The following is a 72,089-nucleotide window of genomic DNA, read 5'->3' as shown; positions in this document are numbered from 1 at the left end:
GAAAAACACAAATTGGGGTGGAAGGAAGCTCACAAATGGGGAAGCAGCTTAACCTGCTGCTACTGCCTTGAGAGACAAACACAAACAAATAAACAAACAAAAACTCGGGTAAAATTATCCCCAGTGCAGTTTTAATCCACATCTGCAACCTCACAGTCACCAGTGTAAAGTTCTATCATAGAAAAGACTGAAATCAAACTAAGGCTAAACTTAAAAATGGTAATACGTTTGTCTCCCTTCCTTTTCTATTCTTTTGTTTCTGAGCTTTCTTTAACAACACACACATTCCCCCTCCACCTCACACACCCCACCCAACCCCCAGCATTAGAAACTTTTATTCTAGCACATTCTTCCAGGATATCAAAACATGATTTCAGACAAGCATCATAAACTCATTAAATATATGGTGGCCCTGCAGTAGAAATGCCTGCTTTGTGTCTCTTTACCTTGCACATAAATTGGAAGTCTTGTGCAGGCACAACTGCTGGGCCTCAACCCCCGGTTTTCTCACTGAGCAGTTGTGAAGTGGGGCCTGAGAATTTGCATTTCTTTGAAGTTCTGAAGCAATGTAGATGCCACCAGTCTGGGGACTAGCCTTGAAGAACCAGTGAGCTAGTGATCTGCCTGCTTTCTTCAAAATTGACAAAAGTAACCTAATTCACCACCTCAAACTGACTTGCATCAGCTTGCCGCTCCTCCTAGGAAATATCTGTACTTCTAGGGTAAGTGACAGTGGTGGTTGTGGATATTGCTAAGGGAGAAGAATGAATGTCTTGGGATACAATTCAGTGACAGAAGCAGATAGGCGATATTGCTGGAACAGAGCAGACCTGCCAAATGACCTTTTCAGGCTGAGCTGAACTCTCATGCAGCCATTCCTGGGCTTCTTAGGCCTTCCTTCCCACTGCCCCTGTTGTGCAGGAGCTCCAACACATAGCTTTATGATCCAGGAACCAACTAGGGTGTCTCAGGATATCCCTTTGTCTAAAATGTCATGAGATTCTTACTCATCAACATATATGTGCTCTTAAACATATATAAAATGGTATTTTGAATTTCTGACTATTGGATAAAACTATATTTCATTCATATATTTATCCTTGTTACCAAACTCTTAGAAGAAAGTCTATTCTAGTTTTAAAGTTTAGACTTACTCCCTGTAGTATAGACTTGTTCCTCCTGCATCTGTGTGAGCCAGTTGCTGTATGGACTCCTTAAGCTTTTGTGAGTCTCCCTATAGCCTTCTCCCTTCAGAGTTCATTCATCTACTTTTTCTTCCATTGTTTCAGATATAGCCAACCTATACAAGGCAATTGGACTTACCGTTTTTAACTATTCATGTCCTTGGACATGTAATCAAGAAAGTGGAAGTTGAGAAATAAGGTATTGCCCTCTGATTTCAGAGGATACGGAAGCCCTTGCTAGCTCCATCCTCCAAACGCAGGTTTCTTGACTAATGTCTGAAATTCCAGTGTGCCACTTAGCTCCTATTAACGTGTATCCATAAAGCCTAACCTAGTGCTTGGCATGTAGAAGATATTCAATGTGTGGCTGAATAATATATAAATAAATGAATTTACTTATCCTAGGGGTTCAATTATAAAGAAATTACCTGGTATTCTTACACTGCTGGCACCTAGGGCTGATTTTCCCTTACATTCCAACATGATGAAGGCTTTAAGAACAAGCTTTGATATGTAATTGTTCCTCAAGGGGTATTCAAGGTGGGCGACGTGGGAAAAGACAGGGACACAAAAGGTACATTTTTAGACCCCAGAGTTGACCCTCAGGCTGACCCTCCAGCAGTCTCCACCTGTCATCATCCTACTCTGGTTTCTGCCTCCTCTGATTTGAACCTGAGACTGTGCCAGTTAGCTCTCTAGCTCCTGTCTATGGTTGCTGAGAACATAAGCACTAAAACACTGACTAGATGTTAAACAGAAATTGTATATGTGAAACGTCATAGTATAGTGCCTGACCAAGAAGTAGTCACTCATCCATACTTGATTCTTTTGAATCAAATCACTGTCCTCCTTGAACCCCTGCCATTCCAACTTTTTCTGCCTCTGTGTTTGTTAATATTTTACTTCTAATCTGTGATCTACTCTGGGAACATTCCCTAAGATTGAGTCTGATGAGGGATTGGTGTGAGGCAGAAGAAAAAGGGGGACAAGAGCATAAAGTAGTGAAGTCTAAAAAACTTAAGCTACTCAGAAAGTTGCCAGATAATTGATCCACAGATAAATAGCAGATAGAGATTCTGGGCTAGACCCACTAAAAAGGATATGACTGTGGGGTGGGAATTCCTACCCCATCTTCAGGAAGCTTAAGTGGGGAAATGACATTTAGCCTGTGTAATTCTTAAATATTAACAAAAACATGTTTACGTCTCCTTTTTAGCTCATTCTGTCTCCTTTATCTTCTCACTTCCTCCTGTCACCTCACAACCTCAAGTCCCACTCAGCCTCATTACTTTAAAAACCCAACAAGCGATTCTATTCTCCCCTTTTGTCCCATCTTCTGTTATATAACTTCTCTGACTCAAATGCTTTTATACCACCTCAACTTTATTTTTTTTCTAATGGATCATGCACAGACCACATCTTTTCTTTCGTCTCTGTATTTTTCCAGAAATAGTTCAGGTATTTCACATGAGACAATTTTTCACAATGTAAAAACATCCAGTTCAATTTTATTGTTTCCCCTTCTATCTGTTAAAACTCTGTCCCAGTTAACACAGTACATTTTCTCTCTCCTTTTTTTTCTTACTCATTAACTTTTTTATTCTCATTCTCATTATTGCAATCATGATTCCAACAATAGGCTAATCATAAATTGAAATTTTAAAGTATTGTTACTGATATACCTGTATTAAAGCAAGGACTTCATACAATTTGAAGCAGCAATTAGGAATAATTGAGATCCACTGCCAATAACATTTAAACCCATGGAAATGCCCATAAGTCCCCTTTGAAATATCAGCAAAATTTCTACCTACTTCTTCATTCTTCTCTAATTAAAAAGGCTTGCTCAATATTAGCATAAAATACACATAACAAATACATTATTTGAATTTTACATTCTTTGTTCTATTGAATTACTAGTGTAGTAAAGGTATTATATTTTATACTGTTTTATTTGTACATTGTTTTATTTTGAACACACAGCCTAATGAGTTAATTAGGCATTGGAATAGTCTTCCAGAAATGTCAATCACTATAATTAATATCATCCCAATGGAAAAATAGAAAAGATTTTCAAATAATTAATTTATATACAAACTTTCAGAAAATAGTTGGTAGTTGTCTTCTGCTGAGATGATAAAGTTAACTTTCTTGATATATATATATATTGTTTTGCCCTGTTTGATTGCTGAATGGCTTCTAAAAAGTATCAAATTTTATTGTACATCAGGGGTACACTGAATGATTTTTGAACAAGTTGAGTGTTAACAAATACAATAAAAGCAACTGAATTATTGAGCAGGAAATGCCTTTTGACTTCTTAACTGGAGAAAAGAACTTACAGTTAGAATTTCTGCTGTATCTAGAAATGAGGAGGATGAATTCGGCATCAATAATGGATATCCAACTTTATAGAGAAAAACCAAAGGCAGGTTTGTAAAGCGTTAATGAAAAAATTAGCTCAGAATCAAAAAGTAGTATCTATGTCTCAAAATGAAGTCTTCAGAATATTTGCATAAATACTATTCACTAAATAGTTCCCTATAGCTTTGAGTTTAGATATGGCCACAAAATGTGTTGTATCTAAAGAAGAATAAATAGCAGGATGGATTTCACTTCTGGGTGGAAGTTTCAAGAGGATCAGTCTAACATACTTTCTTTTCCTAAGGTAAGTCAGCTTCTAGCTGACCTACATTTGTATATTTAGGAAAAAAAAAAAAAAAAAAAAAAAAACTTTAATTGTTCAAAGTCCCTGAGATTAGGGTCTTGTTTGTTATTGCACTGGAACCTACCCAATTCTCACTAGCAAAGCTCAGTTAAAAGCCCAGTTAAAATATACATTTTGGGGATTGCTCAGGCTCATGAAATAATACATTCCTTTTGTTTTGTTTTTCTTTTTAACTCTAAGCCAGTTCAAATTATATTCCAGCTTACTAAAACAGCAGTGTAACCCATTTATTACCTGAGGGGGTAACCTTAACCAAATTACTCAACTCTTTGGAGTCTCAGTTTTCTCATCTGTAGAACTTTACAGTGTTTTCATAACAGTTTAAGGAGATAATCCATGCAAATATTTTAGTGCATTGCCACACTCAATGTAAGTAGTTTTATTAGTATTAATTATAATGCTTAGACATTTAGTAAGACAAATATTCTAAAAGATATAAAACATTTTGCATTTTTCTGTTAAACTCATATAACTTTCAAAAACATCCATTTTTTATTTTCTGTATTGTAACAGTCCCTCTCTAAGTAACTATATAGATGATAAAGATCTGGCTAAAATGCAATTTTTTTTCCTATCTTCTAGATCAATAACACTTCCTGGTTATTATTCCTGGGATATTCCTCTTGGGTAAAAAGACATTTCTGTTTTCTTGAGAGCTCAATGTTTTTCCATATCACTAAAGTCTGAAGTGTAGGGAAAAAAAACACAGTTTAAATTATTATTATTTTTTTGGCTTCCCACTGCAGTAAAACATAATTTGGCTGAAATAATGAGATTCAATTGCTCATAAGTAAACTGTAGCTTAAACAATGACAGTTGGGCAGTATTTGTTGTTGAGTCTCCTGTTTCAGCGGCAAGCGTTGTTATTGACTCATTTTTGACATATTTTCTACAGATTAAGAATTTGGCAAAGGGGCCAAGAAAAAAATACCAGAGTGCTAAACTGAATTCTAATGAGGTGAAACTATTCTACACTAAGTTATGATCTCCTTTTCAAGAACTTCTTAACCATAATTTAGCAAACATAGATTCACTATGGAATCTACGGAAAGTGACACCAACTATCTGTTTTCTATATTATGTATTTTTCAGTTTCCAGATACTAGGTTAAAAAATTTTGATCTGCCTAAATTCTAATTAATATGATTAAATTTCCTTAGTGGAATATGTTATTACTTCTAGTGTTCTGGAAGGCAAATACCAAGGCACATGAGTTGCAAATGACCTTTACTGCACTGAGAGATTTTCTTACATGTGACACACTGGTTTACTGACATTCTCCATCCCTGTGTTGTTTGAGGCATAGAAAAAGCAAATAGATTTCACTCGAGTGACACTTCAAAGTGAAGGAAGGTCATTTTAATCATCTCCAATCTTCTTTTGTGAACCCATCTCTAGACTTTTAAATGCCTGATAATCTTTTCACTTGGTAGCCATTATTCTGGTATGGTTTTAAAAGTCAGAATTAAAAGTCCTATTCGATAGTATCTCATAGCATCTTTCTAGAAACAAATAAACAAAGCAAAACAAAACCCTGTAAATTTGGGTAGGGAAGTAGAGGTTAAGAACCAAATAGATATTCAGAACAGATAACGATCCTGTATCTGGGTCCCAGAAGTCCTCTTCCACCTCCCTGACAAGCACAACAGACCTTGCTTCAGTTTCTTATCGATATCATTTATGGGCAGTCTTGGTGGCAGTTGTTTTGGGGATGAGATTTTACCTCTTTAGGAAAATACCCTGATAGGCAGGAGAACTGCACATGTTGCCAGGGAAGCAGAGAGAACAAAGGTCATCCCTCTGGTTGCCCACCCACTTCATCCTACTGTGAACCGTGGCCCCTGACTTTGGCTTTATCAGATCCCTCCTAGGCAAAGTTTCACTGTCTTTTATCTAATTCTTCAGAATTTAACTTTCCTGAGTGAGAGGTCACTAAGTGCTATGGTCTGAATGTTTGTGCCTGGATGATTCAACTGCATGATAAAACCTTGGCCTGCACAATCCCTTATTATAATCCAGAAATTCCTTTCTACGTTAATAACTCCTTCAACTACTTACCAATCAGAAAATCTTTAAATCTACATATAACCTGGAAGCCTCCTCCCACCCCACTTTGAGTTGTCCTGCCTTTCCAGATCAAAGCAGTGCACATCTTACATGTACTGATTGATGTCTCATGTCTCCCTAAAATGTATAAAACCAAGCTGTATCCTGACCACCTTGGGCATATGTCATCAGGACCTCCTGAGGCTATGTCACAGGTGCATCCTTAACCTTGGCAAAATAAACTTTCTAAATTGATTGAGACTTGTCTCTGATACTTTTGGTTTATATCCTTACAAAGGAGGCGTGAGGGAGATTTTTTTGCCCCTTCTACCATGTGAGGACACAGCAAAAATGTTACATCTTTGAAGCAGAGAACAAGCCCTTACCAGACAATGAATCTGCTAGTGCCTTGATCTTAGACTTCCAGCCTCCATAACAGTGAGCAATATATATCTGTTGTTTATAATTTGCCCAGTCTGAGGTATTCTGTTATGGCAGCCTGAATAACTAAGACACTAGTGTTACCAACTATTGCTGTCTAATGAAACAAAATGCAGTTTTAAAGTTGAGATAATGATGGATGCTAATAATCTATACACCCTTCAAAATCTAGAATAGATTTTATTTTTTCCATTCAACCTTCTTTGACTATCTCAGTATAAAGTGATAACCAGCCCCTGCCCCTTGACTTCTGTTCCTTCTCACTCACATGCTGCTTGCCATTATTACTTAGTATTTTATGTGAATAAAATATGACTGTTATGCAATATCACTACTTTCTTTTTGTATCAGAACTTATACCTTGAAATGATTGCGGTCCCTTGGGCAATTATACAATTATTTTAATGATGGAGCCCTCACTTAGAATACTGCTTGAATTCCTCTTTCGGAATTTTCTTCAAAGCTTGTAGCACATTTTTTTTGAAAGCCTCAATAGTGGTAAATCTTCATCTCTTGCAGATGGATTCAATTTTTAGAAATAGCTAAAAGTCATTCAGAGCCAAGTCTAGTGAATAAGATGAGTGATCAAGCTGGGTAATGCAGTTTTTGGTTAAAAACAAGATTTGATTATAACCTAATGAGACTTATATTCTTGTGCTGCTCATAAATTGACTCTGAGAGGAATTCCAAAACAGAGTTCTAAAACCGAAGCATGGCAGTTTTCTTTAAATAGATGGCTAGCATTTGATGGTGACTAGACTTATGCTGCGAGCACAGAAATTGGAAGTAAACACTTTGTTTTATAGATAAAAGAAACTGGGGATCAAGAAGGTGAACTCACTGGTCTAGGTTCAGTAGACTAAGAACGCAATGTCCAACAATTGCAGTAATCCAATAATAAAGTATCTTGGGAGGTGGTAAATAATCACTTTAGATGGTATTGATTAAATCACAAGGAGGAAATGCACATATTACAATAAACCAGGTAGGATTGTTCATGAACTAAAAGGAATGTTAAGACTTTGGTCTGGGTGTAATTTGCAGTGCTCCAAAATCTTTCAATATTTAGAAAACACAGAGCTGACATTGAGCTACAAGACTTCCCATGAGTGTCCTCATCAGAACACATTAAGTCTTATCTTTAGAAGAAACCATGGAGTTTATTTGGCTCACCTACTCATTTGGAGGTTGATCTGTACAATACAAAAGATTACATTAATATTTTATCTGTTTTCATCTACTTAGGGATGGACAGCCCATATTGAGACACTCACTTGCAGTTCCATTTATTAAACGTTTCTTTCTAAATTAAGCTGAAATTGCTATATTCTCTATGTATTGTAACTATCTCTGAAAACTCTCTGACCACAAGGTACAACCTGAATAAATATAGTAACTTATATATATTTAAAGAAAATCATCAAAAATCTCTGTCTTCTCTTCTTAAAACTAAATACTCCATTATCTTCAAACTTCCTGCATATGAAGTAATATCCAAGCCTCATTCCTATACGGGTGGCCTTTATAACTTGAAATTCTTTTGGAAAATTGATATATTAAAATTGTTATGGCCATCCTCAGGGCAAAAACCAGTTTCTCTATTTGTCTCTTGAAAGGTGGGATTTTGAAACACGCATAAATAAGAGACGTTTGCCTACCCAGAGTGAAACTGAACTGGCTTTTCCTTCAATATGGGATTACAGCCTCTATTAATGGAGATCATTCCAAAGTAGCCTAAAGTATTACGTTTTTTTTTTTTTTGAGAGCTTGGCCTGATGTGTCACATTTTTATGTTTGCTAATATTGGAAGCCAGTGAAATCTGGTCTCTGGCCTCTATTTCATAATATTTTCTCTGGATTCATATCCCCTTTTCCCCCAGTTTATATTATTTTCAAAATACTTCAGACTTTTAAACATCTTTCATTCACAATTTTACTTGATTCTCTCAGTTGTCTAAGAAAATCAGGCATTATTATCTTTTCCTTTATGGGCAAACTATCTGAGAGTTGTGATTGTGAAAACCAGCTATCAGGGGTTAAAAGAAATTGCACATAATTATACACGTTGTTTAGCAAACACTACTTGAAGAAAAGAGGGCAATAGGTATAGAGTACTTGCTTTAAAAAAACATGAAAAGCAAAGAAGAAAATAATCTCACCAGGGACAGCAGAATTAAAATGAAGAGTTTTTTAAATAAACTTTTTTAGTCACAGAAGATAACTCTTTAATGCTGTTTAAAAATCGTTGATTAAATCTCTCTTTTACACTCTGCTTTGTGTTAAGTAACTTAACAGATGTAAGAGGAGATGATATGGGACTGGTGTTTGAAGAGTTTACAAATAAATTGAAAAACCAGGTTTGCACAATTAAAACTATGAGATCACTTCTAATGTAAAAAAGTATAAATTGTGTGAAATATATTTTCTAAATAAAGGATGTTTTTCCGAAATATATCGAGGCTATTAACCCAAACCTTACCCATTGCTCAAGTTCTTAAGGCTCTTTTAGTTCATCAAAACATTTTGAACTAATTTCTTTTTTCTTTTCTTTTTTTTTTTTTTTGAGACAGAGTTTCGCTCTTGTTGCCCAGGCTGGAGTGCAATGGCGCAATCTCTGGTTCACCACAACCTCCACCTCCTGGGTTCAAACAGTTCTCCTGCCTCAGCCTCCTGAGCAGCTGGAATTACAGGCCACCACACCCAGCTAATTTTGTATTTGTAGTAGAGACAGGGTTTCTCCATGTTGGTCAGGGTGGTCTCAAACTCCCAACCTCAGGTGATCCGCCCGCCTCAGCCTCCCAAAGTACTGGGATTATAGGCGTGAGCCACCGTGCCCGGTTTGAACTAATTTCATTTAGTAAAATATCATTGCACTATACTGTTCATCTTCAGTATTTCAGCACTAAAGGAAGAAACAGGAACCCATATGATTGCATTAAAATTTTCCATAATATGACTAAAAAATAAACGAAGAAGTCACCACACATTAAACTACTGGACTAAGGGATTAATTTTCACTTTTATTTAAAAACCCTTTGAGAATAAATGATGGCTCATGAGGAATCCATGTTTAACTCATGGCTTCCTGTGTTCTCAGGCCACACAATTCCCACTGAAATGCTTTGTTTAATACAGTGTACTTTTATGAAATTGACCCATCTCTGGTACCTTTGGTCAGCTTCTGAAATCATATGAAAACTGCACATTTTTGCTTTGGTCTGCTTCTGAAATCAAGCGTTTTGATAAGCTGCAGAAGTCAAATGCACCACAAGGATTTTATGAATTCACCTTAACTTTTCTTTCTAGATTAGAAATGGCAAATAACATTATATTTGCATAAATATTATGAACTAAAATCTATTAAGAATATAACTCCTGTGACATGCCTAAAAGATTACAAAAGACAATGTGTGCAGTGTGCCCTTTGGGAATCTCAGTCTGAACATTAGAAAAATGATTTACAAGATGGGGCAGGAAGTGCAGTAATTGGAGGTATGGACAGGGGGTCATAAGAACCCTGGAGACAGAAAGTCAGGAGAGCTATGTAAGATCTCAAAAGATGTGTAGAATAATATTATGATGTCTTTGAACTCCTATAAGAGAACTGCCAGTGGCTCTTTTTAGGAGTATTTTGTCATATTCCAATGGAATACATGTAGTTGATACAAATCTATTAAGTATTTAAGTTCTTTCATTTTGTACTTGATACAAATCTATTAAGTGCTCACTATGTAGCAGGCACTGAGCCAGACTCCAGGGATAGAGAGGTTCAAGGTAAATAAGGTCCCTGCCCTCTTCAACTGAACAATCTACCTGAGATAGTCAAATATGTATTATTTAACCAGACTAGAAATAATTCTTCAAGGAAGTACTAGGAGTAACAGGACGGATCTGACTTTGTCTAGAGTATCAGTAAAACGTTCATGTGAACTTGAAGGGATGATGACGTCGCTGAATACCGAAACTGATTAGGAATCACCTTCATAAAAGTCAGGATGGGGCCAGGTGTGGTGGCTCACGCCTGTAATCCCAGCACTTTGGGAGGCCAAGGCGGGTGGGTCATGAGGTCAGGAGATCTATACTATTCTGGCCAACATGGTGAAACCTCATCTCTAGTAAAAATATAAAAATACAAAAAAAAAAAAAAAAAATTAGTGGGGCGTGGTGGTGTGCACCTGTAGTCCCAGCTACTCAGGAGGCTGAGGCAGGAGAATTGCTTGAACGTGGGAGGCGGAAGTTGCAATGAGTCAAGATCCCGCCACTGCACTCTAGCCTGGTGACAGAGACTCTGTCTCAAAAGAGAAAAAAAAGGGTCAGGATGGTGGGAATGAAAGTAGGGGGTGGTAGGAAGAGAGGCCTGATAGAAAAAAACCATTTCAAAAAAAAAATGAATGAACTTGGCCGGGCACAGTGGGGCACGCCTGTAATCCCAGCACTTTGGGAGGCAGAGGCAGGCAGATCAGGAGGTCAGGAGATCGAGACCATCCTGGCTAACACAGTGAAACCTTGTCTTTACTAAAAATGCAAAAAATTAGCCGGGTGTGGCGGTGGGCGCCTGTAGTCCCAGCTACTTGGGAGGCTGAGGCAGGAGAATGGCGTGAACCCGGGAGGCGGAGCTTGCAGTGAGCGGAGATCTGGCTACTGCACTCCAGCCTGGGAGAGAGCAAGAGACTCTGTCTCAAAATAAATAAATAAATAAATAAATAAATAATAAATAATTTTTTAAAAGGATTAACTTTATGGAAAAAAATATATTCAATTCCTAAACTAATTCTTCCAGTCTGTCTCAACTGTGACCCGCCCACATTGTCTCTGCTCTTCATAATATTCTGCCTCAAAGATGCAGAAGGCTTAGATAGGCAAGGAAGATACAATGATGTTATTTACCCATTCTTCCTACAACACTAAACACAAAATGTATAAAAGAAATAGCAGATGTTTATATGATAGGGTGTGAGAGACACGTGTTGGTGTCCCAAAGTACCCATAAATATTTTCTCCGGTAATACACAGGGATCTCAGAATCACTGTAAGAATCCTTATAAAAATTGATTCTATTATATTGGTAATTAAAAAACTGAGGCTGACTAAGGTTTTCTGATTTACACAAGAGCTATTCAGTCTCAAGGCAGAGCTCGAACTAATAACTATGCTTCTTATACTTTCGATTGAATAATAAACATCACCCCTGTGCAATAGAACTTTCTAAGATTATGGAAATGTTCTATATCTGCTGTATCCAAGATAGTAACCACCAGACACAACTGACTACTGAGCACTTGAAGTGTGGATGATTTGATTTAGCACTAATGTTTTAAAGTATTTTTATAATTAATTTAAATTTACATAGGTATGTGTAACCAGTGGCTACTATATTGGATAGTGCAGCTCTAGAACATTAATCTAACTCAAAGAAAAATTAAAAAAAGAGAGTTAATTCTATTTTAGAGTAAATGAAAAAAATCAGGTTAATTGACAGTGCTATTGGAAGGGAAAAGGGAAACATACAAGGATGGCTACACATATTCATATTATTTTTAGGTAATGTCAACATGTACAACACAAAAAGCCTTTTATGCCAAATAATTTTAGCTGTAACAACAGTAAAGTTAGCTATAACAAGAGTAAAAATTAGCTATAAAAACAGTAAATTAGAATTAGTAAATTATAATCACAGTATGTAATTGGCATAGGATAAACTGTATATATTTAACTTTTGAAATTGTATTTTTTAAACGTTTGTACATATCCATGAAAACCAAGGCTAAAATCAAGATAAGAAACATATACATTATTCATAAAAGTTTTTCACACCCTTTTGTAATCTCTCCCACCTGCCAGTCTTCATCTCTCCTCCCTCACCCTCCATAGCACTCATAAGGCTATTGATCTGTTTTTTTGTCATTATAAATTAGTTTGGATTTTCTAGAATCTTACATAAATGGAATGACACAGTAGGTCCTCTTTCTTGTGTCACTTTTTTCATCAGAATAATTCTTTTGAAATTTATTCATCTGTGGTATGAATAGTTCATTTGTAAAATTAATGAGTAGTTTTCTAATGTGTAGATACACTATAATTTGCATATCTAGTCACCTACTGATGATTATTTGGGTTGTGTCTAGTTCTTGACTATAATAACAAAACTGGAAATATGTGAATACAAGTCTCTTTGTTTCCATGGACATATATGTTCATATCTCTTGGGTAAATACCCAGAAGAGTAATGCCTAGATTATATGTAGTTGTATATTTAATATTTTAGTTCACTGTTGGTCTTTTCCAAACTGTTTATAGCATTTTACATGCCCACCTGCCCAGTTCTTCCATATCTTCTCCAACATTTGGTAGAGTTAGTCTTTAATTCCAGATTTTCCACAGCACCACTTATTGAAAAGACTAATTGATAAATTGCTTTAGATTACATATGTGTGGATCTATTTCTGGATTTTTTATTCTAATCTCTTTGTGATTTTTAGAGCTTTATACTGCCTTGAAGCTAACTAGTGTAAGATACCTGAATTTGTTCTTTCACCAAATTGTTTTGACTATTTTAGCTTTTCAAATAAACATACATTTTTACACAAATACTTTGATAGATTACTTCTACAAAGGAATTTGTTCAATCCATCTAAGTTGGTGAATTTGTGCCAAACAGTGATTCATAGTATTTCCTTATTGTCTTTTTAAAATCCCTATAATCTGTATTGATCTCTTTTCAGATATTGGTAATTTCTCCTCGTCTTCCTTCTCCTCTGCTTCCTCCTCCTTCTCTTTCTCCTTACTCTCTTTCTCTCCCAACCAGTCTGGCTAAAGATATACCAGTTTTATTAATTTTCTTCAAGAAACCACATTTGGTTTTATTTATTTGCTCTTTTATTTTTTCCATTCTGTATTTAGACTTTCATTGTGATATTTCTATTTTTTTCGTCTACTTACTTTGGGTTTCTGTTTTAGATCTTCCTTTAAATCTAATATAGGTATTTAGTTTGATAATTTTTTTCTAAATGTTGTTTTAAGTACTTTTAATGAATTTTCATATGTCATGTTTTAGCTTTAATTGAGTTAAAATATTTTAAAATTTGCTTTTGATTTTTTTCTTTGACATTTGTGTTATTTAGAAGTTTGTTATTTTGTTTCTAAATATTTGGGAGCTTTTCAGATAATTTTTTTTGCTGTTTTCTAGTTTACATCTACTGAGGTCAAATAACATACTTTCTATAACTTGAAGTTTTTTAGATTTATTGTGAATTGTTTTACGGTTCAGAATATGGTGTATGTTGGTAAGTTCCATATACTTTTGAAAATGTATTATATATACATACATTTTTTATGCATATTATATATACACATATTATATATACGCAATATACATACTATATATTATATATTACATAAATATATACAATGTGTATATATAATATATATACTATATAAGATATATATATATATACTCTGCTGTTTTTCAGTGAAGTATTCTATAAGTGCCAGTTAGATCACTTTGGTAAATAATGTTATTCAAGTCTTTCATATGCTTTTTAATTTCATATATGGATACTGTATCAATTATTGCAAAAAGAGTATTGAATATCAGATCGTATGCAAAGAACTGTAGATTTCTTTTGCAATTATATCAGTTTTTGCTTCCTGCATTTTGAAGTGTTTTTTATTGTGTGTAAATATTTGTAATTGTTCTTTCCTACTGTTGAACTGACTTCTTTATCATTATGAAATAAAGCTCTTTATATTTTATGATGACTACTTTTAAAATGGTATATCTTTGCCATCCTTTTACTCTTAATGTATTTATGTCTATTTATTTAAAGTGAGCTTCTTGGAAGTATCATATTGGTTTGTCTTGCGTTTTCATCCAACTAACAATCTCTTATTTTTAGTTGGGTTGTTTAAATGATTTAATGTGATTATTGATATGGTTGAGTTTAACTCTACCAAATTTCTGCTTATTTTTTATTTGGCTGATATGTTTACTGTTTCCTGTGACTCTTTTTCATCCTTTTGGAATAATTGGGTATTTTTTTTATAATGCCATTTAATCTCCTTTTGTATTTTGTCAATGGTAATTTTGTTTTGTGATATTCGAGTTTTTTTAGAGTTAGGATTACTTTAACTTATAATAGCCTTTCTTCCAGTTATATTACACCATACAGTATAAGAATCTTATAACTGTATTATTTCTTATATTGAGTACTGGCTTTTATACTACATTTGTCACATATATGACCTATACATATAAGACATATAACATATTATTATTTTTACTATAAACATTCCAGCATATTTTAATTATATTCAAGTAATAAAAAAAGATATGTAGATTTATTCAGCAAATTACTATTTTCAATCTTCTTTATTTTTTGGTGTATAGGCAGACTTTTTTTGCATATAGGATCTCTTTTAAACTTTCTTATAAAGTAAGTATGCTGGTGATGAGTTTTTGCATATAATGGAAATGTATAATGGAAAATGTCTTTATTTGCCTTTCATTTATGAAGGATATTTTTATTCAGTAACTGTTTCCAGGTTGATATTTTTTCTTTTATTATTTTAAAGATGGTGCTCCACTGTCTTCTCTCTTGTTTCCAACAAGAAATTCATTGTAATCTTTATCTTTGTTCCACCATTCAAAATATACCATCCCCTCCCCCACCTAGCTACTTTTAAGATTTTCACTCAATTAACCATTGGAGCAATTTCATTATGAGGTAACATGCTAGCTTTCTTCAATTTAAAGAGCTTAGGGTTTGTTGAAATTCTTGGGATTGTTGGATTTTTGTCCAATCTAATTTGGAAAATATATGGCCATTATTTCTCCAAATAACTGTTTCTTTTTGACTCTTTTAGGGATTTCAATTACAGTTCATTTATGCTCTGTTCACTTTTTTCCCTTCTTTTTTAAATTTAATTTAATTTTAAGTTCTGGGGTACATGTGCAGGATGTACAGGTTTGTTACATAGGTAAACAAAAGCCATGGTGGTTTGCTGTGCTTATCAACTCATCACCTAGGTCTGAAGCCTGCATGCGTTAGCTATTTGTCCTGATGCTCTCCCTGCCCTTGCACCTGCCCACCCACCCAGCAGGCCCCAGTGTGTTTTGTTCCCCTTTTCCCTTCTTTTTATTTGTACTCTTTGTTTCATTTTGAAATGTTTCTATTGCAATGACTTTAAATTTTCAAATATTTTTGCTCCATTGTTTAATCTGCCATTAATCCTCTCTAGCATATTTTTCATTATGGATTTTTAAATTTTCACCTCTAGAAGTTTTATTTAGACCGCATTTACGTCTCTCACATCTCTCTTAACATGTTCAATCTTTCATCCTGATTTTTGAACATGAACTGTTTTAGTGTCCAATTATACTAACTCTATTATCTGTGTAATTTCTATATTCGCTTCCATTAATTAATTTTTCTCCTCATTGTGAATTTTATTTTCTTGCTTTTTAACTTGCTTTGAATACATGTCAACATGTCAGACATTACAGATTATAACTTGTTTAATTTTTACCAAAAATTGCTATACTCCTATAAATAGTATTGGTTTTGTTCTGGGACAGAGTAGAGTCAGTTGGAAACATTATGATACTTTCAGGTTTTCCTTTTATCAGTTAGAAAAAGTAAAACATGATATTAGGGTTAATTTTTCTCTACCTCTGAGGCAAGGCCCTTCATTACCTAAGGTCCTGTGCATTATAGTAAATTTTACTCTGGCTGGTGACAATACAAACTATTCCTGGCCCTGTATGACCTTTACAAGTTGTTTGTTCTAATCCTATGGATAAGTCTTTCCCTAGTTTTAGAATGTTACTTCACATTCATGTGTTGATCAGTACTTAGCTGAATACTTGAGTGGCTCTTGTCTTACTCCATTTGTGTTGCTGCAAAGAAATACTTGAAGTTAGGTAATTTACTAAGAGAGAGATTTATTTGGTTTACAATTCTGCAGGCAGTTACAAGAATCATGGCACCAGCACTGGCTTCTGGGGAAGGCTTCGGGGTGCTTTCATGCATAGAATAAAGTGAAGGGGGAAGCCAGCTTGTGCAGAGATCATAGGGTAAGAGAGAAAGCAAGAGAGAGGAAAAGTACTAGGCTCTTTTTAATAGTTCTCATGGGAACTAATATAGAATGAGAACTCATTCATTACCTTGCAAACAGCACCAAGCCATGCATGAAGGATCTACCCTCATAACCCAATACCTCCCACTAGGTCCCACCTCCAACATTAGGAATGAAGTTTTAACATGAGGTTTAGAGAGATCAGATATCCAAACCATAGCTGTTTCATTAGCAGATCCCCAAAGTTCTCTCTTGTATAGCTCTCACCTCTCAGAAACTCTGCCCTGCAATTTTAGTCATCTTGTTTACCTGGACTTCCAGCCCTATCTCCTCAATGCAAGAAGTCTATTAAGCTCTTTCTGGGTTCTTACATTTTGTGTCATAGCTTGGAAACTCTCCCAGCAACATGCAGGAGCAATCAAGGGCTTATGTAATTTGATTCCCATATGTCAGGATTGTTCTTCTTCTTAGGTTGATCCTGAGCTTCTTGGGAAGATAAATTATGTCTATAGTTGTTTCTGATAGAAGAATAAATCTAATTATAATTACTCCATCTTGGTTAAAAGGGGAAGTACCCAGATCACAGTATTTTTTATAAGATTTATTGATCCAAGTCACTTGTATCAAGAATATCAACAGAGTACTTGTTTGATTTGCTGGTAAGTTTATATGTTTGACATCAACTTGTTAAAATATTTTTTGTGAATCTATTAGCCACTACAACTGATGTTTTCACAAAGTTTTCTTTTTAACTTTTTTCTTCTTCCTTCCTTCCATGTTTCCTCTCTCCCTCCGTCCATCCCTCCTTTCCTCCCTCCAATCCTTTTCTTTCTTTCCTTCCCTTTTCTTTTTCTTTTCTCTTTGCCTTCCTTCCTTCTTTCTTCTTTTTTTCTTCCTTCTTTCTCTTTTTCCTTTCTTTCTTTCATTTCTTTCCTCTCTCTCTCTTTCTCATTTCTTACTTTTTTCTTTCCTTCCTTCTTTCTTTCCTTTCTTCTTCCCTTTCATAAAGCTTAAACAAATACCTTTAGTATTCTAGGAAAGTAAAGACATTTGCCAGGCAGGTGCACAACTTAGAGATGACAGGGAGATATGATGTGAGGAATTTAGATTGTTAGCAGCCTGGGGAAGCAGAAAAGACAAACTCCTTATGGTACAGTGTGAGTCACAGACTTTAAAATCAGTAGATTCACAGAACGTAGAACTTGTCTTACAATTGAAAGAAAAAATCCATAGTACAATGAAGAACTTTTAAGAGTATGTATCATCATATATGTCACATTTCTGGAGTCCCGACTTCCTACAGCGTGTAGATGGAATCCAAAAAGAGAAGTTTACTAAACTGATTTTGATTTATGTTGGGAAATCTTTTCAAATTTAAAATCTCTCCAAAGTTATGACTTTCCTACTCTTGATTAAAATAGTACCTTGAAAGACAAGAAAGGAATGAACAACTCACCCTTGCCTCTTTTTTCTTGGGAAGGTTGGAAGAAGTTCCTAGTCCTTCTCCCTGACTTTTGTATCACACTATCTCAAAGTGCTTCTTTCTCTAACATGGTGCCCACTCCCTACCGATATTGCACACCAGGCAGTTGTCAGGCTGTGCATTCAAACACAGTGGGAGTAAATACCTGGAAATGATGTGTAGTGAGGCCCAGTGTCTCTCATCCTCTCTTAAACAGCTATCCTGGGCCTGCTGAGGATTGCTGCCTTTAAGATGGTTTACTGAGCTTCCCGGAGTATTGTTATTGTGTCTCCAATAGGTGACAGTCCTGAGATCTACTGGGAGGTAAAATGGAAATCATGGCAGTTTATTATTCCATTCATCATGTCATGCTTGTTAGCATGCTGTTTTATAGCCACATTGCTCCACAGTAGAACCATTTTAGTGTGCAAATTCTACATTTTTAGTTTAATTTGCAAAAGATATGATGTAAAGATAAACGAGTCTATGTTTCTCACTCACCAACAGGAATTATCCCCAGTAGATAAAGAGTGATCAATCAAGATGAGACAGAAGTCCTCCCCAATGAATATTAAATATCTTATTTGCAAAGAGGGAAAGGAACTAATGAGCAAGCACTACTAACAAATGTTGAGTTTCATTCAGCTTCCTAAGACATGTTTAAAGAGCTATGGACAGATCTTCATGCTATAAAGGACAATTGCTGCTTAGTTTCTTGGACAATCAGTGAAAATGAGGCACATCACTATCTAGAAGATGACTTCTGCGTCATATACTTCCTGGTCAAAGCCCAGTTGAAACTTTTTCATACTTTTCATACTTTGTCCATTTCAAAACAAATTAATATTGATAGAACAATTATTTTGTCCCAATTTCTTAAAACATGAAAAAAGAAGACAGCTTAGGCATCTGATATTTACCTTTGTGATGGGTTTCAAAATTATTGTATCAACCAAAGAAGTATATATTAAGTATCTCAATTTCCTGTGGTAGTTCGCACAATGTAAGATAAAAGTGAAATAAAAACATTGCAACTGTAATCTTAAATAATACAACAGTTGACAATAGTTTAATGCTTTAGGTAATAAGTGACAATGATAATTTTGAATATATATATATATAATTGTGATATATATACACACATATATATATGCATACATATATATATATAATTGCTGGACACTGTTTTAGGTTGGTTGGTTTGCTTGCTTGCTTTTTGAGACAGAGTCTTGCTCTGGTGCCCAGGCTGGAGTGCAGTGGTGCCATCTTGGCTCACTGCAACCCTTGCCTCTCGGGTTCAAGCAGTTCTTGTGCCTCAGCCCCCACTGTACTGGGATTACAGGCACCCACCACCATGTCTAGTTAATTTTTGTATTTTTAGTAGAGACCGGGTTTCACCATGTAGGCTGGTCTCAAACTCCTGACCTCAAGTAATCTGCCTGCCTTGGCCTCTCAAAGTGCTGGGATTATAGGCATGAGCCACCGCACCTGGCCTGTACTAAGTATTTTATGTTTTTTCTCTAATTTTCATGGCAAGTTTTAGGATATGCATAACAATCCTCATCTTATAAATGAAGAAACTAATTGGTAGAAGTGGTTAAATAACTTGCCCAGTCACACAGCCATGGAGTAGAAGAACTGGTATACAAACTCCCAACTGTCTCTTGCCCAAGTGTAAATTCTACCACACCACACTAACTCTTCATAGTAGTTGCCTAGGGTTGTTGTAACAAGAGATTACAACTTTGTGGCTTAAAGCCAGATAACTGTATTGTCTCATATTTCTGGAGGCTAAAAATCTGAAATCAAGATGTCAGCAGTGTTGGTTTCTTCTAGAAACTCAGAGGGAGATTCTGTCCCATGCTTTTCTCCTAGCTTCTGGTGTTTGCAGGCAATGTTTTGGGTCACTTGTCTCCTAGACATATCACTTCAATCTCTGCCTTTTATCTTTGCCATATATTAAATATGTACATGAGTTTGAAAGCATTTTTTATTAAAAAACTCAAATATCTTCACATGGTGTTTTCTCCTTTCTGTGTGTTTGTATCTCTTCTTTTCCTATAAGGACCGCAGTTGTGTTGGGTTAGGACCTACCCTAATCTAATATGACTTCATCTTAACTTGATTACATCTGCAGGCCCTATTTCCAAATACAGTCACATTCACAGGTACTGGGGGTTAGGAACACAGCATAGCTTTTGGAGAAACACAGTTCAACTCATGACATTATTTAAATCTGATCCATGTTGTATTCTTAAATTTATGGTTAAATAAAGTGTTCTTTGAGACCCAGAATCTGGCATGTAATAGGTGCTCAATAAATTCATGATGAGTAATACTCCCATTAACACATCTTCACTCAATAGAAGCTTGAATTTAACCCCACATATCTCCTGAATCTATAACTGCAAAGGAAAATTAGAGGATTTTTTGTTGATAGAAAAATTAACTTATATTCCTATAATTTGATACCATTGCATTACATTACTTATTTCAAAATTAACGATTTCAGACAAGACTATGCCCATACAGATCTTATAGAGAACAAACAACTACACATGTCATTGTACTGTTACAAAAGCGATGGATGATATAAAGAAGAAGGGCAACACGTTGGTTTTAAAAAATTAAGTTGCAGGGCACAAACTGTTTTTTCTAATTGAAGAATTAACTTTGACTTGAGAGAATATAACAAATTAAATATATTCATGAAAATGAAAATATTCTCTATTGAATACCTCAGAAAAGCTTATTATACTTAAATGCATTTCGTGAAATGTATCTCCTGGCATATTTTTGATGATTTATAACAATATTGAAGTGTTATATCTTCATCAATGCCTCTATTTGCTAATTTTTTGTGCAATTAAATATCTATCTGAAGTTTGTTTTACTTTAAAGATTGATTGGGGCTTCAAATAAAATATAATAGTTAGCAATGTGAATAAAAATGCTTATTGGATTTCTGACATCCTCAAATATATCAAAATAAAGAGAATGGAAGAAAATAAGTGTCAACAGAATATCTACTGTTAAGTAGAAAGAATTATGGTTTCAAGGTAATATACAGTACTTCCCAAATCACATTGATCTAATTTTGTAACTCTAAAAATTCAAGGGGTTGAAACTGATAATACTACGGTGTTTTTCAGCTTAATCATTGTGTGATTAAAGTTTAATTATTCTAATCAAAGGCCATGGTATTTGTCTCACTGGTATTACTTTCTCTGAGAGACCAAAGGGGATTAGAGGGAATAGATAAGCAGACTATGGAAGGTCTTCAAAGTAGGTGAGAAAGAACAGACTGTAGCCATCAACTACAGACAGGAGGATACAAAATATTTGGAGGTCTCAGTAGTCTGCTCAAGATCCAACAAAGCAGGCACTACCGCAAATGACACAGAAAACTTGTTTGTTGTGATTTTGTTTTAAACATACTACACAACGGATGTGCCATCATCCTGTTTTTGTCGGACATCTAAATAAATAAAATGGATTCTGTTTTTGACTTTATTATCTCAATTTCAATAACCTTAATTTCCTAATTAGGAAATTAATGTTCTAATTCTATCAAAGTAGAAGGTTGTTTTCTGTGTTTAAGATGGAGTTCACGAAATCATTCCTCCTCCTTGCTCCAGCTGCTAAGGAACAATCATGCTCAGTGTAAACTTCATTGTAACACGAAGGTCACCATTTCATCCCCTGGAAAAGGGGATGTTGAACCATGAAGTTTCGTCTAAATAATCTAAGTCATTTGTTTGAAAGTGTCTGAAATCTATGGTTGCATGGATGATCGCTCTGATCTTGTAGTCATAGAAATGGTAAACATATATGAGGAGCGCCCTCTTCAAGGTTTTAGCTTGTCAAGGATTGATTTAGATTGCACTGAATTCATAGAAATCACTAGTTAAAAGCATAACACAATGAGCCATCCCAACTCTGGAAATATTTGATTCAACGACTGTGCTCATATTTCATTAGATGATTAATTGTATGAATGGTTGAGAGTGCCAAAGAAAGTAGGAATTGGGGAATTTGTGTCAGTAACTTAGCCACTCTGAGCCTGTGCTTTCCCATATACAATATGGGGAGACTCAAATGATAATACTATACTGTGAAATCAGTCTCGGGAATAGTTATTCATCAATAAGGCTAACTTTCTCAGATCTATTCCAATTATTCCTCATTGCATCAAATGGTGCCATGATGTGAAACATTTCAGTCAATACAGTGGAGACAATAAAATCAGTATGACTTTAATCATAGGTGTATCATAGTTTTCCAGCAATCTGTCTTTCCAGTTTATAGCATTTAATTCATTTCCTACCAGTGCTGATTTGGGTGATACAGTAAGTCTAACAGACTACACTTTCTAGAGAACATAGTGTTGAATGCATGGACTCAGAAAGCATAGTTGAGCTTTGTACCCCCGCAAAGGAGTCACAACCCTGCACATTACAATCTAGTATTGCCAAATTCCAAACAGACATTTATCTTCAGGATCCAGGAATAATACGACAAAATTATCAAGAATCCTCAAAAATTCTTAAAGTTCTAAGATATTCTATATTTTCATAATTTATTTGCAGATTTTAAAATGCAAAACTATACATTTATTATTGTATATTTTCCTTTAAGAATCTCTAAAACTTTATATAATCCATAGAAGAATGATTTCTTATTGTTGTCACTTCCTATATTTTTAAAATATATAATTTTGGCTTATATCAAATATTCAAGACAGGAAAACACCAGCAAATATAATTTTGATACATTCAGATCTCCTAGCATCATTAAGAATACCACACAGAGTCGTGTCAAAATTGCCAACTGAAGGATTTATTTTGCTTTCAAAACTTATTTGCTGGAACATCACTCGCAGAATTTGTATAATAAATATAATGCATATAAACTTATTAATATCTATTTTATTTGCAGAAATCACTCATTGTTTCCAGCAGACAGGCCCATAAACACATACTTACAGCACCAGTTATAAGCAAGAGCAATTGATTATATTATGACCACTTCTCTCTTAGGCACTCCTGTCCTCACTACCAGAAATGTCAACATTATCCTTCCATTCCTAGTGTCCTGTTTCTTGCTTTCGCATTTAATGTGATATCAGCAGATTCCTTTGAATCACTAAGATCTCTATGCTGATTGTTAAACCTTAAATCTCACAGAATTATAATACTTTTCCCTGTTTTCCTGACTCCTTGACTCAATTTTCTCAGGATATGGAAAGTCACATAAATTTTCAGAGAAATGCCAGGCTAGAATTTCTATACAGTTACACTGATTATCAGAGCCACCAAATCCCTGGTTTGATCAGTTGTACTTTATGGTCCACAGTAGATTGTTAATTTCATTAAAAGAATATCTTCCTTCACTGGAGCTAAATATGTGAATATTCCTCTCTGTTAAAACCCTGGGATCCTGAGGATACTATTAGTAAATATATTTTGAGTCAGCTAGAATAGATTCATATCACCTCTATAACAATAAATAGAAACAGTGTTTTATCAGCGCTTAATCATTCAGTACAGTGCATGGTAATAATTGAGTGTGCCAGCTTTGGAACCAAAAACCTTTGACTCAAATTCCTATAATACCACTAATCACTTATGAAATCTTTGGGCAGTTACTTCACTGAGTAAAGTAAATTTTAGTTTCCTCATCTGTAAAGTAAACTTTAGTTTCTTCATCTGTAAAAAGAGGAGAATAAATATTATTTGCTTCCCAGATATTTTATTTTTCAGATCATTTTATAAGTTACGGGATAGCTAGACTTTGCTCCCTCTGCAGGGATAATCACCATCTTAAGATTGTTATGCAATCTTCCCAAGCATTTTATTTGTGTTTACTATGTGGTTGTAGCCACAAAAGACATATTTGGCAACCTTTAACGTATTAACATATTAGATCAATGTTATCTTGTGTTAGATATCATTTGGCAGCTTGCTTTTCCTACTCAAAATTATTTTTTCTTCTTATATTTATCAAACTTGGCAAAGGTAGATTCCATCTACTCTATTTTAGTCATTATATAGTATTTCCTTGTTTGGATATTACCCAGTTCCTATGTATTATCTTTGGCGTACATGTACAAGTATTCATTTAGCACATAGACTAGAAATCAAACAGCTGGTTGCCAGGTAATATGAATCATCACATTTATTGTTTACTAGTAAATTGCTTGCAGCGTTCCATTTACATGTATTCTCACCAATGTGTGATATTTTTTGCTAATTTTTTTTCAAGTTGATGGGTATGAAATGACATCTCATTGCTGTTTCAATTTTCATTATCTGATTACTGGCAGTGTTAAGCAGCTTTTCATAGGTTTATTGGCGATTCCAGTTTTCTCTTCCGGGGATTGTTGATAGGCTTTGGTCATTTTTCTGTTTTTCTTAATTGTATCTAGGAATTCTTTACATAGAGATGCCACAAAGTTGAACTTTGGCCTCAGCACTCAGGAAAAGATATACTTGGTTTCAGTCTTGGCTTCAGACTTTGAAAGACAGAGTAACAAATATCTTCTTCTTTTCTGGCCCCTTCATCATCTGCCTGTTCAATGGAGGTAGAATCACTCAAATTCCTACAATCTCTAATCAAGGCAATGACATCAGGTATTACCAACAAGGTGTAGCCCTCAAATTGGCTGTTACCATCTGAATACTTATTAAGTATTCATTTTCAAACTTAGGAAAGCAGTCTAGATGTAACTTGGAATAAAAACCTCCATGGGCTTCTTCAGGCTGTTGAAATATAAGTATATTTATGTGTTTCAATAATAAAATGTTGAAATAATGCTGATTATGAAAGCTGTTAATTTGCTGTACAAAAATTATTAAGAACTTTCAAACAGTTAAACAATATTAGCAGTTATTATGAGTAAGAGAGAGTGCATTAGATAGATAACATTAACAAGAACATAATATCCGTTTTAAGCCAGCAAATGTTTATAAAAATTTAAATGCTAATAAAACAGGAGAATAATAGAAATTAGATTATATCACAATGCTAATCTTTAGAAGCACTAAGAGCTATATTTAATTTTTAGTTATTTAACTCAGCTTAGGCCAGAGTCTTTCAAGAAAAAAAGTCTCATTTGAGAAGTCTTCATATCTCGTGAGGATGAATTAAAAGCAGAATCTCAACTTTGCTACCTTTAAATGTCACGGAGAGAAAAAACTGCAAAATCATGTGCAACAATATCCATGATAAATCATCTTTGATCTCAACATAACAGAGACTATAAGGACTATAAAGACTAGAAGAAAGAGTAGAAGGTAAATAAAATAATTCAAACAATTTTTTTTCTCACTTACCAAACTTTAAAAGAAAATACTTTAAGTATACTTTAAGGAAACAATTTCTTATCCCTTTGAGTCAATGTAGGCTGAAATTTTAAGTAATACTGAAATAATGTTTAGAGTTGCCTATGTTAGATATCTGAAGCTTAAGGATTTTTTTAATGTGCCACAAATTTTTTAACTTTTTTAGAAATTTTATTGATTTTTTTCTGATTTTAATTTATGTGTGTATAAATATCTTAGTGATATTATGACACATCACATTGTTGCAAATGAACTACTCTTTTAGTGCATCAGTGTTCAGAGTAATGACTGTATTAGCCTATACTAGCCAGTAGTGCAGAGCAGTAATTTTCCCTACACCATATCAAACTTTTAAATCCAACTGTTCAATTTAGCAATAAGTAAGTTGCCATACTTACTCATTTTTGCAAAAAAAAAAAAAAAAAAAAAAAAACAGATTTGATCTCATACCTAATAAATTAAATCTGTAATATTGGCAATCAGAGCTAGCCATATATTTGTCATTCAACCACCATGTGTATTTGGCAAGTTTCTATCCAGTGGATATTACAAATATCTTTTTCCAGTCTGTTAGTTTACTTTAAAGATTTTGTTTATGACATCTTTTGGGTAAACTTCAGCACTTTGATGATCCTCTTTTATTGTCTTCTGTACCTCTCTAGCTACGGAGACTGGCTGTCAAATTTTAATTTTAATTTTAATTTTAATTCTATTACAGTTTATCCACAATCAATTCAGAACCAGGTCTTCTATGGTGGCTCACAGTTCCTGCACCCTACAATATTGTGGTAATGATGAAAGCTAGCCATCTTGTTTATTACATGTTTCTCAGTACTAAACATGGAGTCAAAATTCTCTCACCACTGTGGGACTCCAGGCCCCTCACTGTGGTACTTCTCTTGCTGGTACCTGGAAAGCCTGTTAGAGCACCTAGAAATCCTGTACCTCTGTTGGGAGTGCACATCTACTACTTGAGTTGCCTTCTCCATATCTTTTATCTTGGCCTACTGGTGACTTTCCATAAGTCATGTTAAGTTGCCAAATATGATACCTAGAATATTATAGGTTCTTAATAAGTACTATGAGAATAAATATAGTTATAATAAGCAAAATCAAAATCTTTATCATCTTATTAGGTATGGAAAAAAAAAAAACTACAGATATGATGCAATAAAATTCCAACTGGACAAAGGCATCATTTACTTCAGGACTCTCTTAAAAGCAGCACATTTTAATTTTGGTCACATTTTTCTGTTAGAATAATTTCCTTAATATTTAGCCAAATTCTGCCTCCTTACCATTTTTCTAGCAAGTCCCATTTGTCCTGTGTATGTTTTCAGAGTAAGTATAAACATATTTTTTCCTACATGAGCCCTTCAAGTATTTAAGTATAATCATCTTAATCTCTTCTTTATGTCTTTTCTTCTTTTATCATCTTTTATTACAAAATTCATTTTAATTTCATGTGGCCACCTTCAGAGTACATGATATCCTAATTCCTTTTATAATACGTGTCATTTGGAATATAAAAGCATCCCTCTTCTGGCCTGACTGCCTAAGGACCATAGGATTACCATCTCCTTTATTCTTTCCAGAACTATGCATCTTGAAATCCACCTCAGTTTGCACACAGCATTTATCCACTACAATTTGCCCATTTATGACTAATATTGAGCTTTTGCTTTTTACCTAGCAGTTTGAACATGTATCTACTGTGTGTTCCTCATACTGTAAACCAGTCTTTAGTTTGCACAGGAGTGTACGAGATCCTCAAGTGGAAAGACAACTCACTGTCCACCTATACATTCCTAAATTCTAATGTAAGGAAACTTGCAGGTCATTGTAAACGCTTAATGACTGAACGACAAATACATGAGAGACCTAGTTTTTAAATATAAACTATTTTGAATATGTTCATCACTATTTTACCTATGCAAGTCCATTTTTGCTCCTAAGCACGGAATTGTATCGTTTTATTTTTGTTTAAAGATCTAAAGTGCACATAATTCCATAATGACACTCCATAGTTCATGTCACACATTTGTCATTGGCCAAGGCCAGACTTTTCATTTGTTGCTATCAAAATTTAGCATGGTATCTTGGACTCATTACTTCTGCCTCTTGTAATTTGATTCCCTGTGATTAACTGTCTCACACAGCTTTGTATTATTTGCAATTTTGTTAAGCGGAGAAAGAGGATTAAGATACAGGAAACAACAACAAAGAGTAAATGATATATTAAGTAATGAATTGTAAGCTACAGATTTTAAATGCTCGCAGAATTTGGCAAAGAAGTAGAACTTGAACATGTGAACTAGATAAGAAAAGAATAGAATCACTGAGATGTGAGCTCAGTTAAGAAGGCTGGGTGGGATTTGGTTAAGTAGAAAAGAAAGGAACTTGTGAGAAAAGGAGAAAAAAAATCAGCTCTGTTTGCCATAGGAAGTGGGAAGTGGCAAGATAATCATCTGGATAGTTGGAATCAGGATCTCTCTTCTTTCTGATCCTCTCTCTATTAATGTAGATAAAGTAAGAGACATTGTCAAGATGAATTTTGCCTTGTATCTACAGCTTTCTGGTAGACATACGTTTGCAATTTTAAAATTTGTATTAGCAAAAAATACAAAGCGGGGGGGCAGGGCTGGTAGGATGTGGAGTAGTAAAGATTGCTGCGTTTTCTGTTGCTACTTCTTTTCCAGGCAGACTCAGCCTTTCAGAGAAGACCTTATTCTGACTTTTCATCCTAATTCATAGTACGTCTTTCTGGAGGTCTAAGGACTTTTCTACTTGCTTCCAATTGAGAAGTCACTCAGATGGCTAACATCTACAAATCTCAAATCTTGTAAATAAATGCATGTTTAGATGGGAGGGTAAAGACTTCATTACCTTATGTTCGCTCTTTGTTAACTATTTGCCGCATCCCACGTGACAACACTAGAATTTCTATTTCTAACACTATGAATTGTATAAGTAACATGTTTTTTGTTTTTCAGTTTATATTGACTGATAAAATACATAGGACCTGATTTGTTCCTGTCTACCACAAATATTTATATCATCATATAATTCACTTTTTAGCTTTATTACCTATAGTTCTCTGTCCTCACACTTGTTTTACTTCTCTTCCATTTTTATATCATGGTGCCATCCCCCAATTTAGCTTAACATCCTGAACATCCCATCTGAGAACCATTAATCTAAATAATTTTCTCTAAAACAAGGATGTTAATTTAAACAAAATATTTGGCTTACAGCTAAAATAAAATTGGGTAATCAAGTGGCAAATGCTAAACTATTACTAACATGTAATTTTAAAGGTTTATTTTATTGCATTGTGTAACAAAGAAATGTGTGCAATGCAATTGCGTTGCATTGTATCACACTGTGTGCATAATTTGCAACAGATAGATTATAAAGTTACTAAAGAGCTTCTACACTGCTTTGTATATACACGTAGAAATATTTTCAAGTACTAAAATAATAATGGTAAGAATGGGCTTGACATATATATTGCTTTTCAGTTTAACATATTTCTGATGCCTACAGTCAAAGATAAAGAATCAGGATTTTACTTTAAAAATAATGTGATGATGATATAATCAGAATTCATGTGGTTTCCAAAGCAGAAGACTCACATCCAAATTCCCAATTCTCTCAGAGCACTGTTGGAGGCATTCAATAACAAACCAACAACAAAAGTGATATCTGGCATTTTTTAATCAAAAAGTTTTGTGCAGATTTTAGATAACTAAAGTCTATTCAGTCCAGTCTATGATGAGGACAGAAATGGACTTTTAGAGGATTTTTTTTGAGCATGAAATAAATGCAGATGAGAAAACATTTCTAATGTCTACATCTTTCTTTGACTTCTGAAGTGAATATTCCACATTCAGAACAATTCAAAATACCCTTCAATAGTTGGATTGTTTCCATGCAGTGTAAGTTCTCCTTTCCCAGCACAGAATTTTAATAAAAGAGTTAATAAAACTGTATTTTTGAGCTTCCTTGCCCCTGAAGAGATTTTTAGGTTCTGTCAATCAGTTGTTCCTTTACAAAACTGATTTGTAGTTGAATTCTGTGGGGAAAGTGGAAGTTTCAGAGAATCCGTTTTTGGATCAAGCAGAGTTGGTGGCATAGGAGGTGGCATTGATAGAGGCTTCCTGATTGGGTGACTACCATCATGGCAGAGGAGCAATATTCTCACGGTGTTTCTGGAAGCTCGGCTGAGAGTCTCTTTTTTTCTGTCTAAACTAGAAAAAGTGAATTTGATTGTCTGCAACAAGAACCCTGTTTATGACAAACTTTTACCACAGAGCCATCACAAATTAATTCATCTGAAACAGTTTTAAATTTGTGTCCGTTTTATCTACTTTAGGATTTAATGTATTACGTTCTCCACCAGACATGTATCTATATGACTGCTTTCTCACTATACTGCCATTCAGAACTTCATGAGACTCACAGAATAAATTATACCTAAACCCATAAAATATTGACTAAAGAATTTTAAAAAAAATACTTGCAGAGTTATCAGTATAAGTATACTTTGCTTCTATTACCCTACAATTACAACTTAATCTTTACATTTAAAATGTTTAAATATCACCATTCTCCATAAGCCATAATTATTACATGCACAAGTGGACACAGTTAATGAGGTAATTAGGCTACAATAAAGCAATCTATGAATTAATCAATAATCATTTATGGAGCACTATTGTGTAGCAATCTTGGCTAGGTCTAAAGTAGCCCAATGCTTAGTCCACTTTACAGCATAGTCCACTTTACAGCATTTACTCCAATACATTGGAGTATTCAATATATACAAAACCACACTTGAGGCAACACCCTTATTAAAAGGAGGAATAGTTGATAGCCCTGGAAGAGACAAGTGAGGTTCTAAGCCTGGCCCTATCCAACTCTGACATTTTTAAACTGGAAGATATATGAGATAATATTTTGAATACCATTGTAATTTCTAAAATGGCTTTTTCCCAACTCACTCACCTGCAGACACTTCAAACTGCAGGCCTAGCCTAATCCAGTTTTTCAGTCAATATTGGCCCCCCCAAATGCAGAATATTACAGCATCATCATGGAGACACAGTGGGGAGCAGGATTGTCTCCACTGCCAATGGCTCAGTGCTTGTTGTGTGTAGAGTGAGACTCAGACATCTGTTTGTTTACCAGGCCACAGCCTTCCCCCAAGCATCATTGTATTCAGTTTGGATTACTAATCAGGGTTTCATTACCATCCCCTGAGAGCTGGACCCCATCACTTGGGTTTCCAGCCATGGATGTGACCCTCTGCCAAAGCACCATCTGGACCTGCGGTGTTGCCATCCACCTGATGGCCATTACTGCCTCTGCCTGAGGCCTCCTACCACATGCCCCAGCAGGCAAGGCTGGACACCTTCAGACACAGACATTGGCCTGAAGCAAGCCTGAGATAATGACACATCATGAAACATCAAAATGAATGCTACTAGTTATGCTCCTCAAAGGCCAATCCCATAAAATTGCTAATACTTATTAAGTACTTCTTTTGTGCCAAGCACTGTTCTAAACACTTTGTATACATTATTTCACTTAATCTTTATAATAACCCATAAATTGGATAGTATAATCATTACCATGGAAAAATATATATAAAGTATGTTTGACGGAGCATGCTTTAGTAATTTACCCAAAGTTTCAGAGTTTATAAGTGATGAGCCAGGTTTTGAGCCTCAACACAAGCTCTTAATGACTCGGTCATGATAATTAACACCTCATCTCCCAACATGTAGTGCTTGACTTCAGCCTCATACCCCCCATAGGCTGAGATTTTAACATTCCATGTACACTAAGAAATATATTTATTACTATTTTAATAACATGAAACACGGCAAAAACGCGTATACAATACTTTTAAAAATTATCTTTTTTCTTTTAAACGGCTTTAATTGAAAATATTTTAGTCTTGTGCATTGTCTGAAAATATTTTGAAATAATTTGTTTCGAAAACTTTGTAAAGTATTTCATAAACTTTCCAAAGTAACAAATCAAATGATGGGTATAATGCATCCTTTTCTGATCTCTGGGTAATGAAGTAAAGACCCTGATTGAAGGCCGGAGTGGTTATCTTGGGATGATATGTGATCTCAGGAATGTATAGTGTATAGGTTATTTGGAGGTTTTCCTGACCATTTTCCTAGTTCTTGGTTCTATTCTAGCCATTGAGGTGCCACATAAGTAGAAGAGGATCAGTGGTCATACCACTACCAAAGGCAGACATTGAGAGAAATACTGTATTTGTTTGGGTGAACCACAGTGTTTCTTTACTCTCTCTCTCTCCCTTCTCCTCCCCTCTACAGACAACTCTCTCCAAATCTACTTAAACATGCAGCCTTCTTTTGGAAGAGAAAGATTCTGATATTCATTAACAATTAAATTAATCTTCAAGAAGCCCAAATAGTGATTATATTTGAATAAGTATTTTAATGGGAAAAATAAGGTGAATACGAACAGATCCAGACAGGAGAAATGTTATCCTTTTAGGTCTTTCATTCTTTATGCATTATGTTTTTCTTCTAGAATTTTCTTCCGCTTCCTTTCATGTAATGACATGAATATGCTCCAGTGGATCCTAGGATATCTTTCACATGAGGTTACCCTCGCCCTTTGGATGTCAGGTGGAACAAAGGGATGGAAGATTTTTTGTACTGGGACATTCAGTAAACCCCTAGGCCTACCTATTGTGTAGTTAGAGTTAGAGAAGCAAACGATGTCCGTGAGGGCCTACAAGGCACAAGAGGACGAAAGTTTAACTTAAAGTTTAGATGCTAATATTCTAGCTAATAATAATGTATGATTGCCTCATGTGCTCTCTTTTTTTATATTTCTCTCCTAATATATAAAGATGGATTTCAAAAGATAGGCAGCCTAGGATTCAAATTCTGATCATCTTTACACTCTGTAAAATAATGGATATACTTTTTAAAACATTGTATTTAACACACACCAATGCCAAACGCTTTCTATAGACTCATGTGGAGTGGGACAATGCCCACAATGTTGATAAATTGACAGAATAATATAAAGAACCCAAAACACATGTGCCAAGAATTCTGTAGCCACATTTGGACATGAGTGTGAGCCAGAAGATCATTCTATTTGGGAAAATTTAAATTGGGTGCAAGAAGCATTAGCTAACAGTCAGAACCAAGGTATGATCCAAAGTGATAAAACTTGATGGAGTTGGAAGAAGCAAAAAGGAGAGGATTAAATGACAGAGAGTTGGTATGGATCCTCAAAGCAAGACAGAAACACAAGTAGTTTCAAGGGCATTTGACAACATGAAGTGTCAGCTATATTAGGGCACAGGAGAAAAAAAATGTTTTCTGGACAGACTTAATTTCTAAAGTGCCTTCTCCTCTTATACTACCATGGAAATTACAGTGTTCTTCTGCTGTCTCACCACCTTTCACATTAAAAAAAAAAAAACACGCCTTTCCTTACCTGTCTACCTAATTAGACATCCATGAATGAGAAATGTGTCTATGTATCTTCAGTTTCTTTATGTCCACTACAATTCTCATGCCTGAAATAGGAGAGGTGTTCAATAAATCCACGAACAAAGAAGAAATTGAAGTTCTAAGGTCCAAACAATGTTGACTCTTTGTGAACCAGTAGGGGTTTGCCTCTTTCTAATGCTTCCTGGAGCACAAGTGTTCCTGGAATCTGGAGCAGGGATAAAAGCAGAGATGAATAACGATCCCTACTGTAAAGTTCCAGGGATCCAGATAAGATAAGATGCCCCACTCCAGGGAGAATATATATACTTTTTTATTAAGGAGACACAAGAAATGAATAGAAACACTCTAGAATGGAATGCAGCCTGTGTTTGTAAGAGGACTTTAATATTAAGCCCTCAATGAATATTTGATAAATGAATGAATGATTCTGTCCAAAGGGGTTAATCATTAAAATGCTCGGAGGAGACCTCAGCAGGCCCTTAAAGAACATACCAATTTAAGAAGTAAAAAGGAGGGCGTAGGGGAATGTTAGTCAGGGTCAAGCCAAACATTGAATTCAGGATGGCATATGGAATTTACTGTAAGTGGTCTCTGTGCTGAGATGCTTCTTACTGTTTGTGCAAATTTAGTTCTGTTAACTTTTCCCAAAACTTCTCTATCACCTTATCTTGGAGCTTAATTCTAATCTACTATGTCCATACGCTGGGAATGTCTTCAAGATAATATTGTCTTGTTAAAATTTGGCTTCAGACTTCAGGACTTTTACATTCTTGGATGGGGATCTAAATAAGACATGAACTAATCATAAAGAAATATGGCTCCTTCTCCATTATTTTAAACAAGAAAATATTATTGTTATTGTAGTTGTTTGACAAGCAAGGAGATTAAACTTGCTATGGAGAAGAAATTTGAAAGTTGATTTTTTTTGAGGCAGACAATAAGGAAGAGTGTTTTTGGACATACTTTGCTCAAACATTTCCTGTGTTTGAGTATTCCACCCAAATAGAACTTTCTCCATTGAGCCATTTGCTGTCCTGTCAGCTAAAAACAAAAACAATAAAGCCAAACAAAACAAAACAAAACAAAGAGCAAAAACCATTTTATCTTCTTGATACTGTGGCACTTGATGTGTAACACAGAGACTACATTCTTACAATCGGTCAGAAGCAGAACTTGACCAATATGAAACAACAAATATCCTAAGGAAACAACATGCACAGATAATTTGCAGGAAGTTTAGAACAACAATAAATTATTTTAATTCACTCTATATTGCAAAGCTTGTTGCTTTTCATAATGCCTTGATACAACACGTGGGATGAAGAATCTATTTTTTAAAAGAAAGACAGTTCTAATCTCCTGATCTAGATACCGTTTGCTACAAATTTTGTTAACACATTTGCCTGGGAGAAGTTTGCAAACAAAGGCAAAGACAGACAAAGAGCATATGCTAAATTGATCATTTTTGTGTCTGAATATTCACCATTTGAGAGACAAGAAACTGTTCAATCTGATTTGGGTTATGATTATAGTGTAGTCCAAATTGAAGTGTCTGTGGAAATGGATTGGGTGAGCTTCTCGGTTGTCAGTCATATCACTTATTCCGTGCAGAGTGAGATGAGGGCGCTCATGGGAAACGGTAGAAGTGGTTCTGTGATCTACCTAGACAGATGGGTGTTCCTTTTCTTTGAGGAAGCCCTTCCTGCCTCCTTGAGCAGCTACTGTGGATGACGAGCAGGGAGCAAACACCCTCTCTGTATTAGTCCATTCTCACACTGCTCTAAAGAAATACCTGAAATTAAATAATTTATAAAGAAAAGAGGTTTAATTGGTTCACAGTTCCACAGGCTATACAGGAAGAATGGCTGAGGAGGCCTCAGGAAACTTTCAATCATGGCGGAAGGGGAAGCAATGCTATATAACTAGAGCGGGAGGGAAGTGAACAAAGGGGAGGGACTACATCTTGTGTTTATTTTATTTTTTTTGAGACGGAGTCTTCCTGTGTTGTCCAGGCTGGAGTGCAGTGCAGTGGCATCATCTCAGCTCACTGCAACCTCTGCCTCCCGGGTTCAAGCAGTTCTTCTGCCTCAGCCTCCTGAGTAGCTGGGATTATAGGTGCCTGCCACCACGCCTGGCTAATTTTTGTATTTTTAGTAGAGACTGGGTTTCACCATGTTGGCCAGGCTGGTCTTGAACTCCAGACCTTGTGATCCACCCACCTCGGCCTCCCAAAATGCTGGGATTACAGTTGTGAGCCACCACGCCTGGCCCGGGGCTACAAACTTGTAAACAACCAGGTCTCAAGAAAACTCACTATTAAGAGAACAGCAAGAGGGAAATCTACCCCCATGATCCAATCACCCCCTAATGGGCTCCTCTTCCAACATTAGTGATTACAATTCAGCATGATATTTGAGTGAGGATACAAATCCAAACCATTTCATACCCTCTCTAGTCCTGCCAGTGCCACCCTGGGCCTGACTTGGGGGAGAGTCTCCAGGATGCATTCCAAGAGCTCAAATTCTGGATCAAGTGTCCTCAAATCAAATCAGCAAACATATCTGAAAGAACTGGGCTGGGAGCAGGGTGAGATTTTGTACATGATGCAGCAATATGGTTAGAGAGACAGAATATAAACATGTAAAAATTTAAATAATGAAAAATACGAGTGGCAGTTTAAGACAGTAAAAGAAAAGCAAAGTAAACATTGCAGCAAAGAGTGCTGTGCAGAAGAGGAGGAATTCCTGTGAGAAATGACGTTTCAGAAATCGATCCTTGTCACTTACCAAAAACAATTTAAATCATATCTATCAGTCTTAGCAAGGGATGTAAAGACACAATTAGGTTTGCTCTCAGGGCACTGGATGGAAGATTCTCCCTTTGTTTTTCCCTTCCCACCAGTTTCAATCAGAGTTTTCCAGAGAAACAGAACCAACAGGAAACTAGATAGATAGATAGATAGATAGATAGATAGATAGATAGATAGATAGATAGATAGATAGAAAGAAATTAGCTCATGTGATTGTGAGGGATGGCAAGTCAAACCTGTAGGGAAGGGTGGCAGACTGGTAGGCTGAAAACCCAAGCAGTATCTCTATTTTACAGTCTTGAGGCAGAATTACTTCTTCTCTGGGAAATCTCAGGTTTTCGCTCTTAAGGCATTCAGCTAATGGAAGTCCATCAACATTATCTGTGATAATCTTTACTTGAAGCCAACTGATTATAAATGTAATCACACCTACAAAATATCTTTAAAGTAACAACTAGACTACACTAGTGTTTGACTTAAACAATGGGCACAATAGCCCAGCCAAGTGGATGTGTAAAATTAACAATTACAGCAACTACAGAGGTTTTCTGCACACACACACACACACACACACACACACACACACACACACACAAGGCAGCTTATTAAGCAATTCATGTGCTTTAAAACATATTTCTGCTCTAAATGACCACAGTTTCTTCTTCTTCATACCATTCTTAACATTGTTATTACTTGCTGTTCTTAAGTATTCACAAAATCAATTCCACTGTTTCATTAGGTTATTTTCCTTCATAAAACTTGTGAGGGTCCCCAGTCCATTTCTAGATAACATCCACAGGTTCCCCACTATCTGACCCCATCCCATTCTGTCTCTCCATTTAACTCCCTGATATCCCTCCAAACCAAGCTTGGAGGACTGACTTCAGTCAGTCACTCTGCCTCCTGCAGCCCTCTGACTTAGACTCTTCCTTGCTTTGCTTTTTTGAGTCTCTCCTCCTAGAGAATCTTCATATTGTTTATAGCTATTGATATTTTCACTATGAATCATTTCCTGATTTGCTAAGCAGATATTCATTACCTACTGAAGCCTCAACAAATGGTTTTCTGATTATTTTTAAGGACTTTGGTTTCTCTTGATTGAATGGCTGAGAGTAATTATTCGTGTGTGTGTGTCCATTTTCTCTCTCTTTCTCTTTCTCTCTCTCTTAGCAGTAACCACCACGAAGCTTGAGCATCTTTTCATTTTTTCAATGTATCTTACTCAGGGGCCAGTGTGCAGTAGGTCTTCAGGATGTATGTACTTTTAGTATAAACAGAGAAGGAAGGAAGGAAGGAAGGAAGGAAGGAAGGAAGGAAGGAAGGAAGGAAGGGAGGGAGGGAGGGAAAATTATGTTGGTAACTTGATAGAGAAAGCACATACAAAATTATAAAATTTCAAAATTTTAAAGCTGAAAAGATCTTTGGTGTTCATCTTTGTTCCATTTTTTAATAAGGAAAAAAAAAGTGAGACTTAGAGAGTTTAAGTGACTTGTCTAGAAAGAAGATAAATGATTTAGGTTCAGTTCACAGAGGTGGCATATACCTGACCCAGAATGCTTTTTATGATACCATGCTGCCAGCAAATAATCAATGTCAATGGACCACTAAATTACCTTCTTTTATCACCCTCCAAATTTGTAGATGTTTCATTACTGCCCTCCTCTTTCATGGGGTGTGGTAGTGTGGTCACAGGGCTGTTGACAAATGTTCCTGTTCTCCTTCTTCCTACAAGGGGAAGGACTACACTCCTTGCTCCCTTTGGGTTTGAACTTGGCCTGATGACTTGCCTAAACCAGTGCGATAGACAAGAAAGCAGATGGCAAAGACTACTTTGGTGCCTTGTTTTTCCGACATCAGACTGGCTGTTAGTATTTCAGATGGTGGAAGCTCTGTGAGTCTGGATTTAAGCAAGTATCACATAGAGTGGGGTCTCAAGTTGGTCTATGAAAGGACAGGGATCAATAAATAAACCTGCTTCAACTACAGAGTTTGGATGTAGCTGTTTCTACAATGTAACTTAGCCCATCCCATCCGATACAGTTGCATGCTGAAAATGAGTATATTCATTTGCTGGGGATGTCATAACAAAATACCACAGATTGAGTGGTTCAAACAGCAAACAGTTACTGTTTCATAGTTCTGAAAGATAGAAGTCCAAGATTAAAGTGCCTACAGGGTTGATTTCTTCTGAGGCCTCTCCTTTTCTTGCAATTGGCCACACACTCGCTATGTTCTCAGGTGATCTTTCCTCTGTGCAGGAGAATATGTGGTTTTTGTGTGTTTGAATTTCCTTCTTTTAAAAGCCAAACTAGATTAGGGCCCACCCTATTGTCCTCATTTCTATGTAATCACCTCTTTAAAGGCCTTATCTCTTAACATAGTTGCATTCTGAGTTATTGGGGTTTAGGACTCCAACATGTGAAGTTTGGAGAAACACAGTTTCACCTGTAACAGTGAAAAATATAATCTGTTTAAAATGTTGAGAAACATATGAATGAGTGAAGGCAATAGAAGCAATAAATTGGTTTGGTTGTCTGCCCTGGTCTCCATCAGAAAGTAGAGCTATGACTGGATAAGTTTTAATTTGACTTATTGGATTCGTTTTAGTTTTGCTTCCTGCCTATTGCTGTTTAAGAAAATGCTGGAGATAAAGAATGAAGCATAGATAGTTTACTGCTCACTAAATATTGGGGAACTCTCCCACATTTCCTAGTCTCCTTGAAATTAGATCGTGTGATTTGCTCTGGTCATAGGACTTCCTTGTAGAGTTGTTGGACTTAGAGCAGATTTGCATGAGGAAGAAATAATGTTTTATGGGTTAACCCTCTGAGATCTAAAATAGTTTGCTATTATGGTATATTCCTATACCATCCTTACCCCAAAAAAGAGTGTACGTGCAATAACGTATGTAGCATACGTATGAGGCGGGCAGGCAGTGGCAATAGTTTAGGGAAGTGATATGCATTCAGTAGCAATGAGAGACAATGGAAATAACATGAGAACACTGACACTTTAGCAGAGTGGGCTTGCTTTATGTTTGTTCTTTTATTTTTCATTTAGGATGGAAGGATTCCAAGAAAAAAACTTCATCTGCTTCACTATTTTACCTAGGGCTGGCCTCGAATACCAACCTAACAGAACCATCTTTTCTCCCTAGACAATTTACACTTCAGAAAAGCATTTGGAACTAAGTTTTCATAAGGTAGAAAGTAATTTAATGTTGAAAAGGTAGAGCCAACCATACATGAATAAATGCATATCCATTGCATATTAATAATGCAATATAATAATCTACCCTTCTCACTTTTAGAAGACTCCTCTGAGCCCTTTCTCAATGTTACGATGGCTCTGAGCTCCAGGCCAATTCTGACTTTTTTCTCCTTGTTTCTGCGAAGTGTTCAGGAGTGTTACAAGCAGACTCCAGGAAATCCATTTGAAATGGAGCCCTGGCAAAGTTCTCTGAGACTAGAGAATTAGTGAAGCAAAATGTATGTAGCTATATCATCCCTGAAATAGTTGAACGAACAATGGTTGTTTATTCTAGATAAGAAAGAACATACAGAGAGTATTATTACTGTTTTTCATTATTTCTAAAGTGTCATATATATATAAAAGTAATCAAGAAATTACAAAGTAATTTGAGTTTACTGTTAGTTTTTGAAGTAGTAGCCACCTCAATATTAGGGTTAATGTACATAAATTTATGTATTTGAAACTAATGTGTTTGATTTAACAATAGAGTTGCCCTCTATAATCTCCAAGATTTGTTCATTATTAGTTCAACAAACATTTGATAGATATTGGGTCAAATAAGTTATAAAGTGATGTATTTATAAAGGTCAAATAAGTTAAAGTTCTTTTCCCTCACATATCTGAATCAGCTGACATTCTAGTGAGGGAGATGGATGGATGACCAACAACTCTACACTGGAAGTAGAGACAAGGCATATTCACAGAGAGCCAGACATTCTCCAAAGGCTTGTTGGAGGGTATCTTTGAGAAGGTAACTCTTAGCCTGGGATTTCTAAGAAAGGCAAAACCAAAGTCAAGCCATTACAGGCAAAGAATATGCAATGCAACAGATATGGAAAATAACATTTTTTTTGGTGTGTTCTAACTAGGGAAATGTCAGAAATGCTGTACAGCGAGAGTCCTATCATGGTTAGAAATCAGGCTGGGAAGGTGGAGAGGCTGGGAAGGTGGAGAGGCCAGGATGTGGAAGATTTTTGGATTTTATTCTATAGGCAATGGGAAGCCATGGGAAGATCTTAAATCCATGAGGAACATAATGTAAACCACAAACCTTTGTACAGTCTCATTCATTTGCAAAGATCCATGATCCCAAGAGAATAATGCACTATCACTTCATTTTAACTTCCACAGTTCTTGCAGTTCATATCTTAAGAGTATTTACGTTTCTCCTGCCAGAGTAGTCTTTAATTTTAGTTTGAAAATATTTATTTTGTTTTTTTTAATTATTCCAACAAATTAGTGACTTTAAGACAGAATTGTGCCCTCTTTATCTTAATATTCCTTACAGTAACTGACATATATGTTTGCCTAGACAGATGCTCAAAAAAAGAAATACTGTTAAGACTATGTGACTTAGGCATCCTCCCAGGGGGATAATGCCAGAAAAGAGGCATAAAGCTCCCCTCGCAAAGTCTGAGGATACAACAGGTACACAAAGAGCATGTAATTTAAGCAAGAATACGTAAGATGAAGAGCAAACCATGCTGCTTACCACCTGAATTACTCAGCCTCAATTCTCTCATGTGTAATATGGGTAGAATAACTAGAATATTTATCTCGTATGGCCTTTCTGAGAATTAGGCGGGATGATGCAAGTGAAAATGTTCCAGGAATTGTGCAATACTATAAAACCGCCAGCAATGTTGGTAACAACAATGATGTCCATCATGAAGGTAAGGAATTTTCACGTAGTCAGACGTGCAAAAATGCTCTTCACTTTCATACAGTTCAAATATAAGCACCTATGAATTGAGAACATTCTTCGTCATGTTGAGCCCACATATGTTTACTATCTAAACTGTGCACTGAATTTGGCCAGTGGTGCTCCCTTCCCATATAGTTTCCATTGGAAAAATCATTTTGAATATTGAAAATGATAGAATGTGAAGTCAGAACTGCCAGGTGCTGGTGCTGGTTCTGGCTTCATTACTAGCCATATTTTTTGTTTTCACAGCCATGAAATGGATAGTAATACAGTTCTGGCTTCCTCTACTGGATTAATTTTCTGGTCAAATAAAAGAATGTGAAAACCCACCCCAGCCAGGCACAGTGGCTCATGCCTGTGACCTCAGCACTTTGGGAGACCAAGGCAAGCAGATCACCTGAGGTCAGGAGTTCGAGACCAGCCTGGCCAACATGGTGAAACCCTCTCTCTCCTAAAAACATATATTCAGAAATTAGCTGAGTGTGTTGGCACATGCTTGTAATCTCAGCTACTTGGGAGGCTGAGGCAGGAGAACTGCTTGAACCCGGGAGGCGGAGGTTGTAGTGAGGTGAGATTGTGCCATTGCACTCCAGCCTGGGTGACAAGAGCAAAACTCTGTCTCATAACAAAAAACAAAAACCCACCCCTATATTTACGAAAAGGAACATGTTATCCCCATAGATGTGATACTACTTAGTATAACGTACAACACATTCAATGATTTCTAAGGACATTTGCCAAGAAAGGTGAGTTTGGGGAACTCACAATTATTACCAAGAACTACATCCCCTATATCCACCTACTCTAAGCCATATTTGTACACATAGAAACTTTATGCATAGAAATTGTTTTCCCAATCACCAGTATAGTAAGAGCAAGGTTACTGCTGCTGTATGGGCACATAATAAAAGACAGGAAATGAAATGTCAATAGAAAATGTAATGCCGCCGGGCGCGGTGGCTCAAGCCTGTAATCCCAGCACTTTGGGAGGCCAAGACGGGTGGATCACGAGGTCAGGAGATCGAGACCACCCTGGCTAACACGGTGAAACCCCGTCTCTACTAAAAAATACAAAAAACTAGCCGGGCGAGGTGGCAGGCGCCTGTAGTCCCAGCTACTCGGGAGGCTGAGGCAGGAGAATGGTGTAAACCCGGGAGGCGGAGCTTGCAGTGAGCTGAGATCCGGCCACTGCACTCCAGCCTGGGAGGCAGAGCGAGACTCCGTCTCAAAAAAAAAACAAGAAAGAAAATGTAATGCCTTTCTGATATATGTCCTTCAATTATTGAGACAGTTACCCGGCTGTTCTTGAAAAAGGAATGATTTGTTTATAAACCAGGTATATTCTTTCAGCTCTTGAAAGAAGGAAAAAAGTCCTGCATCACATTTTTCTCTCCCACATCACATCACCACATCAAATACACATGAAAATGTATTTCCTGCATTTCTATGACTATTTATTTATTTATTTATTTATTCATTCATTCACAACTAATTTCTGGGCACCTACTACATGCTAGTGACATATGAGAATGTTGAGGCTAATCAAGTTGCCCTTATTCTTAAGCACCTTTCAATATAGTAAGGAAAGCCAGTCATGTAAACAAATCAGGGCAATAAAACACTATAGTTGTTATGACAGAAGTATATGCAGGATACACAGGGAGACACAAAAGGGAATGTTTAATTCTGCCTGGGGAGAAAGAAAAGACTTTATGAAGGAGGTGATGTTTGATGTGGTTCTTAAAATATGACTGAATTTACAGGCAGACAACAGGGAGAAAAGCTTTCTTAGCTAAATATAATGCGAAACTACAAGTACTGCAGTGTAGAATGGGTCCGAGGATAGGATGATCAATTTACTGAGCAACAGAAATATCAGAGAAGGGATATCTGACACAGGCTATCCAGGTAAATATCCAGATATGGAATCCAACATGCTGGAGAGTGGCCAGGGCTGTACATCACAATGATCCACCTCTGACTCTTACTTTTGCTGAGCCTTGAGGACAGACATCCTTTTCCTAGAATGCAGACATTTGTACTGGTTCTGTAATTGGAGAAGAGTCTTAATGAAGTCAGTCTTTGGACATGGTTCTTGACCCTCTGACTTTGCTTGTGTCATCAGATCCTGCAGGCTTCAGGATTGTGATTCTGCATTGAGGAGTGTTCTGTCCTCCTCTAGGGCATGTGCCTCTACCTACCTGGTGTCACAATGTTTGCATCCAGGTAGATAGTCATTATTACAGGAACAGAAATAGGGTCTTGTGTGGCAGTCTTTTAGAATGGTTGGAAGGCAGCATTACACAGTGGTTAAGGATGTGGAGTCAAGCATTAGGCACCTCGTATTCAAATCCTACGTGTGGGATCAAGGGTAGCATCCTTTGCCTTCCTATGCCTTAATTTCTTTATCTATAAAAGGGAAATAATTGTTTTTCTCTTATAGAGTTTCCATGAAGCATATAACGTGATAAATATTAACTTCTGCCATTATTCGTATGACTAGGTAAAGATGGTGAGATCTTTGTCCCTAGAACGTAGATAACTGGATCAAGGCTACTCTTCCTGGAAACCTCATGTATGCCACCTGCCCAACCATTTCAATGGATGTATTATCAAGACTACATAGGAGACTTTGATTTGGACTTTCCTAAGTGGTTATTTAGGTTTTGATCTAAACATTTTGATGTTCATGCATGTAGAAGCAAAAGTAAGTGGCCTATTTTAAATACTGGCCAAAGCCTCTTTTATAACTCTTTAAAAAAAAAAAAAAACCTCTCATGACATTAAATTTCTTAAAAATCTACATACAAAAGTAGTGACCGCTCTCCCATATAAAAATATAAAAGTCCCAGCATGTAAATGCATTAGCTAAAATAAGTATTTGATCCTTTCAACCAAAGCCCATTTTCTCTTCCATCCAGAAAGCCTTGAAGTGTGAGTATTACACTACTTGCAGGTTTCTATGTAGGCAGGGGATAAATAGTCTGCTTCTGTAATTAATAACTATTAAAGCTGTTTGACTGATCATATCTTTGGGCTTCTGAAATCTCTTCTGTGCAGGTGTGCATTAATGGAATTCATTAAATTCATATACTTCAACAGATAGTAATTTACGATCTTTTATAAGATCTGTCAGGAGCCGCAGCAGGAGATACAGGACTGTCTCAGGGCATTACAGAGCAAACCGGGCTCCCTCCCTCAGAAATGGCTCGCTTTTGAGTAATAAATACGAATGTCAATGCAATAGGTAGTCACATTATGTGTATTCTATGACATTTGCTATCTGAAAATATGTAGGATAAGCTTTTCATCACTGGCAAAACCCTGAACAGGGCTGAACGATTTTCAGAGACACTGAAGGAAAAGTGTGTGGGAGTTCTAACCACTTTATATTTGCCATAAAAAAGGAGAACTTGGGAACAGATCAAGGCTCTGGGAAATTAATGAGTTTTCCCAGGGATGAGTCATCCTCCCAAGCTCACTAAATGGGGCAGCCTCTCCATACTGACCAGTGTTTTCAAGGGAAATAGAAATCAGCCTTGACTTCTGTCATGTCCCACCCTCGGCTCAGCCCAAAAAGAACTGCTGTCCTATCAGAGACGGGGTGTCCCTTCAGCATGGCCAAGTTTCTGAATGGGCAAAGCCATCAGCCACTTTTCTCAGGGGATCCCAGGATGGCAGGGCCACATTTGTGAGGTGGAATGCTACTTGAGGGACTTTCATAATTAATTTAAAACTGAAAACAAGCCTGAGAGAACCAGTAAAGGTATTATGTAATTATCAGCTAACATCTAAGGGGATGGTTAGAGGTGAATGAAATGAGAGGCAATGCAAGGTAGGAAGTTGTCCTGACCCACCAGGGACAGGATGAAGAGAATAAGTTGGGAAAATTAGAAAGTAACAACCTTAAAAGGTCCCTTTCATATTTTATAAATGGAGTAAAACGTTCTTCAGTGGTTTTGAAAGGGGAAGAGGGTTGAGTTGAGGTCAAAGCCGATATTGCAATGAACGCTCCTGTTTATGCAATGCTCTTACCATTCAAAGAATTCTTAAAACAGTTAGATGAGGTTGGCAGGCCCCCTTTTAAAGGAGATAAATGAGCCCTATCCCTATTCCGAAGCTAATTTATGTCTTCCAGAGTACAGTGGTGGTTTTCTGAGCTTATCCTATTCTGGAGTTTCCTAAGGAAATAACAGACAGAGGCATCTGTTTCAGGGACCATCTGAAAAATCAGCAACACCAGGACCACCAGCCAGATCCCAAACATGAGAATGGGAGAGCCCTCACCAGGTGGGGGGGGGGGTATGTTTTCTTTTATTTTGTTTTGCTTGTTGACAGCCAAAGAAAATATATTTTTTAATGTATTATATAGGCATATATACATATACATATATTATGTATATATATAAAATGTGTCTGTACCTTATGGACAATATTTAATACATGATTAATTGGAGAAGTCATTTGCCTTTTAAAATGCTTCATTTTCTAAACCAACCTACCACACAGATATATCTGTACATTATCCACCCCAACACATTTCTGGTCTAAATCATTAAACATGAAACTGATCAAAATATAACTTTTGCACAAATATGGAATAGATCTATGACACAGAGCTAAGCAAACTAATATACCCATATTCTGGCTAGGTGATCATCAGAGTATGGGTATATTAGTTTGGTTAGCTCTACGTTGTAGATCTATTCCATAGATCCTTCTGTTTTTGAATTGTATATTATCTTTTAAATTGAGGTCTAATTTACATCCAATAAAACACAGTGTACAGTTCAATTAAGTATATAGTTCAATGAATTTTGAGACATGTATACACCCACATAATCAGTCCCCAATGAAGATACATAGTGTATTCATACCCTACAGCATTCCCTTCCTACCCTTTACCACTATATCCCACTCCATATCATCTCTGAGGCAACTGCTGCTTTGATTTCTGTAATGTCATACAAAGAGAACCATAAAGTATGTTCTATGTTCTCTTTTATGTCTGGCTTCTTTCACAAAACATAACATTTCTGAAATGCATCCATGTTACGCTATGTATCAGTAGCTTGTTCCTTTTCTTCATTAAAGAGTACATATTGCATCATCATACCACAACTTGGAACTATTCACTGGTTCATGAATATTTGCAATTGGTTTGTTTGATTATGAACAAAACTGCAATAAACATTCTTATATATAAATGCTTTTGTGGGCATGTTTTCATTTCTCTTGTGTAAATACATAAGAGAGGAATCTCTAGGACATATGATAACTATAGGTTTAATTTTATAAGAAACTGTCAAATTATTGTCCAAAGTACTTGTGCCATTTTTAATGGTACATTTTTAAATGAACACGTAATAGTTATATATGTTATGGTGTTTGGAGTGATATTTTGATACAATGTATAATGATCAAATTAGAGTAATTAGCATATCCCCCACCTAAAACATGTATCTTTTATTGGTGTTGGGAACACTCAAAATCCTCTCTTCTAACTATTAAAAATATATATACAAAAGAAATTAGCCAGGTGTGGCAGCCTGTGCCTGTAGTCCCAGCTACTTGGGAGGTTGAGGCGGGAGAATTGCTTGAACCTAGGAGGCAAAGATTGCAGTGAGCCGAGATTGCGCCACTGCACTTCAGCCTAGGTGACAGAGTGAGACTCCGTCTCTACAGAAACAACAACAACAACAACAACAATATATATATTTTATATATATATAAAATAAATTGTTGCTAGTCACCCTATCATGTTTTAGAAGACTAGAACTTATTTCTCCTGTCTAGCTGAAATTTTGTTTCCATTAACCAACCTCTCCATATCTTCTGACCCAACCCTTCCTAGCTTTTAATAACCATCATTCTAGACTCTGGGCCAGGCGCAGTGGCTCATGCCTGTAATCCCAGCACTTCGGGAGGCCGAGGCAGGTAGATCACAAGGTCAGGAGTTTGAGGCTAGCCTGGCCAGCATGGTGAAACCCCGTATCTACTAAAAATGCAAAAATTAGCCAGACGTGGTGGCGCTTCCCTGTAATCCCAGCTACCCGGGAGGCTGAGGCAGGAGAACTGCTTGAACCCGGGAGGCGGAGGTTGCAGTGAGCCAAGATCGTACCACAGCACTCCACCCTGGCGACAGAGCGAGACTCTGTCTCAAAAAAAAAAATAAATAAATAAATGAATGAATAACCATTATTCTAGACTCTACTATGAAATTACCTTTTTAAGCTTCTGTATGTGAGGGAAAACATGTGATATTTACCTTTCTGTGCCTGAATTATTTTACTTAACATAATATCTCATGCTCATCCATGTTGCTGCATGTTGCTGCAAATGACTGAATTTCATTCTTTTGTATAACTAAATAGTATTCCATTGTGTACATATACCACATTTTCTTTATTTATTCATCTGCTGATGAACACTTAGTTTGATTCCATATCTTGGCAAAAACTATGAAACATTTTACAAATTTGTGTGTCATCCTTGGACAGGGGCCATACTAATCTTTACTGTATTTTTTTTTTCTTTTTTGATACAGGGTGATGTATGAAATGTTGATGACAACATTTCACCATGTTGGTCAGGTTGGTCTTGAACTCCTGACCTCGTGATCCACCTGCCTCAGCCTCCCGAAGTGCTGGGATTACAGGTGTGAGCCACTGTGCCCAGCCTTCTGTATTGTTTTATTTTCAGTATATGTGCTGCAGAAGTGAGCACTAACTTTTTATTCCCTTCATCATATTTTCAAATACTTCCAGGAATTAATATTACAGGCAAGATTAATCAGTGTTAACTACGGATATTAGAATAATGATTCAATTTAAATCTTCCAAATAGTAATTTGTCAAATATTCAGGATATCTTGTAATAGCTAAGTTTACAAAGAAAAGTAAGACATAGTCCTTGCTCTTGAGAAACTTATGATATATTAAGAAAAACTAGAAGCCAATATGGTAAACGATAATGAATGTGCATATCGTTTGAATGTGCATACCTTACATCGTGGGGATATAAGGCAGTTACAGAGATCTTCACAAGGCTCAGGCAGGGCTTCGGAGTCCTGAGGATATCTGAGCTTTGAAGAGGTCTTTCACTCACTGAACATGTATTCATTAGGTGCCAATTATGTTCAGATGCTCAGTAAATGGAATTGAATTTTGTAAGGAGGGAGACTCAAGGTCAAAGCAGAAAGATTGTATCCAATCTGGAGCCAGCAAATTGACAGGGAAAAAGAAGGGAATTAATAATTGCTTCACACCTATTGTCTACTGGGTGCTTAATCTCTCAGCGGACTAGTTCAAGATTTTTATTCCCACATTACAGATGACAAACATGAGTTTCAGAGAGGTTACTTTGCTTGCCCAGGTTTCATAGAGCATGCATGAAGCAGAGCTGGAGTGTGAATGCATCTGGTGTCCTTGCAGAGTCCACTCCCAGGGCAGCTGCCTTTTTGTACAGGCATAGAAACAGAATAAAAGAAGATGGAGAGAGAATGAGAGATGGCACCAATGGCAACATGATTTTAGTGGCTGAGGTTACCTTATGCTTTATCTAGAAATGGAAGCCACAGGGGCCTTGAGACAGAATGTAAAGAGTATTGGCTTTAAAATCAGAATTGCCTGAGTTCATATCCCGACTGATTCACTGAGTAGCTTGACCATCACTGATTATAACAGAAGTCATCAGGAATAATAATATCCATTGCATCACTGTATACCTACGTCCAGTGTTTAAGTAAATATGACACTTAGTAGTTATATTTATTTAAATAATGATCACATCATTGGTCACATTCTATATGCAAGGAATTCATAGCACTGGCTTTTGTCCTGTGTGGACTCTGTCTTGCTTCTTCCCATATATATATATATATATATATACATACACACACACACATTTTTTTTTGGACATTGTGACAGCATTCTAAGTCCAAAAGTCCATCCATGTCCACCCATCACTTCCTTTCATAATGCTTATTGGTTTGGGTTTTGAGATATCTTTCATGAGCCATACTCACATTACCTTCATGATACTAGTGAAATTTCCTACAATTGCATGTAGACCACTGTTGCTCATTATTTTGCATGAAGTTTAGCTGACTCGAACCTACTTCAGAAATGTACATTTACTCCCAAATTCACTTGCTTTGCAATGCTTGAGATGGGTGGACCTAAAAACCTTGGCTACAATTGAGAGCACCTGCCAGTTCCACAGGAGAAATAATCAGGAGTGGTTTCTGACACTGAGCAATGCTATGGTCACACAGGGACTACTTTGGAATGTTGAGACAATTACCTTAAGTTCAAGGCCCCTAAACCAAAAGAAGAGGGAAAAAAAAAAAAAAAAAAAAAACAGTCTGTTTGTTTTTCAATTGTTGGTTTGTTGTTTACAATCAGATTAAATACCCACTTTTTGCATAATCCATGGATAGACTAAATGGTGAATCTTAAAGAGAATAATCAAAAGGGCAACATTATGGAGAACTCCTGTAAGGCAAGTCTAGACACTAGAGTAAAAATGAACTGAGTGGTATTTCTAAGAGACTGACTCAAATAAAAGAAACAAAACAAACACACAAAAAGCTGGTAGAGTCAAAACCAAAAGAGCAGAACCATCCAACTGGAGAATTTTTTAAGTGAGATGTAATTTCATAGGTGACAGTAAAAACCAGACTGGACGAGGCAGTAGCAAATGCACTCTAAGGAGCAATTTTGGTGGTAGGAACAAGTTGGCCTTATTGCCCTAATGGATCATCCCTTTCTCTGTCTGCTGTGATATGAGAGCTGATGAGATCCTGCCTGAGGCAGCGGGACCGTCTCAACACAGATTGTCTCTCCATTCACAGGGGTAAACACTTTACTGGGAGATTTAAAGTGAAATTTAGAATTACAGGGAAGTACCTAGGAAACAGATATTTTTTTCTTCAGTGAACTCTTAAGAGGGCTTGTCAGTAAAGTTCAAGCAAGCAGGTGTGCCGAAAATTGCTTTAAAACCAAACAGACAGTAGGAGGCATGCATATGCCAGAAATCATAGCCCCCGTGAGACAGACAAGCCCATTTTTCAGCAGGAGCAGCTGTTGGTGCATCTGCAGACAGGTTGTTGTCAGGAGTGTTGAGCAGAGAAATTTCAGGAGAAAGGTGCTCATGAGAAGGCAAGAGGCGTGAGGTCTCTGGTGTATGAGATTCAGCAAAGAAACTTGGGTGATGCGCTGAGTCCTGGGCTGACATTGTTAGAATTTAGAATTTCATCTGAGACTGGGAGGCTGGACGAAAGTGGCACTGAGACTTTAGATTGGAGTTTGTTAAATCCTGAGCAATAAAAATTGCAGTTCACTCTAATGAAACTTCCTGGGAAGACTATTAGTATTAAACAGGGAGACTCTCTCCCCAGAAATAATGCTAAATCACAGTCACAAATACTTCCAAGTCCAGTTCGGCACAAGTCAGAACATGATTGCATTTTTTAAATTAAATTCATTCTTATTGCTTTGGCAGTTGCTATTTTCTGAAATTAATAGGAATAGAACGCACGAACCAAAAGGCTAAGGGTAACCATACTGTGTTAGAGGCTACAGAGGTGAAGGTGACGAAGGTGGGTGGGTAGGCAGAGGTAGGGGTGGCCATATCTTTATTAAGCATTTACTTCAAGGGAGTAGATCAATGAAAAAGACTAGGACTCTAACACAATAAGAATTTTACACAATTGTTGGGGACGTTAAGGCTCAAAATAACAACCTGTGTTTTACTATAGAAAAATTTAACTGTTTCTTTTAATGTCTCAGCATCATGAGTACCCAAAATTATCTTACATCCTTTATGTGACTCAATATGCCTGCTAGCAAATTGCTGATCAGCAGGTGGGTGTTCACTTCTCACCTAAAGGATCCTAATTCATTGATAATAGCCATCTTTATTCCACAAGCCTCAATGTGAATTATTTATTGAAATTCATTAAGTGAATAACTTAGTCATGAATTTAGCAAATATTTGTTAAGCTGTCTCACTGTGCCAAGCATTTACTTTTTGGACACAGACATTAGAAGCATTTGGTTCCTACCCTCAAGGAGTTCACTCTAGAATCAATGAAAGAAGCAACAAAATGACCTTTGAGACAAAATCACAATACAGAGGAGTAAGTGCCATAGTATCTGCACTTATCCAAAATGAACAAGGCTTCTCGACCTCATCCTAGGGATTGAGATTAGAAACACTGTCAGGAAGAGGAGCTGCTGGCATTGACCTTTGGGAAATGAGTGATCATTAGCCAAGTGGCCATGGTTGGGTAGGGTATATCAAATGGGAACAACATGGACACAAGCAGCGGACAGAGAGAACATAAACAATTAGGGAACTGAATACAGATCAAGAGAACCGAAAAGAGAGGTAAGTAGAAAATCACAGGTTGAGAGGAGTTTGCAGAAACAAGGCCAGAAGCTAAAATAGGTAACACTAAGGTACATGACAGCAATTAGAATCCACCAGAAAATTCTGAATAGTAGTAATGTCAACAGATTTGCAGTTCAGAAAGAATTTTGGTGGCATTGTGGAGGATGGATTCAAGTGTGATGAAGCTGGAGGCTTGAAGGCAGTTTAGGAAAGCATTACAGCAGTCCAGTGAGCAATAACGAAAGTCTGAGCTAACGCAGAGGTAGGGTAGATAGCAGATGGGGGTTTGAGATAATTAGGAAATAATGTTTGTAAGATATGGAGTGTGAGATGATAGAGGTGTGTAGGGAAGAAAGGATAGAACCTGGAAACATTCTTTCAAGCACATTAAAAATATCAACCTATTTAATACCGTAAGAATCATATTAGTTAAGAAATAATGCATGTCTATACTACAGATGTGGAAATGGACACAAACCCAGGTATTGTCCTATGCTCATGAGAACACCTTGTTGTAGCATCTTGTTTCAGAGCAGAGTATCCCTTTGCAGCAAATGGAAGAATCAGAATTAAAGCCAGCATCCTGTTCTTTCAAGCACCCTATCTTGGATACAGCAATTAGAAACAAGTCAAACAAAGAATGGGCGTTACATTCTGTAAAATCCTTGTTGTCCTAACCAGACAACAGGAGAAACAATGCTACAGAGAAAAACAGACTTCTGTCCAGATGGCAAGGTGAGTCAATGCATACCTCATCCTCTCTCCCTTTGATATTGTAACTATCATGGCTACATGTTTATTGCAGCAAGTGGCCTTGGAACATGGTTACTTATACTGGTGGTTCTCAAAGACAAGATCAAACAGAATGAGAAAAAGCAACATCCGAAGCACAGTGGCCGAATGTTTTCAAATTGAAATTCAAGCTCAAGTCTAAAAACTGAAAGTTTATGTAAAATTAAAAAATGGGATATACAAAAGGGAATTGACCCCTAGACAGATAATAGTAAAAATAATGAATATCAAAGTTTAAAAAGACCAGCAAAAAAAGCAGATTTCCTAAAGCTGAATAAAAGGAAAACACTAAGGTCTGGGAGGCAGGGAATCTAAGGCCAATTCATGATAATTTCCGAACACTGGATCAAAAGGGAAGCACCTGGTTCTGGGCACAGGGAACCTAAAGCCACCTAAGACCAACTTCCTAAAGCTCAACCAAAAGGAAAAACCGCATCTCCCGCTGCCCAAGTAACAAAGGATCACAGGCTACTCTCTGCAACCCTCCCCCACTTTCACCACATCACAGAAGGAATGGGAAAGTGCCCTGGACTGGCAGCGGGCCAAGGAAAAGCCATCCCTTCATCTGCATAGGGCACCAATTCACCTCAGTCTTTAATTAGCCATGGACCAAATCCTTTATCCAGATCAGGGGTAGCCCAAAGGGACCTCAAAAGGGGTACTTAAAACCCAGGAAACTGTGTACCCAGACCCTTTGAGCTGCATGCTAGGGCCTACTCCCACCCTGTGGAGTGCGTTCTTGCTTCCTGCTTTCCCTGCTTCCTTCCTGTTACTTTGTGTGTTTTGTTCAGTCCTTTGTTCAAAACACCAAGGACCTGGACAACTCCCACTCATGACCTTCCTTCCAGTAACATTATAATCTATGCATAACGTACCTATGTATTTATGGCTAAACACTTGAAATAATATAAATATAATGCAGTGCTTCCAAACCAGAAGAAGAAAGAAAAACAAAGGAAATAGATAAAATTCTGATAATTAAATAAATATTGGAAGGGAAATAAAAATGTAAAAAAGAAAAATATTATAAACAGAAAACACTAGGTATGGTAGAAATATTTCAAATATATCAATAACTCCAATAAATATAAAGGATTAAGCTTTTTTATTAATATAAGAAAATGTAATACAATCTTAAAATCCTTATTATGCTGTTTTAAAAGACACATTAAAACAAAGTGACATATAATTATTAAAAATGAGAAAAAGAGATTAAAAAACATAATATGAAAGACAATAACCAAAGGAATGCTTTATTAATAATATAGTAATGTTAATGTCATACAACATATGTCAGACAGCAGAGAGTAGTGATATAGTGATAAAAGAAGGAATTCTGATAATATCTAACAACTATAGGCATGAATATGTCAAAATATATGAAGCAAAAATTAATATAATTAGGAAAATAAATATTTTATACCAAATATTTTAATATATCTATTTAGATACTCAAAGATCAAGCAGATAAAAAGTCAACATCTAAATGACTGAAATAAACATTTTAACAAATTGGAATATACCCATCTACCTCTATGTCAATTTCAAGATTTTTAATAAATACTTGTAAAACTCTATGCTCATAAAATAGACTTCTTCAAATATACATGGAACAGTTTTTAAAAATTTGATTACATTCTAAGGAGGAAAAGAAGTTTCTACACATTTTATTTTATTTTATTTTATTTATTTATTTTATTTTATTTTTTTTTGAGACAAGGTCTTGCTCTGTCACCTGGGCTGGAGTGCAGTGGTATGATCTCAGCTCACTGCAGCCTCAACCTCCTGGGCACATGTGATTCTCCTACCTCAGCCTCCCTAGTAGTTGGGAGCACAAGTGTGTGCCACCATGCCTTACTAATTTTTGTAATTTTTGTAGAGACGGGGTGTCACCATGTTGCTTAGGCTGGTCTTGAACTCCTGAGCTTAAACGATCTGCCCACCTCGGCATCTTAAAGTGCTACGGTAACAGGCATGTGCCGCTGTACTCAGCCTATGTTTTAAATAATTAATGTCATATCAGCCATATCTTTTGACAGCATCTTAGTAAATTTAGCTATCAACAATGTAAAATTGGATAATGAAGAAAGTTTCGAATGTTTTAAGTGTATAAACCTATATAAATTCTGAATTAAAGGAAAAAGAGAAATAAAATAGTATTTAGAGGTAATTAGCAAATAAATCAATAAACAAACTTTTTGAGCTATAATGGTATTTAAATTTAAATATAAATTTAAATATATGCTTCCAAACTCTCTGTTTAATATAAACAAAGATTGGCAATTTATGAGTAAACATTTAACTGATAAAGCCAGAAAAATAATAGAATTAATACAAACAGCAAAAGGGAGAAAAATAACAATTAAATCATATACAAGTGAAATGGGCAACAAAAAAACCTCAACAATATAATAAATACTAAAATTGAGTTTTTTCCTATAAATAATTAACAAAAGGATTTTACAACTCTAGCAAGGCTGTTCAAGAAATAAAAAATTGCTAAACTAAACAATATTACAAATAAAAAGAACTATAAACAGAGTATTAATTTTCTAAAATCATAGTTTAAAAGTATAAACAACTTTATACCAATACATCTGGTGAAAAATGAAGTGGACAATCTGAAAGAAACGTATAAACTGCAAAAATAAATTCAAGGAGAAAGAGTAAATAAAGTCAATGTATTACAGACTATGGAAGTAACAGCCAACAATTCCCTCTTCCTTTTTTCACTGACCAATTTTATACATATTATACTCAGATTGATTTATAGACATATGTAAGCCCTGTCTAAGGGATACTCAATTTGTTTTATAAAGCCAGGAGAACTTTTATTAAGACTGAGTGAGAAAAATGTAGGAAACTATGATGACCGACCAATGTTACCATGAACATGAATATAAAAATTAAAAAGCAATAAAAACTTAAAAACTACATTCAGCACCATAATAAAAGAACTAGGGTTTATACCAGTAACGCAATGATGGTTTAATGGAAAAAAACCTACTGTTCTTTATCAACAGATTAAAGTGCAATGATATTAAGAATATCTCAATAGATGCAGAGAACAAATTGAATCAAATAAAGCACTTACATATGATAAACAAAAAGTTATAGTAACATGAGAATAGAAGAGCATATCCTTAAGTTGATAAAGAATAGCTAATGAATTGGCAAATTAAACGAATGACAGAAAACTTAACGATAAAGCCATATTGGTTGCAAAGAACAGGCTGTTATAACCTGTGAAAGAGCATAAGCAGGAACATTGCTCTAGACAAGATTTATCTTAAAAAAACCATGAGTTTTTTTAACAGCCTTACACCTTGGCAATCATGCATCTGTAAAGTAATGACAAAAGATACCACTAAAATGATAACAATAGCGAAAAGGAACTTACAAATAAATCTAACAAAAGATATCATAAATGACAGATGAAAATTTTGGAAATATTTACAATATTGAAGAACATCTAATAAGATTTTGTTAATTGCATAAAATATTTTGATTTCAACTGTAATTTCATATAAATTTAATCTAATTACAAATAAAATTATAAAATAGTGTTCTGAGGCCGGGCGTGGTGGCTCAAGCCTGTAATCCCAACACTTTGGGAGGTCGAGATGGGCAGATCACAAGGTCAGGAGATCGAGACCATCCTGGCTAACCTGGTGAAACCTCGTCTCTATTAAAAAATACAAAAAACTAGCCAGGCGAGGTGGTGGGCACCTGTAGTCCCAGCTACTTGGGAGGCTGAGGCAGGAGAATGGCATGAACCCGAAAGGCAGAGCTTGCAGTGAGCTGAGATCCGGCCACTGCACTCCAGTTTGGGCAACAGAGCAAGACTCCGTCTCAAAAATAAATAAATAAATAAAATAAAATAAAATAGTGTTTTGAAGACCTTGACCCATGAATTACTTGGAAGGATAAAGGACAAGGAATACTCTAGAAGAAAAAGAAAGAAGGAGCTGTAATAAAAACTTGCCTTATTATTTACCAAGATTTATTAAAATACTGTAATGCTGGAGCATTGGAGACATATTATAATGATGGAGCAGAATGGAAAAACAATCTGAGACCCACTTGTATGTGAAAATTTGATGCATGACAAAAGAGCTACTAAAAGCCAGTGGGAGACAATGTAGTAAATACTATTTGGAAAATAGCTATTCACTGGTAAAAAATAAATATAGATCCCTGAGTTACAAAACAGACCTAAATCAATTTCACATGGAAAAGGCCTATGTGCTAAAAGCTGAACTTAGAAACTTTCAGAAGAAAATACTGGAAAAATTTTACTGTACTAAAATTTTTAAGAACACCTTTAAGAAGATATAAAAAACACAACTAGAGATGTATAAAATTAAAGCTTCATATGAAAAAAATACACTTCAAACAAAATAAAAACCACATATTAGAAAAAGTATTGACAGTGAATATATGACATTAGCTTACAATGCATGATATATAATTTATACCTGTAAGTCAACCAGAAAAATAAATTTGCAATAGAAAAATGAGAAAGGATCTGAACATAAAGTTCCACAAAGAACAAAAGCAAATATCTAACATAAAAACATATTGGACCTTACCCTTTATGAGGAAAATGTCAATTAAAACAATGTGATTATTTGATTACTTGAAAGCCATTAGATTGATAGAATTTTAAAAGGTGACAACTTCAAGTGTTTGGATGGCTGTGGGTAAATGGGAACTTTAATAGTGACATGTTGAAATATAAACTGGTAAAGCTATCTTGGAAAGCAATTTACCAACATACAGGAAAAGTAAAATCACACATGCTCTATGACCTGCCATTCAATTTCTACACCTACATGATTTAAAAAAATTAGGCAGTTACATAAGGAATAACGTGAAATTATATTTATTTCACTATTGTTAACAGAGAAAAATTATAGTCCATATAATTTCCAATCACTAATAGATATAGGTAAATGTTTACTCTTTTAATCAATTACTTACCAACAGTTAAAATAAATCAACTAAATATAATGAGCAAAAATGCAATTGCAAAAGAACATGTGATTTCTGCAATTTAGTCTGAGATGCATCCAAAAATGAATATGTATTAATGGGTGTGTAATAAAGCCAGAATAGCAAAATGTTGATAAATCTAAGTAAAAGATATATAGGTGCTCACTGTAAAATTATTTCAAACTTGTATGTATGAATATTTTAAATGTAGTTGAATTTGATAACATAAATACTCCCATTATTTGCAGAATGACATATTAATAAAATTATAAAAACATGCATGGAAATGACACATATTAACTTCAGAGTAATGGTTACATCTAGGGAGTGAGAGAAGGAAAGGGAAGAAAGGTGAAAATTTACTCTATCAGTCATGTTTCCTAGTATTAAAAAAAAAGTAAGGAAGAGAAAAATCTAAACAAATACAGCAAAAAGATTTCCATGTGTTAATATCAACTGGTTCATTCAGAGACATAGTTTATTACTTTTGCACATACTTCTATTTAATTAAAATATTGCCTGATTAAAACTCTTATAAATATCAAAACACAATGAACAATATCTACATTGTCAAAATTATCTTAAAAGGATAATATTGGCTTAAAAAGTAAGATCATTTGCATGGTAAAATGCCTGTTGCATAAAATTTTTAAATGCAAAGCAATCCTAAGTGTTGTATATGGATATATGCACAAATAATAAAAGTATAAAAGCACAAATGTGAAGATACTCACCAAATAAAAGATAGCACTTACCCCAGGGGAAGGAAAGAGCAAAAGAAGTTAAGGAATGGTAAAGGTCGTTGTTGAATTTGCAACATTATAGTCCTCAAAACAATTTTACTTTTGATAAATCTGGGTAATAGAACACAGCTCTTCATGTTTTAAAATTTTCATGATACATAATAAAAAGGAAATCATAAATCAGTACAGTCTAAAAGAATGACCTGACTTCTCAAGTCAGAAACAGCATCACAAAAAGAAAGAACTCTCCAATGACATATGAGAATTTGCAAGCATATTCCAAGAACTCTTTTTCCTATTAGACTATGATATTAGTTTAGATCATTGATTACTGGTTATATTCATTTATTTCTGTACATATGATAATCCTGAGCTGTTTTGTTGTCCATTATTTTATATATCTTACATTGTATCCTCAAATCATAGGGTTTAAAAAATTCTTACTGAATATTTGATAAAACTATTTAACCAAACTGAGGATTCATCTGCACCCTTCTAAACATTTCTCGTTCTTTTTTTTGTTAATAAGCTGAGATCACAAGAAATATCTAAGAAACTTCCTGGAGAAGTTGCATATTGGAAAGGGTCATTTAATTTGAACACCAGCGAGGCAAAATTCCTTAAGAAAAGCGTAGCCATGAGATACAAAGCAGAACGTCTACAGTGGTTATAATTCTACTCTTTCAGGCCCTCACCTGCTTTTCCCAGCTAAGAGCCAAGAGTGTCTACCCAGGAGCCTGGGCATCCAGCATGAAATGAGCAATGCTGATGTTTCCAAGGCCGGGCACTGTGGCTCACGCCTTGGGAGGCCAAGGTGGGTAGATCGTTTGAGCTCAGGAGTTCGAAACCAGCCTGGATAACAAGGCAAAACTCCGTCTCTACAAAAAACACGAAAGTTAGATGGGCGGGGTGGCATGTGCCTATAGTCCCAGCTACTTAGGAAGCTGAGGTGGGAGGATTGCTTGAGCCCAGGAGGTTGAGGCCACAGTGAGCCAAGATCACGCCACTGCACACCAGCCTGGGTGACAAAGCAAGACTGTATAAAATAAGATAAAATAAATTAAATAAAATAAAGGAGTTTCTTGAACCATGATACGTTACTTGCTACCAAAAACTAGAGAAATACACATGGACACCAGACTAGTTATGGAAGAAAAGGAACTAAAAGTCAGCTTTCTACTTCTTTAAGATGGGACAACTGGGTTGAGACTCCCCTCAGTGTAACCAAGTGTTCTGTGGCTGGAATTAGAGCAATTTACACAGATAGGAGAAAAAAAAATCAAAGGATCATCAAGGCAGATACCTACTCATTTCCTTTTTCCTCCTTTTCCTTCCACAAAGTACTTTTTTCCTTTTTTTTCCCCCCTGCTGAAAGAGCCCATTCACAGCTATGGCAATACCCTCCTTTCAAACCATCTATCAATTTGCAGTAGTTTCTGCTTTACAGTCTGAATCCAACCCCACTTGGAGCTCCTTAGAGGACAAATACAATGGAAACGCCAAGTGCTAATAACATATACATACCTAACTCTTTTCACAAGGGTATTGTAAAGACTAATGGGTTATTGTTTGAAATAAGAATAACCTTCTGATGAAAGGTGGAATATACATAGAGCTTGGAAGGTTTTATTTTGTTACCATTGTTGTTATAATTACAGTAGCTGTATAGTGTGTGAAGCACACCACCAGCCAAGCATCATCTCCTTTCTCCTTCCTTGTTTGTGCTTGCAAAGTAAGCCCGTTGCCCTCTATAGGTCTTGGTTGTGTTAATCACTTTTTATTCTGCTGTCAGACACCATGGGGTAAGATCTGGATTATTTAGTCAGTTGAAAAGCTAAAGTCAACATTTTGGAAAATTCTGACCTTCATAACTTTCTTCTTTTTTCTTTCACACTCCCAATAGAGTATCCCCTCTGTGTACTAGACTTTCGATTTTGATAATTTGTCTAACTTACTGCATTTGGTAAGGGAGATCTGGGAAATGATGTTAAATATCCCAAGAAGGTTTATTCTGCCTCCTATTAAATGGAAGATAGTCTTCTTTGCAGACCCCTAATAAGGTACATGAGCTCAAAAGCATCACTCATAGATAAGTGTGCATAAGTCTTTGTTGATCTGCATGCTGATTTCTCTAGGTCTTTGACTCGGTGTTCTGGGGGGCTATTTTGCATTTGCTGAATAGTATACCTTTTCCCTGCTGCCCTCCTCTCTCTTGTTATGTATGGGCTGTCTCTGTCTAAAATTCCTTATGCTGATTTTCCAGACACATTTATTTATGTTCACTCACTAATTGAAAATCTCATATTTGAAGTTATTATTCTGATTGATGTCTGTCATTTTGATCAAGCAGTAGCTCACAGATGCTTTGTTAGAACAATTTTACAAGTGAGTTTATCATCATGCCTTTCTCTCCTGACCTTCTCCATAGCTGGTAGCAAAAAATCTCAGTGGAGGCTCAGAAAGAGGAGATGTTTGGCAAGGCTCCCAAATTCATTTCATTGTATCTTCACTACTAAAAGCAATCCTTCTATTTCAGCTGTTGTTAACAGTAATGGAGGAGAGGCAGAGCAGTCAGACTCAGTGCAGGAAAACAAAAATAAGTGGAATGGTGACCACTCCCCACCAAGAGGAACTCTGTCCCCAAGCTGAGCCCACATTTATTCTCTCCTACACAGACAACGTTGGGAGGCAGGTGGGGGTGGGGGAGAATGTTTATCAGATTGCTCTTCATAATATCTGAAATACAGAGAAGGTTGAAATTCTGAGCTGCTTTAGGTAAGAGGGCACTGAAAGGTGGTGGAAAGGTACTCAGAAAACCAAGATGTGGAGCAGAGAACACATTTTCTACACTTTGCACATGTGCTAAGTCCCATCAACTTCACTAGCTTTTTTAGAAAAAGTATTTCCTAAAATATATAAATTGTTCTGTAACGAATATATTGACATTCAAATAAACTGGTTAATGTTATACATACTATTCTTGTTTTCAAAATTAACAATGCCCATTCGTGGTTAAGTTCATTCTATCAAGGAGCTTATTTCAATTTACTTCATCCAAATTTTTTAGAATGTAATTATATCACTCTTTATTTATCACAAAAATTAACACCCCAAGAAATGATTGTCTTCTGAAACAGTTTTAAATATCCTGTGTCAGACCATAGGCCTCTTGTGGTTAGATAATTTTATGTATATAGAATCATGAACCATTAATATCAGAAGGACCTTAGGCTCATTGAATCCAAATCTGTGCCTAATGCATGGATTTCCTCTTCTAATATGAACACTTAGAATTTGCTTAAATGTCTTTTAAAAATCCCACCTCGTGAGGAAAGACTTGTGAAAGAAAGTATTAATTTTTGGAAAAAGATCCAGATTAAATGAAAATTTTATTTGCCAATCATTTTTAACCACTAACTACAATTTTTCTTAGAAATTCACTTTCAATTTATTTCATTCATTCAAAAACATTCATTGAAGATCTTTTATGTGACAGATACTATTCTAGAGATTGGGGATATTTCAGTGAACAAGACTGACAAAGTCCCTGCTCTCACGGAGCTTGCATTCTATGTTCAAAAACAGACATGAAGCAAGCGCATTAATAAATAAAATAACATTAGGTGGCAATGAAGGATATAGAAAAAAAGAGAAAACAGTTTTAGGGATAGAGAAAGAAGAAGGGACAGATGAATTCTGCTGAAGCATTCTGGTTAGGGAAGTTCTCTCCGAGTAGGAGACATTTGAATAGACACCTAAAAAAAGTGAAAGGAAGGTTAGTCTTGCAGCAGGAATGTAGAGCAAGGTCCCAACAGCATAAATGAACTGAACTGGAGGAGTAGCAAAAAGGCTCTTAGTCATGAATAAAAAATAAAATATTTTACCTCAAAATATATTTGACATATTTCTAGATGGTTATTTAGAAAAGCTGGACATGTAAGAATAGCTGAAAAGCTGTCTTTTGTAGGGGAGATTTGCAACTGTAAAGAAAATCTGCACTGATACAGCCAGTCGTTCTCTGAAGGCCCCACCTTTTCTGGATCTAGGAAAGATTAATTGAGATTCTGACACCTTAAAGGTCTGAAAGAAGCATTTCCCATCTATTCTCTCTGAGGATGCTCCCTATGAAATTTCATCCGTTTAACAAGACCATCTTTGCTAGTCGGTCCTCCTCTTCTCTCCCTCCCATAACCTGTTTTGCTACCATAACTTATCTTGCCATAATCCAAGACCCTATTCTTTCTGTAATCTCAAAGTGGTATAAAGGTGTCAACTATCTTCCCTTTCTTTAAGATCTTATAATTTGTTCCACAAAATAATGCCTGCCTCTTGGATTCATTCGAATTCCAAAGAGAATCATTTTGCAAGTTAATTTCTGTCTCCCTGGTTCATTCATTCTCCCTAATAATCACTTACTACCCCTCAAAAGAATAGTCCACATTCTTCATCTCCCTCTCCCCTGTGAGAAAGGGTATATTAGCTTCTGTACCTCACTGGGGAGTTGGGGTATTCACTTTGTGGTTCTCCCCCCATACATGTTAATACATTTGTATTGTTTTCTCCTATTAACCTGCTTTTTTTCAATGAACTTTCAAGAGGCCAAAGGGAAAGTTTTCCATTATCCCCAACAGTTAAAAAAAACAAAAAAGAAGAAGAAACAAAAGGAAAATGCAGCTGGAGAGTTGTCAGAGGCCAGATCTTAGGGGATGTGACACCAGGCTAAGGCTTCTGAATTATGTTCTAGGAAGATAGAAGCCACTGTAAGATTTGCAGCCGATGGATAATATGACTAGCATTAAGTTTTCAGAAGGATCACTTTGACTGCTATGTGAAGAATTGATCATAAAGGCAATAGCAGAAGCAAGGAAACAAGTCAGGAGACCAGTTAAATCGAGTGAATCCCCAAGACACCTCATTCTTGACAATCTGTCATCTTTCCTCTGGGCCTGTGATGCTCTGTACCTGCCTCTATTCTAGCTCCATCTATTTTCAGTGGGCCTGATTGCTTAAAAGTTGTTCTCCACCACTCCTGGAAGACCGTCAGCTCTGTAGAGGTAAGGACCATGATATACTTCTCTTCCTATCCCCAGAACCAAGGCCAGTGCTGGCCACATACATGAATACCTCAATAAAATCAGGCTGAACTTCTCTACTCCTTCTTACAAGTGCCAGGCCTTAAAACTCTGCATTTGAAGGCAGTAATGTTTATTTCCTTGTTTAAAAAGTAACTTGGAGATCTGTCACTGCATTTCCACTTGTCAGTTAAAGTATACCCTCTCTTATTAGGCCATCTGCAACTGTTACCTGTTATCTATGTTGCTAAACCATTTTCAGACCTAGTTTATAGTTTGTTGCACTGGTGATTATAATTCTCTTACTGTTCTTTCCCAGAGCTTTTGGTCAAAGAAAGTACATATTTGTATCACTTTATCTTCAGACCATGGTGACTAAACCAAATAAGTGATTAACCAATGCTTACCAAGGAAAGAAATTTTACAAAATGAGTACTATGCACAATTTTGAATTATTGGGGTTTGTTAGTGTTTTAGCCCATTTTCTGCTATAACAGAATACCACAGACTGGTTATTTTTCACAGTTCTGGAGGCTGGGAAGTCCAAAAGCGTGTTGTCAGCATCTGGCAAGGGCCTTTGTACTGAATTATCCCATGGCAGAAGGGCAAATGGGCATGTCAAATAGAGAGAGAAAATTGGGCAGAACTCCACCCTTTTTTCTGGATCCCACTCCCATGACAATGAATCCCTCTTGCAATAACTGCATTAATTCACTGATAAGTACAGAGGCCTCATGAGCTAATCGATCACCTTTTAAAAACGCCACCTCTTAATATGATCATATAGGCAATTAAGTTTCCAACTTGTGAATTTTGAGGGACATATTCAAATTATACCATTTAGTGAATAATTATTCACTTCTATTTGCTTGGGGTCAAACACTACTATAGTATTTTATAGTAACTAAGAGAACTTGCATCTGAAAAAAATGGGGAGCATTGACCTAGATGAGATGGCAAAAAATATAATGCAAGTTTTTTTTTAATATAATTGTGGTTTATGGGGTATTATGAAGAAAGAAAAAGCATTTTGTAGTATTTTATAAATTTGATGTAGCTTTGAAAAAATCCTTTCCAAATATAGTCATATAATCATATTAGAATTACTTAGTGTGACAGTTAATGTTAGGTGTCAACTCGAGTGAACTAAGAGATACCCAGGTAGCTGATATAGCATTATTTCTAGGTATATCTGTGAGAATCTCCTTGGTTCTAGTTCCTTTGGCTTTCGGACTCTAGGAACTGCACCAGTGGCCCCCTAGCTTCTCAGGCCTTCACCCTTGGACTGAGAGTTACATCATTGGCTTCCCTGGTTCTGAAACTTCTGGACTTGAACCCATGCTACCAGCTTCCCTGGTTCTCCATCTTACTGATGGCCAATCATGGGGTTTCTCAGCCTCCATTTAATCAAGTGAGCAAGTTCCTCTAATAAATCTTCTTCACCTACCTACCTACCTACCTACCTACCTACCTATCTATCGCCTATTAGTTCTGCCTCTCTGGAGAACCCTGACTAATATAGTTAGTAAAGACTAGGTATAGTTCCCGAATCAGAGACTTATTTAACTTAGATGAATGCAAATGGAACTAAGAGATTCGAGGTAAGATCAGAAATTACAAATAGTATTGCACATTCTGAGAACTCAAAATCACAATCATCAAAAATTACTAAAAAGCAAGCTTAAATAATGGTTTCAAAAATTATGAAGGTTTATTGAGTAGAAATTGTTGAGATTTAGTTCAAAAACTAAAATTTTGGACAGGAAAGGAATCATGAAAGGAAAAGTTTTATATGGCATAAGACATGTATCAAAATATTTGTAGATGCATATAACTAGAGTCCAAATCCACTGACCGATTAACTCCAACCATTTTCTTGATTTCTCAGGGTAGTAACCAGCTGAGCTTTTAAGCCAGTCAAGGAAAAGTATATTATTTCTATCCTCTTTTAAACACTCTATAAAGAACTCTCTCGTTCATAATAGCTCTGTTTACTGCATAGTACAGCATGTTCTAATTATCACCCCTGCCTCACTAACCACACAGCTTATGTTCCCACACTCATCTGTTATTTTTATGCCTCTTACAGAAATGAAGAGAACATTAATAAGAATAATACTTGGAAGATAATATTTTTGGTAAAATTAGAAAAAAAACTGTGGCTGATAATATAGGAAATAGAGATTTTTAGTTCAATTGAAATGACCCAGCACTAGCAGTCCACTTTCTTTGATGTTTTCATTTATGATTTCCTGTCAGTTCCTAACCCGATTCTTTTCCTCTTTACTTGGATGATTTATTTGGTTACGATTTGATTTAGCTGTTTATTTTTTTCTTTCACTAAATTTACTTCACTTTTTTCCCCATACATTTCTTTTACCTTGAGATTTCCTTCCACCTTTCTTGCTCTTTCCATATTTTGAAATTCTAAGTTTAATTTGCTTTTGGTTTATATTTTCCTCAATTTCTTATTTGCCTTTTTATCTCCCTCCTTTCTCTCTCTTCTTCTATCATCTACTTGTAATAACTTCTCCAATGTATGCACAGAAAATATCTTTTTGTACCTCTGACTGGCAAAAAATGTATATACATATATATTGATATGGGAATTAACACATTTTCAGCACAAGAAATGGGACCAGCGGGAATGTCAAATGGAACATTAAAACATTTAAAAATCACTACATTACCTGAGCAAGGCTTAAATAATATTTGCATGGCAAAGAATCTAAATAAAGAAGCAAGAATAATGAAGTAATAGAAAAAGAAAATGGCTATAAAATGATCCTCTGAAAAAGTAATATGTTGGATCAGAATTGCACCAATTTTTCCAATCTGTAAAAGGTGGAGTCAATATGCCTTTTACACACAATCTTTCCTAACATTTAAAATATGTATGTGCACAAATATTTCTTATAAGACTGAGGAGGCAACAGGTCTCACCTCATTAAGAACCATGTTTGCTGTGCTGCTGATTTCACCATTCAAATAGTGGTTACTGCTTGCAGGGATATTTTCCATGATAGAAATCTTAAATGGATGGGGAGGGAAAAAGAAAAAAAAAAAAAAAAACAAGAGGAGAAGATTGCTAATTAAAAGGGAAAGAAACAACAAGGCAGGATACATCAGTCCGTGGATACACACATTTTCAGCGATGACTCAGGAACACGTTTGGGTAGATTACGTCAACTCTTCCCTCAATAGTTGAATCTAATCATCCCTGTGAATTGATTGGAGTTTGAAAAAATAGCAACTAAGGCTTCTTTCACATGCTTATAATCAGCTCTTGGAAATGTTGCACTTTAGATAAAATGATAGAAATAAATCTGCACATTTGAATGGTGCAGAGATAGTTCACTGAGTACATAGAAATTATCTGCATGTAGGGCAATTAAGTGGTGCATAGCTACCTATCCCTGCTCCTAAAGGGGAAAAGCCTTTGCTGGGGTGGAAGAGGAGGATACTGGAAAGGCTAGCCCAGTGATGTCTCTGTCATCCTCTGCATCCACTGTCAGACTAAGCATTGGTTCTAGTCCTGCTTCCCAAGGCTCACATTGGCACTAGCCTCTTCCTTTCTCCATCCCAAGCCAACAACTCTCAAACAAAGTTATTGTACTGTGTTACTGTGATACTGGTAAAATGAAGTGAGCAGCCTTTTTCTTCCACCTAGGATATTCCTGACCCAAGCAACCATCCATCATTCTTCTTTGCTTCCCCAAAGTACATGTTGCAGAGGAGAGCTACTGCCAGGAGGCGGTGCAGCACAGACAGGAGACAGACTTACAGTGGCCTCCTCCCTCAGTGTAAGAAGCTCACTCCCCAGGCTCCGGCCTAACTTGGTTTCCAGGCAAAGACAACTGCACCCATAATGCCAACAGCAAGAGAAACTCTTAGACCTTATTCCAAGAGATGCACTCCACACACAGCGTACCCAGACAATACCTGATATTCAGGAAACAGGAAGACTGTCATCATCCAGTTGTATTCTTGCCTGGCCAGACATCTCACAGTGGGGGTGGTGGGGAACCACCAGGGCAGGGGAGGGCCATGTTCCATTCATGGGCTGGGGCCAGGGTTCTAGAAATGAGGGTGGAACTTGGAAAGTGTAGAATGGAACTAAAACCAATCATATAGCTGAGTGGTGAGGAATTAATGACTGAGGTAATTTACAAGTGCTCAAGGTTCTTGGAATCAGGACCTGAGTCAGCTTGTCACAAAGCAGACTGGAATGTATTTGTATGGGAGAGAAGGGCAATGCAGAGGTGGAGGGTGTGAAGAAATAAGAAATTGTGTGGAGCAACTGGATCGGGGACCTTGGCCCTTGGGCCTTGGCCTGAGAGTTTAATTCTAAATTTTAACAGCTTTAAGTCTACGTAGAAACGAGGTAGCGGAGTGGGGGTATTGAAACATTACCTGCTACTTTTCAAACACTGCTTAGAACTCAGTCTGTTGTTGGGAGCACTAATGAATGACAAAAACAAGGAGAAAAACTCAGAAGCTGCTCAGGGTCTATCTCTGTAATGTGAGGTATGAAAAGGACAAATTGCAAGAGCCATGGCTTCCTCTTCTCTGCCCAGCTTGAAATCAGAGTGTTTCCCAGGTCACAGGCTATTTTCCCTGCTCTCTTCCAAATTAAGACTCTAGAGGAGAAGCTTGTTGTTGCCATGGTTACACCAAAGCTAGTGCATCAATACAAACGCATTCCTTTGAAAACATCCTCAACTGTAACCCATCAGAACTGGTTTGCTGAGGAATCCATAGTTCCTTAAAGACATTTACGGAGAAGAAAATATTTCTGTGTTCAGGCTGGTGATGTAATGTTGCTTTGCTCTGCTTTGTTTGAGTGAAGAAACAATTTCCTTGTCAAATATACAGAAGTGAAGGGTTTCCCATGCAGTAAAATCCAATCATTTGTCCACCAGAGCTTGGCACATGCATCGCTGGCCGAGGGATGGTATGTCGAGGGAAGCACACAAATCTTGTTCCTGCTCGTCCCCAATGACTAAGACCATTAATGACATAATTGCCTTCTCACATCTACCTTCTACCCAATTAAAAGCAGTTTTGGACTATGAGACAGTATCTCCCACTCCTTGCAAATACTAGGACACACAATTCTCATGCTAAAAAGTAAAAGGATAATTCACTCTGGTATCTTAAATTAAAAAGGCTTATCAGGAAACATTTTTAGGATTTGTATTCAAAGGGAAATAAATGCATCCTCTGTAATTTCATTCACTTTATAAAAATATGCAGAATAACCTTCAGTTCACTCCATCTGTATGTGAAAAAAAATTATCTGTTTAAAAAAAGGGGATTTTTTTTTTCTCCCTTGTTAAATAGGATTGAGTTGCTTTAGATTTTTTTTAACCTTTCCCTCCTCAGGTCTTCCTGTCAGCTGTTACTATCAGCTATGATTAAATATAAACAAACATTGTGATTCATCAAGAACTGAAAGACTCATTGTGGATATAAACCTTCCTCAGTCTCATGGTCAGATTAGGTAGGAAGCCAGGACAACCTCATAGAGAGAGATCTATATAGCTGAGTTTATGTAAATTTATTTATTGTCATATAATTACTGAATAAAATGTATATGTCTCTATGTCTGCACCTAAACTATTATTTTCTGAAATATAAAGGTTTGTAAAGGAATTATGCAGTTAGGTATAAAAATGTTTGTACTCCACCTTCTTGGAACTCCAAACAAAATGACTCAGAAACTGACAGTTTACCAGAGAAATTCAGCCCACCTAGCTCACCAGCTTACTGGAGCTCATATGAAAATCTTCCCAGAGAGATCCCCACCATATTTATGCTGCCTCCAAATGTGTCTATAAAAGGCTTGAAGCCCAATAAGATACACTGAAAATTATTTTCTCCTGAACACTAGAAAGCAGAAGAGAGTTGCTCTTGGGACACCGGAAAGTTGATTTCTCCATGGACCTGAGGAAGAACCCAACTCAGTTTAAAATTCTTGAACTTGCCTCCCTCCACCTTCCTGCATCTCAAACTTCCTATCTGAGAAGTAAAGAATTTCTCTCTTCAGAAATTTCAAGTCTTGAATATACAGGCTTTTCAAAGCTGTATATTCTTTGGAAATTCTCTCCTGTCTTTATTTCTATGACTCATTGAACACTCTTGATTCACCTCTTACTCTTTTCTCTCAGTCCTCCCACTTCTACTGTATGTGTGTATATATGCACGCACACACACACATATACATGCTCCTCCCCCTCCTAGCATATATATGCTAAATATATAGCATATAAATAGATATGGCATATAAATATATGTAGCATATAAATACATATTTAAACTGCAAGGTTTTTGTTTGTTTGTTTGCAATAGGGTTGATATGGCTTGACTCTGTGTCTGACCCAAATCTCATGTTGAATTGTAATCACCACATGTTGAAGGATGGCCTGGTAGGAGGTGATTGAATCACGGGGCCGACTTCCCCTTTGCTGTTCTTGTGACGGAGCTCTCAGGAGATCTGGTTGTTTAAAAGTATAGCACTTCCCGCTTCGCTCTCCCTCCTGTTGCCACGTGAAGATGTGCTTGCTTCCCCTTCATCTTCCACAATGATTGTGTTTCCTGAGGCTTCCCCAGCCATGCCTCCTGTACAACCTATGGAACTGTGAGTCAATTAAACCTCTTTTCTGCATAAATTACCCAGCCTAAGGTAGTTCTTTATAGCAGTGTGACAATGGACAAATATACGGGTCTTGTTATATTGTATGTTGCCCAGGCTGATCTCAAACCCCCAGGCCCAAGTGATCCTCCCCACCTAGTCTTCCTAGTAGCTGGGATTACAGATGCATGCCACCATGCCTGACTCTTTCATGTACTTTATGTAACCTCTTTGTACTAAGTTCCTCTTGCTGCTGTAAAAAATAATTTAATAATTTATTTTAAATACCATAAACTTAGTGGTTTAAAACAATAAGAATTTATTCTCTTACAGTTCTGGAGGCCAGAAGTCTGAAATCAGTTATTTCTGGGCTAAATTCAAGATGTCAGCAGGGCTGGTTCCTTGTGAAGGCTCTAGGTGAGAATCTATTCTTTGACTCTTCCATATTCTAAAGGTTTCCAGCATTCCCTGACTTGTGGTTGCATCACTCTAATCTTTGCTTCCATCATCGCATAGCCTTTTCTTCATCTGTAGTCAATCTCCTTCTGCCTCCTTCCATAAGGACACCTGTGATTACATTTACAGCCCACCAGAAGAGTCTAGGATAACCTTCCCTTTTCCAGATCCTCAATTTAATTAAATCTGTAAAGCCTCTCTCTCTCTTTTTTTTTTTTTTTTTTTTTGAGATAGAGTCTCACTGTGTCACCCAGGCTAGAGTGCAGTGGTACAATCTAGGCTCACTGAAGCCTCCACCTCCTGGGTTCAAGCGATTCTCCTGCCTCAGCCTCCAGAATATCCAAGATTACAGGTGCCACCATTCCCGGCTAGTTTTTGTACTTTTAGTACACAGGGTTTCACCACGTTGGCCAGGCTGGTCTCAAGCTCCTGACCTCAAGTGCTCTGCCTGCCTCAGCCTCCCAAAGTGCTGAGGTTTTAGGTGTGAGCCACCACACCCAGCCTGAAAAGTCTCTTTTGTCCTAGAAGGTACCAACCACTGGTTCAAAGCATGAATATATGGATATCTTTGGGGGTCATTATTCAGTCTATTATGGCCTGCTTTCTCTGATCTTTTGCTTATGCTCTTTTGTGGTAATATCTTCTCTCTCTGATTGCCTTCTTTATTCAGAGGACTTCTATGGTGAATATCCAGGGGAGATTGTTGATCTAATACCCAACCCTGACTTTACAAGTAGCTGTTGTACAGTTACGTTCAGATGGTATGAACAAAGCAAAATGAAAACACTTGAAATTTAAATCAAATAATTTTTCCTCTTTCCCTCACAGAGACAGAAAAGTATCTCTCATTTTCATTGTTACCTATTTTTGAGCCTTGGATAATATTGACTCAGACCTTTCCCTTTTCCCCATAACTTCTCTCAGTTAGAGTCTAGAGAATCTTCCTTTGATGTAAATTGTGCTCTCCCTGGTGTCTTTCCAATGGCTGCCACAGTTAAAAATCCCTATTGTACTGTGCCTCACATTATTTTAACAACCTCTTAATGAATTTCTCTGCCCCTAGTCTCTCCCCGTTCCAGCTTATCATGTATATGCTTCTGGAAGAGTTGTCCTTTCCAATTACTTTGACTAGTGTCATTTTCTTCCTCAAAACCTTCAATGGTTTCTCAATGCCCCAAGTCCCAAATTTTTAAGCCTTCATCCACTAAAGTAGTCCCCACCTACTTTTTCAGATGCACACTATTTTCTGCTATTAATAATCTCTACTGATTATAAGCAATCCTGTAGACTCCCCTTTGTAGATTTACTGATACGATTCTTTAACCTTGAAATCACTCCTCAGACATTCTTCTCTCTAAAGTTCATCTCAAGTGCTTTCCCTGATCATTCAAGCCAACTACCTCTTTTCTTAAAGTAAAATTATTTTATAGCAAATTCCTCTATGTACACTTATGAGTATTAGATATTCAGAACATATTTGTTACACAGATTAACCAAATTTTGCCTAGAAAGTGGAAATAAGTAAGGTATGATTCACAAAACCTTTGCTATTTCAAATGTTTGCAATATGTATTCTTTTGAGTGAGCCAGAAAACATTTTCTCATAGGAATATTTTAAAATTCTCTCACATGACTTTTTAAAATTGCCTTTTAATTTTCTTGGACATCAGTTTCTCAACCAACTTATCTTGGGCTTGCATTTCAAAAGCAGGAAGGAAACTCCACACACACAAAAATTAAAGTTCTGTCTTTCTTTTCTTTTGCACATCATTTGAGTTTGATAGATACCAAGAGACATATATCAGATCCTGAGCAGGATCCCATTGAGAGTTCCCATGGCACTTCAGTCACTTAGTCATGATCTATGCTCTCAACAGTTGAAGATAATGACTTCAGGAACAATCTTTCACAGGTTTCACATTAAATGAGATGAAAGTGCAAGCGCGGCATTAAAGCACCTTGTTATTTGCAGAGTACTTAGAGTAACCTTAAATATGGAGATGATCAAATTTCATGACCTTTAGTTTTAATTCTTCCATCTTATCTTTGTGTGCAATTCCTATTTTTAATAAAGATGTGTGTATGTATGTGTGTATGTGTGTGTTTCTGCCTAAATTAACCTAGACACTTAATACATTAACACTTTAGAATTAAATACAGAAGCCTGAAAACGGCAATATAAATATGCTTATTTTTATTGTAAGCTTATCTATATTACTTTCATGACTGTATACTTTTAAGAGACTATTATTTTTAAAGTATGCTGGGGCACATTACAATGTTAAGAGCCTCAATCTTTGATTTTCTTTCTATTGCTCTGCATATTTCAATTTATAATAAAATGAAGAGCTAGCTCATTAAGTTCTATTTTTGACAAGGTGTTTTATTTTTAAGATTAGTCACTAATAGAAAACGCTCCCATGACAACAATGGAAAAGCCT

At 36.3% G+C, this 72,089-nt stretch overlaps 1 long non-coding RNA gene and 1 other non-coding gene across 2 annotated transcripts; one reads left to right on the top strand and one right to left on the bottom strand.

Moving 5' to 3' along the window:
• Positions 1 to 25,026: 25,026 nt before the first annotated feature.
• On the top strand, positions 25,027 to 32,194 carry LOC113225008. The gene is made up of 3 exons (XR_003309625.1): positions 25,027 to 25,230; positions 25,997 to 26,066; positions 31,855 to 32,194. It is a non-coding gene; the product is annotated as an uncharacterized LOC113225008 (long non-coding RNA).
• Positions 32,195 to 47,016: 14,822 nt separating this feature from the next.
• Positions 47,017 to 47,118, bottom strand: LOC111539807. Its single transcript, XR_002730791.1, has one exon. It is a non-coding gene; the product is annotated as a U6 spliceosomal RNA (small nuclear RNA).
• Positions 47,119 to 72,089: the final 24,971 nt, after the last annotated feature.

Source organism: Piliocolobus tephrosceles, chromosome 18 (genome assembly GCF_002776525.5).
Source record: "Piliocolobus tephrosceles isolate RC106 chromosome 18, ASM277652v3, whole genome shotgun sequence".
Lineage (NCBI taxonomy): Eukaryota > Metazoa > Chordata > Mammalia > Primates > Cercopithecidae > Piliocolobus > Piliocolobus tephrosceles.
This window is presented reverse-complemented; position numbering and strand designations above follow the sequence as displayed.